The 72089-nt window shown below is 43.8% G+C and overlaps 4 protein-coding genes and 1 non-coding gene across 5 annotated transcripts; 2 read left to right on the top strand and 3 right to left on the bottom strand.

The window, feature by feature from the left end:
• Nucleotides 1-13651: 13651 nt before the first annotated feature.
• LOC127335992 (putative cis-zeatin O-glucosyltransferase) lies at nt 13652-15134 on the bottom strand. The gene has a single exon (XM_051362730.2). It carries the CDS (start codon nt 15096-15098, stop codon nt 13689-13691), a length of 1410 nt encoding a protein of 469 aa, XP_051218690.1. The 5' UTR covers nt 15099-15134; the 3' UTR covers nt 13652-13688.
• A 769-nt stretch (nt 15135-15903) lies between these two features.
• TRNAC-GCA (transfer RNA cysteine (anticodon GCA)) lies at nt 15904-15975 on the top strand. The gene has a single exon. It is a non-coding gene; the product is annotated as a tRNA-Cys (tRNA).
• A 5699-nt stretch (nt 15976-21674) lies between these two features.
• Nucleotides 21675-25166, bottom strand: LOC127335990 (uncharacterized). The gene is made up of 3 exons (XM_051362727.2): nt 24376-25166; nt 23136-23434; nt 21675-23041 (listed from the first exon to the last, which is right to left on the bottom strand). Exons 1-3 carry the CDS (start codon nt 24554-24556, stop codon nt 21956-21958), a joined length of 1566 nt encoding a protein of 521 aa, XP_051218687.1. The 5' UTR covers nt 24557-25166; the 3' UTR covers nt 21675-21955.
• Nucleotides 25167-25284: 118 nt separating this feature from the next.
• On the bottom strand, nt 25285-33213 carry LOC127335991 (uncharacterized). The gene is made up of 4 exons (XM_051362729.2): nt 32948-33213; nt 32811-32907; nt 26932-26986; nt 25285-25968 (listed from the first exon to the last, which is right to left on the bottom strand). Exons 1-4 carry the CDS (start codon nt 33052-33054, stop codon nt 25535-25537), a joined length of 693 nt encoding a protein of 230 aa, XP_051218689.1. The 5' UTR covers nt 33055-33213; the 3' UTR covers nt 25285-25534.
• Nucleotides 33214-55148: 21935 nt separating this feature from the next.
• On the top strand, nt 55149-55790 carry LOC127329384 (uncharacterized). Its single transcript, XM_051355911.1, has one exon. It carries the CDS (start codon nt 55149-55151, stop codon nt 55788-55790), a length of 642 nt encoding a protein of 213 aa, XP_051211871.1.
• The last annotated feature ends 16299 nt before the right edge of the window (nt 55791-72089 follow it).

Consider the following 72089-nt stretch of genomic DNA (forward strand, 5'->3'; position numbering starts at 1 on the left):
TTTTCTGTGAAGATGCTTCTAATATTGTTTCGCATCCTAATAAGTCTAGGAAAGCTAGTGTTCCTATGCTCTCTGTTAGAATTGGTGATCATTGTTATTATGGTTTATGTGATATTGGTGCAAGTATTAGTGCTATTCCTTATGAGCTTTATACGGAGATCATGCATGAAATTGGTTCTTGTGAACTTGAAGATATTGATGTGGTTATTCGGCTAGCTAATAGAGAAACTATCTCTCCTATTGGTATTATTCGAGATGTGGAAGTTCTATGTGGTAAGATTAAATATCCTGCTGACTTTTTAGTACTTGGTTCTGCTGCTAGTAAGTATTGTCCTATTATTTTTGGTAGACCTTTTCTAAATACTTGTGGAGCTATTATAGATTGCAAGAAAGAGAAAATTTTGACTAAATTTGCTGGTGAATCTTATGAGTTTAATTTCTCTAAATTTGCCAAAACTCCTTATAAAGCTGATTTGCCTAATAATGATTTTAGAGTTGAACAGTGTGCGTCTATTGCTCTTGCTCCTAATAATCCATTGCAGCAACATTTGGAGAATAGTGAGAGTGAAGTTTTTAGGGAAGAAAGAGATGAGCTTGATGAAATTTTCCTTCGTCAACCTATTCTTAAGCATGATTTACCGGTGGAAGATCTGGGTAGAACACCACCGCCAAAGGAAGATCCTGTCTTTGATTTAAAACCATTGCCTGATAATCTTAAATATGCTCATATTGATGATAAGAAAATATATCCTGTTATTATTAGTTCTAAGCTTTCAGAGTTTGAAGAAGAAAGGTTATTGGAAATACTGAAGAAACACCGAGGTGCTATTGGCTACACTCTTGATGACTTGAAGGGGATTTCTCCCTCTATTTGCCAACACGCCATTAATATGGAAGATGATGCGAAGCCTATTGTTGAACCTCAGCGTCGTCTAATTCCTAAGATGAAGGATGTGGTAAGAAATGAGGTATTAAGACTCCTTGAAGCTGGTATTATATATCCTATTGCTGATAGTAGATGGGTTAGTCCTGTGCATTGTGTTCCTAAGAAAGGAGGAATGACCGTTGTGCCTAATGATAATGATGAGCTCATACCTCAAAGAGTAGTTGTAGGGTATAGAATGTGCATTGGTTATCGAAAAGTTAATAAGGTTACTAAGAAAGATCATTACCCTTTGCCTTTTATTGATCAAATGTTAGAAAGGTTATCTAAAAATACTCATTTTTGCTTTCTTGATGGTTATTCTGGGTTTTCACAAATTGCTGTTAAAACTAAAGATCAAGAGAAAACCACTTTCACTTGTCCTTATGGAACTTATGCTTATAGGCGTATGTCTTTTGGTTTATGTAATGCTCCTGCTACTTTTCAAAGATGCATGTCTGCTATTTTTCATGGCTTTTGTGAGAGTATTGTAGAGGTATTCATGGACGATTTTTCCGTCTATGGAAATTCTTTTGATAATTGCTTGCGGAACCTTGATAAAGTTTTGCAGAGATATGAAGAAACTAACCTTGTTCTTAATTGGGTGAAATGTCACTTTATGGTTAATGAAGGAATTGTATTGGGACATAAAATTTCCGAGAGAGGTATTGAAGTTGATAGAGCTAAAGTTGAAGCCATTGAGAAGATGCCCTATCCTAGGGATGTTAAAGGTATTCGTAGTGTTCTTGGTCATGCTGGGTTTTATAGGAGGTTTATTAAAGACTTCTCTAAGATTTCGAAGCCTCTTACTAATCTTCTTCAAAAAGATGTACCTTTTGTTTTTGATGATGATTGTAAGGAAGCTTTTGAAACTCTAAAAAGAGCCTTAACAACTGCCCCTATAGTTGAACCTCCTGATTGGAACTTACCATTTGAAATTATGTGTGATGCTAGTGATTTTGCTGTAGGCGTTGTTCTTGGACAGCGAGTAGATAAAAAACTGAATGTTATTCATTATGCTAGTAAAACTCTTGATGCTGCTCAAAGAAATTATGCTACTACTGAAAAGGAATTGTTAGCTGTAGTCTTTGCTTGTGATAAGTTTAGATCTTATATCGTTGATTCAAAAGTTACTATTCATACTGATCATGCTGTAATTAGATACCTTATGACAAAGAAAGATGCTAAGCCAAGGCTTATTAGATGGGTACTTCTGTTGCAAGAATTTGATTTACATATTGTAGATAGGAAAGGTGCTGATAATCCTGTTGCTGATAATTTGTCTAGATTGGAAAATATCGCTTATGATCCTGTTCCTGTTAATGATAGTTTTCCAAATGAACAATTGGCTGTAATAAAGGTGAGCTCGCGAGATAGTCCTTGGTATGCTGATTATGCTAACTTTATTGTTTCCAAGTACTTGCCTCCAACCTTTTCAGCTCAGCAAAGGAGGAAATTCTTTTATGATTTGAGGCATTATTTTTGGGATGACCCACACTTATATAAAGAAGGAGTGGATGGTATTCTGCGAAGATGCGTTCCCGAATATGAGCAACAAGAGATATTGAGTAAATGTCATGGGAGTGCTTATGGAGGACATCACGCCGGAGATAGAACCACGCAAAAGGTTCTACAATCAGGTTTTTATTGGCCAACTCTCTTCAAAGATGCAAGGAAGTTTATTTTATCTTGTGATGAATGTCAAAGGGTTGGTAATATCTCCAGACGCAATGAAATGCCTATGAATTATACTCTTGTTATTGAACCGTTTGATTGTTGGGGATTTGACTTCATGGGACCTTTTCCCTCTTCAGAAGGTAACACTCATATACTTGTTGCTGTTGATTATGTTACTAAATGGGTGGAAGCCATACCTACAAAAAGTGCTGATGGTGAGACCTCTCTAAGAATGCTTTTAGATATTATTTTTCCTAGATTTGGAGTTCCTAGATATATTATGACAGATGGAGATTCTCATTTTATTCATGGTGGTTTTAGAAAAACTCTTGCTAAATATGATATTAATCATAGAATTGCTTCCGCTTATCATCCTCAAACTAGTGGGCAAGTAGAACTATCAAATAGAGAAATTAAATCTATCTTGCAAAAGACTGTTAATAAAACTAGAAAGAATTGGGCTAGTAAATTGAAGGAAGCACTATGGGCTTATAGAACTGCTTATAAAAACCCCATGGGAATGTCACCTTATAAAATGGTTTATGGAAAAGCTTGTCATTTACCTTTAGAACTAGAGCACAAAGCTTATTGGGCTGTTAGAGAACTAAACAAAGATCCTAAACTAGCCGGTGATAAGAGGTTGTTGCAATTAAGTTCTCTAGATGAATGGAGAAGTGAAGCTTATGAAAATGCTAAACTCTTTAAAGAGAAAGTTAAGAAATGGCATGATAGAAGGATTATCAAAAGAGAGTTTAATATCGGGGATAAAGTCCTATTGTATCGGTCTCGTCTCAGATTCTTTGCAGGGAAATTACTCTCGAAATGGGAAGGACCATATGTTGTTGAGGAGGTGTATCGTTCAGGAGCAATTAAAATTAGTTCTCTCCAAGGCAATGCCACGCAAGTGGTGAATGGACAAAGACTCAAGCATTATATCTCAGGTGATTCTTATAATGTAGATGTTGATGTTATTCGAGTGGAAACACCAGAGGCTTTCATCAAAGGTCAAATTGACAGTCCGCCAGAACTCGACTTTGAATAGGTAACAGTACAGGTAATAAAAAGTTCGCGATTTACTTTCCGAGCAATGTTTTTGCTGTTTTTGAAAAATATGAAAAATTACGAGATCGAAACGGAGTGGAGGAGACGCACGAGGGCGTGCCCCCATAGGCCGGCGCGGCCAGGCCTTGGCCCGCGCCGCCCTATGAGCTGGCCGCCTCGTCGCCCCTCTCCGACTCTGGTTCGACCTGGTACTTTCCTTATGACATAAAAATTCCTGCTATATAATCCCCCGGACCCCTGGAGGTCCGTATATCGTTTTCTCGACGTGTTTTGTTTCGAGTTGTTTCTGCCAGGATTTGCTTCGGATCTAGAGGTATCATGTCTTCGTCAAAAACTCCAAAGGACAGCTCCTGCAAGCATTTTGACAACTTGTACATGAACGAGCTGAGGATGCATCCCAAGGAGTTGCTGCTCGTTGATGGGGAGCTGCAGATCAAAGATGTCCAGGGTCCTAAAGGAGAAGGAAGCTTGGAAGACAGGATGGAGAAGCTAGAACAAGAGGTCTTCAACTACAAGAAGATGGCTGAGCGTGAGGTGGATATCTTCCACAAGATTGTGTCTGAACTCATTGCTGAACACGAGAAGGAAACTGCAAAGCTATGGGCGACATCCTCTCGCTCCACGACACCACCAACAAACTCCAAGCTCAACTCTATGACGTTCAGAATCAGAACTGTGAGTATGAAAACAGGTTTAAACACATAAGCTATGCTGCTAGTTTCAGGATTCCCGAGACCAAGATGTCGTTTGTTGATGGAGAGCCTCTTCCTTGGAAGCCTGATGATGGGAATTCATCACCACCATCGCCAAAGGAGTAATTCATCATCGGTATTGGCATCCCCTTGGTTTGTTCCAAGCTTGGAGGAGTGTCGCGGTATCACATCATCACTACCTTTTTTTTACTTTTTACTATCAAGTATTGTCATATCATGAGTAGGGAAGTTATCATATAAGATGGGTTGCAGTGTGGAAGTATCTCTCCTTTAGTCGGTTGTCTATGTATCCCTTGGTGTGAGTTATCGTTATGAAATATTAATGAGAAGTCTTATCATTTACATATTGCACACCTTATTTTAGTTTCCAATTTCTATTATATGATTGATCTTGATTTTAGTATTGGTACCACTTTGGGAGCATTGAGTAAATCTATTTGGTTTTGGCAAACTTAGCATTGGTCAATAGCAACAACACCTTGAGGTTTAAGTAGAAAAGAGAAATATATATAGTTGTTTCATTGTCTTCCTTTCTTGTTAGCTCATAGCTTATTATTCTGAAGTTAAAATTGTTTGTGCTTACAAGAAAGATGCATGATTGTTTCTATCACATGTATATTCGTTTGTTTCCCTCAACTTTTGTGCTTGCTAATTAACCTTGCTAGCCAAAGACCTGTACTGAGAGGGAATGCTTCTCGTGCATCCAAACCTCAACCCAAACCTATGCCATTTGTGTCCACCATATCTACCTACTACATGGTATTTCCCTGCCATTCCAAAGTAAATTGCTTGAGTGCTACCTTTAAAATTTCTATCCTTACCTCTGCAATATATAGCTCATGGGACAAATAGCTTAAAAACTATCGTGGTGAAGAATATGTACTTATGTGTCTTATTTCTTAGTAAGTTGCTTGTTGAGCGGTAACCATGTTTTCTGGGGACGCCATCAACTCTTTTACCTTTGTTGAATATCATGTGAGTTGCTATGCATGTTCGTCTTGTCTGAAGTAAGGGCGGTTTTCACAATCAAATAGTTTGAGTATGCATACTGTTAGAGAAGAACATTGGGCCGCTAACTAAAGCCATGATTCATGGTGGAAGTTTCAGTATGGACAGCTAATCCTCAATCTCTTATGAGAATAATAATTGTTGTTGAATGCTTATGCATTAAAGAGGAGTCCATTATCTGTTGTCTATGTTGTCCCGGTATGGATGTCTAAGTTGAGAATAATCAAAAGCGAGAAATCCAATGCGAGTTTTCTCCTTAGACCTTTGTACAGGCGGCATAGAGGTACCCCTTTGTGACACTTGGTTGAAACATATGCTATGCAATGATAATTTGTGTTAATCCAAGCTAATTAGGACAAGGTGCGAGCACTATTAGTATACTATGCATGAGGCTTGCAACTTATAAGATGTCTTATACATAACACATATGCTTTATTACTACCGTTGAAAAAATTGTTTCTTGTTTTCAAAATGAAAAGCTCTAGCACAAAAATAGTAATCCATGCTTCCCTCTGCGAAGGGTCTGTCTTTTACTTTATGTTGAGTCAGTAAACCTATTCCCCTCCATCTTAAGCAAGCATTTGAGTTGTTGTGATCAAACCATTATATTGTGATTTATTTCATCATGTCTTTTACTCTTCCTTGTTTAGTACAAGTTTTATCTGAATGAATATAGCTTTGGAAGTTATCAATGATTACTATGTTTGAGTATGCAAGTTTACCATAAGCTTTAATATGAAACCGCTGCTCCATAGATGAGTATAATCTGTTAATTGTTCTCTGACCAAGAACAAAGTTTGCCATCACCAATTATGATTTCTTATGCACCTTTATTTGTGATTACCTTATACTTGTTTCAAGTTGATTTATATGAGGAAGTTGTTCACTAGAATGTCTTGTGTGAATGAATATGATGCTTCTTGTCCGTGTTTGATTTATCGACTCTTCACTCCATAAACATGTGGTCCTGTTTACCGAGTTCAGTTTCGCTTGGGGACAAGCGAAGTCTAAGCTTCGGGGGAGTTGATACGTCCAATTTGCATCACTATTTTATATCATAATTTGATGTTATTCATTGATATATTTCATATTTGGAGATAATACTTATGTTATTTCATCTATTTTGCATGTTTCATGATTATTGGAGGATCGCGCACCGGAGCCAGGATTCTGCTGGAAAAAGCACCGTCAGAATGCAATATTTCGGAAGATCAACAGTTGACGGAAATTATACAAAAAATCCTATTTTTCCAGATGACAGTAAATAAAGTAAAGCAAGTAACTAATTTTTTTGTATTTTTGATATAGAGAAAGCAAACAAAGCAGTAAATAAAGTAAAGTAAAGCAAGACAAAAACAAAGTAAAGAGATTGGATGTGGGAGACTCCCCTTGCAGCGTGTCTTGATCTCCCCGGCAACGGCGCCAGAAAAATTGCTTGATGGCGCGTGGGACACACACGTCTATTGGGAACCCCAAGAGGAAGGTGTGATGCGTACAGCAGCAAGTTTTCCCTCGGTAAGAAACCAAGGTTATCGAACCAGTAGGAGTCAAGGGCCACGTGAAGGTTGTTGGTGACGGAGTGTAGTGCGGCGCAACACCAGGGATTCCGGCGCCAACGTGGAACCTGCACAACACAATCACAGTACTTTGCCCCAACTTAACAGTGAGGTTGTCAATCTCACCGGCTTGCTGTAAACAAAGGATTAAACGTATGGTGTGGAGAATGATGTTTGTTTGCGAAGAACAGTAAAGAACAGAGTTTGCAGTAGATTGTATTTCAGATGTAAAAGAATGGACCGGGGTCCACAGTTCACTAGTGGTGTCTCTCCAATAAGATAAATAGCATGTTGGGTGAACAAATTACAGTTGGGCAATTGACAAATAGAGAGGGCATAACAATGCACATACATATCACGATGACTACTATGAGATTTAATCAGGGCATTACGACAAAGTACATAGACCGCTATCCAGCATGCATCTATGCCTAAAAAGTCCACCTTCCTGTTAGCATCCGCACCCCTTCCAGTATTAAGTTGCAAACAACAGACAATTGCATTAAGTATGGTGCGTAATGTAATCAACACAAATATCCTTAGACAAAGCATCGATGTTTTATCCCTAGTGGCAACAGCACATCCACAACCTTAGAACTTTCTCACATCCTTTGTCCTGCATTCAATGGAGGCATGAACCCACTATCGAGCATAAATACTCCCTCTTGGAGTTACAAGTATCAACTTGGCCAGAGCCTCTACTAGCAACGGAGAGCATGCAAGAACATAAACAACACATATATGATAGATTGATAATCAACTTGACATAGTATTCCATATTCATCGGATCCCAACAAACACAACATGTAGCATTACAAATAGATGATCTTGATCATGATAGGCAGCTCACAAGATCTAACATGATAGCACAAGAGGAGAAGACAACCATCTAGCTACTGCTATGGACCCATAGTCCAAAGATGAACTACTTACACATCAATCCGGAGGCGATCATGGTGATGAAGACTCCTCCGGGAGATGATTCCCCTCTCCGGCAGGGTGCCGGAGGCGATCTCCTGAATCCCCCGAGATGGGATTGGCGGCGGCAGCGTATCTGGAAGGTTTTCCGTATCGTGGCTCTCGGTACAGGGGTTTTCGCGACGAAGGCTATAAGTAGGCGGAAGGGCAGGGTTGGAGGCGGCGCAGGGGCCCCACACCATAGGCCGGCGCGGGCCCCATGTAGGCCGCGCCGCCCTATGGTTACGGGCCCTCGTGGCCCCACTTCGTATCCCCTTCGGTCTTCTGGAAGCTCCGTGGAAAAATAAGACCCTGGGCGTTGATTTCGTCCAATTCCGAGAATATTTCCTTTGTAGGATTTCTGAAACCAAAAACAGCAGAAAACAACAACTGGCTCTTCGGCATCTTGTCAATAGGTTTGTGCCAGAAAATGCATAATAATGATGTAAAGTGTGTATAAAACATGTGAGTATTGTCATAAAAGTAGCATGGAACATAAGAAATTATAGATACGTTTGAGACGTATCAGCCCACATAGACAACAGAAAGACACATATATAATGTGTTAGTTCATGAAGAATAATTGACAGTTCTTACCATACCACAAGATTCCATGTGGTACATTCTTTATGCTTCATGTGTTGACCAATTTGAAACCAATCTTAACTCTTTGTATTGGTCAACCATGTATTTTCTCCTGCTCGATCACAATATCTTGGGGCACATAATAATCACCCATCTGATTGCATGCTCGAAGTCTTGGTCAACCATGAATCAACTCATGAGACATTATGACTTCGACATATATTCATATCTTGATTTCTTATCTTGAAAACAAACTCTCAAGATCTTGATCATCCACACAAGAAGTTCATCTTCATTTCTTAGTCTTTATTATATCATATTCATCTCTTCAAATCGATGATCTTGATGCCAATGCTTAAGGTATATATTTATCTTCATGAAATCCATACTTGAATAACGGCACATGATCTTCAAGAAATACTTATCAAATATTCCTTCATATAAAACTTTACAATAAGGATTATCATAAGTTACCAAAACCAAACATATATACGGGCAAATGTACCCTGACAACAACCCTATTTGCTTACGTAGGTTCCTATGGAGTCTCCGCTCGTAGGATGTGGGTAAATCATAGAATCTAACTACCCGGTAGTAGCTCTGGAAATCTGGGCTATATAAGGCACTAGAGGGAACTTATTTCACTACCATAATTCTGGAACTTACTTCGGACAGAATGAAAACCCAGACACAACCTGGAGTATCCAGATCCTCCTAGCTACCACACAAGAAGTCCATTTTCATTTCTTCTTCTACCAGGTTAGGTGCATGTCAGTGATTTTATTTCACAATCGTAATTCTGGAACTTACTTCAGACAGAATGAAAACACAGAGACAACCTGGAGTATCCGGATCCTCCTAGCTACCACACAAGAAGTCCATTTTCATTTCTTATTCTACCGGGTTAGGTGCATGTTAGTGACTTGGAGTTATTTATGACAAGGTCGGGGTGATGGGCGACTGGCCCTTCGCAGAAGGGGTTTAAGCACCAATCAGAGACAATGGATAATGTACTAGTGATTTATTTTGGTATCACTCGTTAACTTGTTATTTGAAGTTGTATTCCTGTCATTATGTTTATTTGATAGGTTAAGTGAAACCATGAACTTGGTCCATTTTTGTCCATAAGAAACAAGTTGTAATTTACTTTACATGCTCCTTTATGTTTAGTTTTAACTAAATCCAAAAATTTAAAAATACTTTGCACTCCATCTTTACTTTATTTTACTTTTTTTGTATTGCTTACCCGCCATTGTGGCTAACAAACTCTTCGGTGGAGTTAGAAAGCACATGATAGCCACCCCCCCCCCCCCCCCCCCCCAAATTCCATGTTCAACGAGAAATACAAGGTAAAACTATTTCTTTTCCATTTGGGAATTTGCTACCTAGGGCTAGGTACCCCTTCAACTTCCGATTCAAGCCGACTTAAACTCTTTTACCTAGTATTTCTCACCAAACATGGATTTTTGGTGTACAAACCGGTTTCAGAGTTTTTGTTTGATATTTTTTTATCGCCACTTTCGTTGGCATTTTTGCATGTATCTTTCTGGGCCGTGAGTTGACTTTGATGAAACATGGACTTTTAAATTTGAAGTCACGTACTATCATTGCTCATTATTTGTTCTACTAACGTTCGCACGTGTCATTTTATTGGGGGTGTGTTGCTATCCGTGGGTAGCAAGTCATTTTTCCGTTTTTTTTTTTTTTTGAAATGGAGGACAGTGCCCCAGCCTCTACATCGATAGATGCATACGGCGTTTATTTAATTATTGAAAGTATTGTCTTACAAAAGATTACATCATGGGTCGCTCAGGGTCGATACATGAATCAACCATCTAAAAATAAAAGACAACATGAAGCAACTATACACTAACATGTTAATCTACGATCAAAACGCCAACTGCTGGTTTTATAAATCCCGCGCAACCCTCTCTAGACGGCTGCACCCAATACCCATATCCTTGCGCTTCTCCATTGGTTATAGGTAGAACCACATACGAATCCAATGAGTAGCCATTGAAACAACCTGCATAAAAGAAGTAGATTTTGCCTTGTTAAAAATATAATCATTTCTTGTGTTCCAGATCGCCCATAATAAAGCGCGCACACCAACTCTTATATGCGTTTATTCACCTTTGGTGCCCCGGATAACCAATTTCCAAACATATTTGTGATATTAGTAGGCGGAGTAATATTAAAGGCCATATAAAAAAATTGCCACACAATTTTAAATAATGGGCAGGATATGAAAAGATGTTGTTTTGACTCATCTTCGTCACGAAAACAACATTTTTTACTCCCTTGTCAATTCCTTCTCGCTAGATTATCCTTAGTAAGCAACACTTTTTTAAGAAAGAACCACACAAAATTCTAATTTTAAGTGGTACCTTAATCTTCCAAATATATTTACGAAGGAATTTAGTATGGTCATCCATATAGTCTAGATACATGGATTTGACCGAAAAATGCCCGATTTAGTTAACTTCCAAACAAAAGTGTCGGGCTTTGTGGTTAAGTGAATATTAATAAGCCTGCTGCAAAGGTGCGTCCAACTAACCTCCCTATTGCCCGTGATCGCTTGCCTAAAACCTATGTTCAAAGACAATTGACCCATAACTGTAGAAGGATAGAGAGGGAGAGAGATATGCGGAATATGATGGATATTGTATTGCACCTCATGGGCGAGTATATATAGAGTACAAGACTTGGAAGCTAAGAAACCTCCTAGGGAGAATATGGAAACAATCCTAATACAATCCCGTGTAATCTATAACTACCAAATATACTCTAACACTCCCCCGCAGTCGTAGCGGTAGCGACGTGAACAACAGTAGCGTCGTGAACGGTCAGACTGGAGAGAAGCCGAAGGTAGGAACCAACGGGCTGACACTCCCCCGCAGTCATAGCAGGAGCATCGTGGACGGAGTTGCGTCGCGGATGCTTGGACTGTAGAGGAAGCTGGTGAGGTGCAGGCGAGGTGGTAGCCCTTGTGCCGATGTCGAGGGAGCCGAGAGCGTTGGGCGGTGCAACCTTGGTCGGGATAGCCGCGCGAGGGGATGCCGTGGTCGATGTCGTGGTCGGGTGCCGGTGTCGAGGTAGCCGCACATGAAGCCGCAAGCGCATAGTGCGCGAGGAGAGTGACGGAGACGCGTCGAGGCAGTCGTGGAGATGGTCGATGCCGAAGTCGATGCAGTCTGAGCCGTCGAGGACGAGGTGCTGCCCTAGTTTTGCCAGAACTAGGCGCACGTCGGGGACGAAGGCATACTCCGATTTTGCCAGAACCGAGTACGCAAAGACGAAGTCGGCGACGCGGTCGAGGCAGTCGTAGAGGCGATGCCGAAGAAGACGTTGTCGAAGCCGATGAAGACGAGACATCCGACGCGAGTTTGCCAGACTCGGGAACGTGTCGGGGACGAAGGCACTTCCGGTGTTGCCAGTACCGGGCATGCGAAGGTAGGGAACATTACAAAGTGCGCGCCATGTCGGAGTACACTAGTAGAGGAGGTCTCGACGATGGGTGTCGGAGGAGAGGAGCAGGTGGTGTAGTCGGGGAAGAGGCGAGTCTCGACGACGGGTGTCGGAGTAGAGTAGCAGGTGACGTAGTCGGGGAAGAGGCGAGGACGCTGGCGGCGAAGCTGTAGTGTACGAAGACGTAGAAGGCGGCTAACCCAGCGGTGACCAGGGGTGGTCATGCTGGACGCCTAGACGGGCGTTGCGGTGGTCGGCGAGCTCAGCGCGACCTGGAGCGGTTGGCGAGCCCAGCGGCGACCTGGGGTGGGGGCGCGGCGGCGGTACACGAAGTAGGCGAGGAAGACCCAGCGGCGTGACGAAGACCATGCGCGGATGGAGGCGACCCGCGCCGAAGGGGTGGCGCTGTGGTGGCCTCGGACATCGACGCGCGGGGGACGGCGAAGGCGACCGCGTGCGGCGACGCTACGGCCTGAGGGGCCGGCGTAGCTGCAGGGCGCGAGTCGGTGCAGCGGCGGGACGCCACCAGCGATGTACGCGCCTCAGAAGGCGCGTCGTTGGCTAGCAGCGTGGACCAAAGGCGGCGGCGCTGTGACCCGAAGGGCCGACGCAGCGGCAACCCGATGCTCAATCGGTGGTAGGCGCGTGCTCGGGGACGTGCTTGGCGGAGACGTGCGCGCGGTCGGTTGATCAGACCGACGGCGGCGTTGTACGCGCCATGGCGTGGACGACGTGCCGCAGATTGGAGTCGTTGGCGACGTTGTCGGTGATGTCCCGGGCGATGACGGTGAAGACGGACCAGCGATGGAGACCGCGCGGGCGAGACAGTTGCTGCGTCGCACGTAGGCGTCCCGTGTGTGACGCATGCGGCCGTGCCGCGCAGTTGATGAAGATGGCTGGTGCAGTCGATGCCGTTGTCGGAGTAGAGGCGCGCGGTGACGGCGGCGGTGGGCGACTCAATTCGATCTATGATTGGTAAACAAAAAAGGAAAACGCCGCTCGAGCGACCGGCGGAGCAAAAAGAAAACCAATCTACGGATTGGAAAAAAAAAGACTCGAGGGCAGCGGATCAACAGATCGGCGAACGAACCCTCATACGGGTTGCGCGGCCCCCGGAGTAGGCCATGGAGATTGACCTCCCCGGGGGCGGCGCGGGCGGAAGCTTGTGCGGCGGCTAGGTCAAGGAGCGTGCCGCTCTGATACCATGTATAAGGATAGAGAGGGAAAGAGATATGCGGAATATGATGGATATTGTATTGCACCTCATGGGCGAGTATATATAGAGTACAAGACTAGGAAGCTAAGAAACTTCCTAGGGAGAATATGGAAACAATCCTAATACAATCCCGTGTAATCTATAACTACCAAATATACTCTAACAATAACAGTAGCCACTGAAACTTGTTTAGCGTGCACTACGTTATAAAGGAAGGGATACTGCTGAAAAAGAGGCGTGTCTTCTAACCACATGTCTTCCCTAAAGCGGGTCTGTTCACCACTGCCCACTTTGAAAGAGCTCCTACTAAAAAAATCCTCCTTATTTTTAATGAAACCTTTCCAAAAGGGAGAATCATTTGTCATAGTCATTTTTCCGTGGAGGCATGTTATGGGTGAAGTTGTTGGTTTCTTAAGCTCTTCCGATCTCATAATTCGAAATAAAATGTAAAATTTCAAAAATATAATTCAAACTCTTCCGATTTTTTGCACCAGTATGACAGTACGCCCTACGCCGATACCCCATCACCTTGTGATGTAAGCAACAAAGTCATCAAGGCCTTTGCTCGAGGAGCCACCCTCCCCTACGGAGGCACGGACAGCCTCACCGAGCACCTTCGCCCGGTGCCGCACCACCATCCCATTGTCCGAGACCATCGCCTCCTCGATCACCTCCTGGATGGCGGCCGCTGGTACAACCTCACTGTGCTTCTCCCATGGCCTCACAAGGAGGCCCACCTTGAGGTACTTGCAGAGAAAGTCCGCGTCCCACGGCTGGTCGGAGTGCATTGGCCAGGCGAGGATCGGCTTGCCGTGGCTTAAGCTCTCCATGGTCGAGTTCCAGCCGCAGTGGCTCATGAAGGCCGCCGTGGCAGCGTGCGCCAGGATCTCCAGCTGCGGCGCCCACCCGGTGATCACCAGCCCCATCCCCTCAGTGTCTGCAGTGAACTTCGACAGCAGCTTCTCGTAGGGACTCTCGCCGCCTGACTCTGCAAATATGTCGGCTCGGTCGGCGTCGCGTAATACCCAGATGAACCTCTGCTTGCTGCCCTTGAGTGCCGCGGCCATCTCAGCAATCTGCTCTACCCGAAAAGACGACGTGGTTCCAAAGGACACATAGAGCACCGACGCCGGTGGCTGCTTGTCGAGCCACTCCATGCACTCGTGCCGCGTCTTCCCCGGCGGTGTCCTGGCGCTCGCGTCCAGCAGCGGGTTCAGCGGCCCGACCGCGAAGAGCTTCTGGTCCTTGAACTCCGGGTACTCGGCGATGGCGTCGATGAACTCGCCCTCGAGCGCGCGGCACGTGTTCATGACAAGGCCGGCGGAGGCGACGCCTCCCGCTTCCTGCAGCTCCTTCTCCGTCCTGAACACGTACTCCACGAACTCCTTGGACATGCAGACGTCGATGGGAAGGAACTGCAGGCCGTGGTCGGTGATGAGCCTGTGGCCGGCGTCCAGCCACCCGATGTTGTAGGAGATCGCGACGCACTGCAGCCCGAAAGCCTCGCCGTTGCTGAACCGCGCCGCCTCGACCGCGGCGAAGGAGTTGAGCTTGTCGTAGACGACGACGACGCGGCGGTGGGTGGCGGAGAGCGTCTGCAGGAGGACGCCGAGAGGGGCGCGCGCGGCGGTGGTGAAGGTCTCGAACATCGGCATCAGGTGGTTCGGGAACGGGGACGGGGCGGTCGGGTCGGGGGGCGGGGACTCGTAGGTGGAGACGTCGAGGTCGTGGAATTTGATGGAGCCGAGCGCGTCGGGGTCCCAGCCGTGCACGCGCGACCGCGCCTGCCGGACGTGCGCCGCCGGCGCCGCGTAGTGCACCGAGATCCCCCGCTTCGCGACCAGCAGGGACAGGTGCATCAGCTGGTTCAGGTGCCCCTGCGCGGGGAAGGGCACCGCGACGAAGGCCACCGATTCCAGCGAGTCAACCGCCATTGATTTTCTTGGTTCGTACAGACTTTTAGCGTAGAAGGAAGATTGACACTGGCGCTATATATAATCTACTACGAGGGATCTCTCCGCCAACAAATTAGTGAGTAGCAGCAATACTGAGCTTCGTCCAATTAGTCAAGGCCAAGACGCATTAGAGCCAATTTTTTCACATTGGTGGCGTCGCAATACATGATCCCGGATCATGGATATGATAGAATATGTCCCAGCTTCTCTATGAGAAGCCGCCCGATCATTGGCCGTAGCAGCACGAATGCAGTGACGTAAGGACGAAGCAAAGTTAGCGCCACACAGAACAGGAATGGAGGAGCTGCGCAGGCTAGCTACATGCTGCCCGCCGGACTGCCGGAAGGGGCGCGCCGCCTATCTTCGTCATCGGTGACGACTGACGCCGGCCGATCTCTTGGAGCAAAATATCGTCATGTGTACCCGGTCATCGGGAGTTTTTGCCAGACGAGCGTACGCGACACTTGGAGGTTGGAACCTCACGGTGGAGCGGCCACACCGCGGCGGTCGAGCGTCCGGCTTCGCTACGGCAAGCAGGGAAAATGCCATCGCCGTCTGCGTCAGAGTACAAAAACTCCCACCGTGCTTTGTTCTTGCTCCGCCGAAAGAATATGCGTGCGATCGAACGACACGCATGGCTCGATCTCATGGCGTGTCGGTAAGTGCCGGACATGAGAACGAATCAACGCTTGATAACCGATATGTGAATACAGGAAGGAGAGGCGGCTGTCAAAGATTCCGGCAGTTTGAATAATAACTTTATTGGTTGCTAATTGTCAACAAAGGGTCCATAGCTCAGTGGTAGAGCAATTGACTGCAGATCAATAGGTCACCGGTTCGAACCCGGTTGGGCCCTTCATTTCGTTAATTATGCCACAGTTTTTTTTTGCGTCAACTGCCGTTGGTGATTTTTACATCATAACTTTTTGGTCGATGAAAAAAATGGACATGTAGTTACTAATCTTTGACACAGTAATGATGCTAACATGGCCAATAAGTCTGAAGTGGCGACTGGCTAGTCAACTTATTCTCCTTAGTAGCAAGTGAATTATTTGCAACCTTCCAAGCAAAAAAAAAAAACTTTCGGAGGTACATCTGCACTCCAATTCTTCTTCCAAACTGGATTATTACCCACAGGTCTACTACTTGTTGCAGCAAAACTGGAATAGGCCGGTGTTTTTCCCAATGCCAAGTTGCATGCATTATAGACTAAGAAAATACTATAGGATTTCAAGTTCCATGCCATAATATCCTCATGGAGACGTCCACAAGTTCTAATACACAAAATAGCATCTGCATCAGTCGGATCAAAATTATTGCGAACTAGATCTTCTTTCCAAGCTCTTGTTTGGTCCAAAAGATTAACAACTCTTTGAATTCTTCTATTAGGTTTAGAAATCAGGGTTTTATGATATGTGTACCTAGGAATCTTGCTATCCCTCCACACATGAATATTCCTACCATTTCCCATCCTCCATATCATGCCTTTCTTCAACAATTCTAGGCCAAAATGAATAGTTGTGCAAGTAGAGGAACGGTTGCCTGTGAAGACAATGTCAAGTAGCTCACAATTAGGATAGTACTGTGTGTTGACACAAGCACATAAGCTATCCGGGAAAGCTAGTAACCTCCAAGCTTTTTGAGCAAGGAGAGCTTGGTAACTTCATATCCCAAATACACATGCCACCTTGGGATTTTGATCGTTTGAGTTTATCCCTTTCTTTTTGTTGGGATAGCTTGTGGAATTGATTTGGTTAAAATCTCGGCGTGCACTTTGAGCCAATAAACATCTCCCCACTCCATTAATAACTTGCCCAGCCTTGATTGTAAATTCGCAAATTTACCTTTGGTTATACGACCATCTGGCATAGGTAAACCCAGATATTTAACCTCAAAACGATTGCTGCTCCACTTGTGAAGTAGTACGAATACCCTCATGTACATTCTGGGGGGCACATGTTGCTGAATAGGATAGAGTACTTAGAGGAATTGATAACCTGGCCGGTGCATAGAGCATAAGTTTCAAGATTATGCTTAATACACTGAGCCTCGCCATCACATGCCTAAAAAAGCCAAAAGGTTATCATCCACAAACAATAAGTGGAAGATATCAGGAGCTCTCCGACACACCTTGATAGGAGTAATTCTCGCAAGATCCACTTCGATCTCGTTTCAAAAGTGTACATAAGCCATCAGCCGCAAAAAGGAATAGAAAGGGAGATAAAGGATCTCCTTGCATGAGACCTCGTGATGGATAAAAAGCTTCCGATAAAGTTCCATTAAATTTTGCAGAATATTTCACCCTGGTAACACGCCATAATCCATTGTATCCACCGGTGAGAGAACTCCATTTTATGAATCGTCATATACTCATATCCAGAAAATTCCAATCGAATCTATCATAGGCTTTAAATAAATAAGGCTTATAAGAACAATTAGGAGAATTCATTGTAGTACCGTGTTCGAGAAATGCATGCACTCAAAGGCTAGAAGAGCATTGTCTGTGATCATACGTCTAGGGACAAAGGCACTTTGATTCTCCGAAATTATGTCCCCCAAATAGGACGCAAGATGTTTATTAAACGTTTAGTGACTATCTTTATAGAACATTGCATAAGCCAATGGATCGAAAATATTTCAGTTCCATCGGATTATCAATTTTAGGAATCAAGACAACTGAATATCATTGACACCCATCAGGCATGCGTCCAGTATTGAAGAGAAGTTTCACGACATTAATGATCTCTTCACGCATAACCTCCCAATGCCTCTCATAAAAACGAGTAGAAAAACCATCAGGCCCGGCACTACAGGAATGGTGACGTACGCCGACGGCCATGGCGTACGCCGACGGTCAAATGTCGGGGCCGTCGGCGTATGGCCCGGCACAGCCAGCCAGTCGTCTGACCCTCGGCGTATCGTTGCCGTCGGCGTAGCGAAGTCTACGCCGAGAGCAGCCCTCGGCATATATTTGGCCTAGGCGTAGACAGGGCTACGCCGACGGCCACCCTCGGCGTAGACTATTTTTCTAATTTGTCTAATTTTGTAAAAATTATAACTAATTCATATGATGTCAGAAAAATGCGTATAAGGTATCAAAATGTTCAGAAAAACATCCTCTATCCGTGTTAACATAGTAACAATTTGAACACTTTTTTATATGTCCTTGGGTTCCCGTTTTGGCCAGATGGCAATTTAAACGAAGTCAGAAAATCCCGCGGAGCCGCATGGCGTCATTTTATGTGTCCTAGTAACCACTCCAAAAGACGGAATTGGGATACGGCAGTTATTTTGGAAAACCCATAACAAACAGGGCTATCAAGTCCAGAGTTCTATGGCTTTTAGGGGAAATGAGTAGAAAACGGCCCGTGACACCGCATAATATGTCGGAACGAGGCCATATTTGGCACGTGCGTCCTCCCTGGGATGGGAAGCAAGGCCCCGGAAGCGGATTTCCAATCCGACCAATGGGCGATGGTTTTTTCATTTTCGGGGTACAAAAACGGGTTTTTTTTGTGAAGCAGCTACATGGGGAGTATTTTTGTATTGCGCGAGACCTCTGCGTAGTAGTAGGACACCGCCTCCGCACCACATATCACATGACATATGTGCGCTCTAGCTATCTGAGAATCCCTACGGCTTCCTGCGGTGTCCCGCCGAATCCGTTGGAAACTGACCGGATTTGAATTAGGGGTACACTTTCCGTCGCTCAATAAATTCCGCGAAAAATGTTTTTAGGTCTACGACACATCACTTTATGTGCTAAATTTTTTCCGTTTAGCGCGATGGTGAACGGGTGCACCAGCGCGCCCGGTACGGCAAATACCGCATTTCCGTGGGGCCGTTTTGGCTGGATGACAATTTAAACTAAGTTCGAAAATCCATTGGAGCCACATGGCGTCATTTCATGTGTCCTAGTGACCACTCCAAAAATTAGAATTAGGATACATCAATTATTTTAGAAAACCCTTCACAAACAGAGCTATCACGTCCGGAGTTCTATGGCTTTTAGGGCAAATAAGTAGGAAACGGCCTGTGACACCGCATAGTTTGTCGGATCGATGCCATATTTGGCACGTGTGTGGTACCTAGGATGGGAAGCAAGGCCCCCGGAGCGGATTTCCAATCCGACCCATGTGAGATAGTTTTTTTCATTTTCGGGGTGCCAAAACGGGTTTTTTTGTGAAGCAGCTACATGTGGCGCATTTTAGTATTGCGCAAGACCTCCGCGTAGTGGTAGGACACCGCCTTCGCACCACATATCACATGCCATATGTGCGCGCTAGCTATCTGGGAATCCATGCGGCTTCCTGCGGTGTCCCGCCGAATCCGCTGGAAACTGACCGGATTTGAACTAAGGGTACACTTTTCGTCGCTCAATAAATTCCGGGAAAAATGTTTTATATCTATGATACATCATTTTATGTGCTAAATGTTTTCCGTTTAACGTGATGGTGAACAGGTGCACCAGCGCGCCTGGTACGGCCATACCGCATCTCCGTGGGGGCCGTTTTGGCCAAATGACAATTTAAACGAAGTCAGAAAATCCGTTGGAGCCGCATGACATCATTTTATGTGTCCTGGTAACCACTCCAAAAGTCGGAATTAGAATACGGCAATTATTTTGGAAAACCCTTCACAAACAGGGCTATTACGTCCGGAGTTCTATGGATTTTAGGTCAAATGAGTAGAAAACGGCATGTGACACCGCATAGTTTGTCGGAACGAGGCCATATTTGGCACGTGCGTGGTCCCTGGGAAGGAAGGCATGGCCCTGGGAGCGGATTTCCAATCCGACCCATGGGCGATGGTTTTTTCATTTTTGGGGTGCCAAAACGAGTTTTTTTGTGAAGCAGCTACATGGGGCATATTTTAGTATTGCGCGAGACCTCCGCGTAGTGGTAGGACACCGCCTCCGCACCACATATCACATGCCATATGTGCGCGCTAGCTATCTGGGAATCCCTGCGGCTTCCTACGGTGTCCCGCCGAATCCGCTGGATACTGACCGGATTTGAAATAGGGGTACACTTTCCGTCGCTCAATAAATTCCGCGAAAAATGTTTTTAGGTCTATAGCACATCACTTTATGTACTATTTTTCCGTTTAGCGTGTTGGCGAACAGTGCACCAGCGCGCTCGGTACGGCCATTTCGCATCTCCCGAGGGGGGCGTTTTGGCCAGATGGCAAACTGGACGTCATATTTGGATTCCTCTAATTTTTAGGTTCAAATGATGATGTGGATCTTATATTTAGATTCCTCTCATTTTTCTGATCGATTTAGACATATTATTTGTGGAATTTCAATTTTTCGATTTAAAGATATTAATTATTCCATATTAAATAGAAAAAACCAAAAATAAAATCATTTTATTGTTATTTGAATTCAATATTATTAATCATTATTACTTATATATTCATTATTGTTTACTTAAGTAATTGTTTGGAATTCAAAAATAATGAGTTGTGACATCACGGTCCAAGGGTTAATAGGGTTGATAGGCTATTATTATCAGCAAGGTGTCATTTTTTTAAGGGAAGCTCATCCGAATGGAACCAAGAAGTTAAGCGTGCTAAGGTTGGAGTAGTGTGAGGATGGGTGACCGATTGGGAAGTTTAACTATGATTGTAATCTGACCTAAGATTAAGTGTACTTAGAGTTAAAAGTGTATGGGTGAAAGATAAACAAGTAAAAAAATGGTGTAAAAAAATTAAAATTTTAAAACTCTATGCCGACGGCAAAGCCCTCGGCATATAAAAAAATTAAATTTTATTTCGAATTTTCTTTTGAATTTTTTTTGGAAAAAAGAAAATTCAAATTTGTAAAATTTGTGTGCCGACGGTTTTGCCGTCGGCGTAGCGTGCCGACGGCAATATTGTCTATGCCGAGGGACCTAAACGCCGACGCCATACGCCGAGGGCTGCCGTCGGCGTAGCCTATGTCGAGGGCCAGGCGTGGCTACGCCGAGGGTAGCTGGCCGTCGGCGTATGCGTCCATTCCTGTAGTACGGGTGCCTTGATTGGTCCTATTTGAAACAAGGCATCTGATATTTCCTTCTGTATAAACTCCCTACACAGATCTTCGTTCATCTCAGAAGAAATCTGTTCTAGAGTGATATTGATAACCTCCGCACAATTAAGAGATGGATCCGTAGTGTAGAGGGATTTGAAGTAATGTTCATGGGGACTGTTTGAACAACCTCATCATCATCTTTCAACTTAGCAATTTTGTTTCCACATGCCTGCCAAACCGCTCTATGGTGATTTTGGGAGGTGGAACGTGTAAGCAGACTTGTCATCCAAAAATGTTATAGAAACAAAAACGATGCTCGATCTGCATTTTGCGAGGTGGAACGTGTAAGCGGGGGAAGTAAGATACACCTGCAAAGAGAATTATTTTTCTGGAGTGCACTCTTGTGTTTTGTCCAGTTTTAATTCGTATGCAATATCCAAAACATGATAAAACCATAATGATGTTTTGCAGCACTAATCGTGAGGCAAGTAACAGTACAGATCCAATGATAACAATGTGCACGGTAGAACGTCAGAGTCTCATTTCTCCATCCTTTCTGGAAATAAAAAGGGTGTACATTATTGACGAGTGGCTACTGCAAACTGTACTTCATTCGATCCTAAATATAAGATGTTTTGCATCTAAAAATAATACTAATACTAGTATAAGATGTTTAGGCAAGTTAATTTATCTTAGTTAAACATTTGTTTTAAAAAAAACTAGTCATTCGGTTGCAAATCATTTTTTCCTGCAACAATCAATTTTTGTCTAGCTAGTGTCATCAGCATCAGCCGGGTCTGTTCTTCCGTGCGGCAGCACCTTGTTAGGTTTCCTCATCGTTCTTGACGACGTGTGTCCCCTCCTTTGTGGCTCCAACAACACTCCCCACCTCCGTCTCGGCCGTCGTCGTCGTTGTCGCGCCAAAGTCTGCGACGGCGGAACTGCACTGGACCTGCTGTCCAGCTTCGACACGTTGATGATAGCTGTGAGGCAGAAACTGAGGGGCCATGGGCCTCACATGCTGACGGTTGAAGCCAGGGCCAAAGTACGGTGGCTGCTGCTGCTGCTGCTGCTGCATGGAGGGCATCGGCCGCTGTTGCTGCGCCGGGTGAGCCACATTTTCATTTTGTGTCTGCTGCTGCTGCTGCTGCTGCTGCATGAAGGGCATCGGCCGCTGTTGCTGCGCCGGGTAAGCCGTATTGCCATTCTGTTGTTGTTGGTGGTGCTGCTGCATCATCATGCGATGATGATGCATCGCCAGTTCGTTAACATGTTGCTGATAAACCCGCCTCTCGCGCATCTCTTCCGTCTCCGGCTGCGCCTGCATCGCTGGATAGTTCGTCGGGAGGGTCACCGGCCGCGGTGGTGTGAACGATTGGCCAGCAGGGCCCAATTGGCGTCCCATCGGTGTCGGACCAAAACAGCCAGGGGAAGCAACGGGTGCAGCCCAGTACGCGGGCGCCTGGTGGCCGGTAAATGCCACCGGCGGCCGCGGCGGCAATGATGCATGTGTGCTGTACACCATCTGCCGCCCGGTTCCACCGTGGTGGTGGTGGTAGCCTGTAGCTCCAGGACGCGCTTTCATGCCGCCTCCGCATATCGACGGTGTCTGGCTTTGACCCCCAGCTTGTGGTCCGAGGCATCGGCCCGGTGGCAGCGCCGGGAGAGCCTGCTGCGGCGTAGCGACCTGGACGGTCCTCTCGCGCTTCCGTCGCTTCGAGATTTTCGGTTTCGCCTCTTTTTGGTGGCCCGTCTCCTCCGGCAATGGCTGCGACGTGGCTGCTGGACAGGTTTCTTCGCTCGTGCCGCTGGGACCGGCCTCGTCTTCATCGTCGTCGGCGGCGGCCTTGTTTTTGTTCTTCCTTCCCTCTTTCGTCAGGTAAATCTTGCACACGACGAATTCGTCCAGCTGCAGCCACTCTCAGCATTGGTCAGACCAGCCATCGATTAGCCGCATTACAAGTGCGAGAAACTGCAAGGAAGAGTTGCTGGAAGGAACTCACCGTCTTCCTTCTTTTAGAGCTGCCGTCGAGCTTGTTTTCGTACTCCGGGATGGTGATCTCGCGCATCAGCCACTCGCCCTTGTCCTCCTCCTTGTAGTTGGTTCCCTCGAAGTAGTTGAGGACGGAGTAGGAGTACTTGATTTTGCCGCGGGTGACCCCCGAGTTGGTGCCCGTCGACGTCTTCCACCGCCCGCGGCCGTCCTCGGTGCACCGGGACGGCCTGTCGCCGTTCTCGTACTTGCGAAGCCTGGAAGACAGGAAGTACCAGCAGCCGCCATGGTCCCTGTTCTTGTAGTCTCCTGCGATCGATGAATGTAATAAGCACTAAAGTTTTAAATAGCGATGCTACAGTGGAAAAACTTAAAACGGAGCCTGAGCTGCACCTAGCTCTTTATTTGCAAACACTTAAAATTCGTATTTTCAAAAAATCGGAATTAAATTTTTAGAGGTATCCAATAACGTATACTACTACATGGGTATAAAATATCAATATATGAAACTAATTCATATTCTAGGCTGCACAAATTGTCATAAATTTCATAGTGAATAGTGCACATTTGGAGACTATTAAAATTTTCAGGTTTTGTCTATTTCTTGTGGCTTACACCATTAGCATACATCATTGGCTACCTCTAAAATGTTGTTCTTTCAAATACAAATTTTGACTCTTTGAAAAATAAAATAGAAACTACATGTACTTTGGTCTCCGAAACGCCACACTACAGTGTATATCTAGATTCTAAAACACTCTCACTAATGCTATGCACATGTAGCGTCAAATAGAAACTCTCGCTAATAGCTTGCTAAATTACGCTAAAACGTTAACTTAGACAAGAAGATAGCGCTATTTCTTCGCGAGGATCAAATATTTTTAGATATAAGTGTTTGAAAATTGAACCTTTGTGTGTAAGTATGCGCTTATGCACTATTTTTTTATCGCTGCGATCATCATCATGCATGGTTGTTAGTAGACGTCGTTGATACCTGATTTTTCGAGAGTTTTCTTACTCACTCCGAACCCTTTTAATTGACTAGAATTTAATATAAGTTGTACTGGATTAAGGTCAATTAAGAAAAATCGGAGGAAGTATTTAGAAAACGCTAAATAGATTTGATTTCACTATATAGCTTTCTTAACGGCTAGAAAATATTGACATCAGCGACATTAGCGCGCTATTTTAAACTTTTGATATGCACTCGTTGTGGAGGACGACGCGTGTGCTGTGCAGGTAGTACGCACCGTTGAGAAGCAGTTGGTCCGGGTGGTAGCGGTAGACGTAGTCCTCGATGATGGCGTCGGTGGGCACGTGCGGCCTGCCCTGCAGCCGGGGGAGGAGGTAGTACTCGATCAGCTCATCGTCCGTCGGCGTGAACCGGAATCCCGGCGGGAACCTGTTGCTCTCCTCCTCGATTTCTGACATGTTGCCGTTGCAGGAAGAAGAGGCAGGATCGTCGACGAGATCGGGCCAATCTCGGAAGGGTTTATCTAATCAGGATGTTTGTCTACAGCGTTTTATTTCCTAGGCGGCGCTACTTGTAATAGTTCGACTAGGACCCGCCGGCGTCAGGTTGAGCAAGGACCGGACAGGAGTCCGGAGCGAGGTCCAGCTCTAGAGACGCTGCGAGAGGTTGACTGTCAATCCTATTTCCAGCCGCAAACGACTCAAACAGCTCGACCTATTTAACCGACCACGACTCATGTTCTGCTAAAGCCGCCCGGCGACTAATTGGACACCGTGTGCCATCCATCTCACTACTCTTTTCTTACACCCAGTCAGGTAGGTGAAATTGATCTTCATCAGTCTGCCTTTGTAATTCTCTGCACATTCAGAGCAGCATCCATCAGCGCTGGTCCAACCCCTCTTAGGGTATCTCCAACATGCCGACACCAACGGGCCGACGCTGTCCGTTCGAGTCTGCACGGTCTAACGGCGCGACCCAAACAAACTGACTTCCGCTGGAAATGCGGTCATGTGCTTCCTTTTAGATGTTACTCCCCCTTTGCAAGGACATTTGGATCCAAACCCCTATAATGCCACCGAAAATTCAAACGAACGTGCCGTCATACTAATTCAGATGTGCTTGAAACAGGAACATATATCCGTCCTGATATGTGCTTAATCTACTTCCTCTTCTCGTACCCATTCCGGAACTGAAAACAGACCATTGTATATATACCAAGTACTGACTGCCCTGCAGATTCAACGAAAAGTTCCAAAATGATATTTACTGGTGAGACTGTTATGTCTCACCATGTTCTGGCGCCAAGAGTCTCGTCTCAAGCAATACTATCTAGTTACTATACCACAGCGGACCACTAACAAACAACTAGGTTATCTGTGAAGAAGGGAAGATCTAATGGCAAAGTACTTGTTAGATTTTTGGGTGAGAGTGAGGTTTCACTTTGCAGCTTGTAGCGCCAACCACTCTGCTTTGCTCAAGCCATAGTAGACCGCTTTGCCTCCAGGCCACATACGGAAATTCCAGCCCATGGGAGATCCACCGATGACATAAGAACCTTTCACACCGTCGCCCAACTGATTGGTACGGTTTGCTATCTCGCTCGCATTGGATTCCCGCTGAATCCCCATTGTCGCAGCCTGCGAGCTAGCATGCTTGAGTGGTACCTTCCCACCTGTATTGTGCAGAAACATTGCATCCTGGTCTATCTGAGCCTGAGGAACTTGATTCTTCGCTACAGATGGCACTTCTCCTGCAGTCTTGTTCTGGACAGCTCTAGCTGCAGGTATGTCCAATGGTTTTATAGGCTCAGCAGCAGCAGCAGATATATCCAGCCGCATTTTCTTGGATAATTCCATGACAACCTTTATCTCTGCAACACAGGGTGAATGAGCAGGGGCAGACTAGTTAGCCTTATTAATTATCCTCGACAGATGCAAGCACGTGCATGAGCAAGAACTCATGCATTGAAAGTACTCTTCAAATATATAAGCATTAAGCCCCAGGCGATCAACAGACATTTCCCGCCAAAACGCAGAACACAACTTTAAGTGGCCTTTCAGAAATAAGTGCAAAAATGGATTCCTACTGCTTGTATGAATATACGCAAATTTCGTATAACAGCTGATGGGTACAAGAACCTGGACACAATACATTATGATCCTGGGTACTACAGACACATGACACAATGCATCACATTATCCCATCTGTTCCATAAAAAAGATGTACAGTATAAAAACAGATGTACAGCGTAAGTGTTTTCAGAAGTCAAACCATGTAAAGTTTGACCAAACTTCTAGAAAAAACTATCAACCTCTACAATGTCAAATCAATTTTATTAGATGCAGCATTAACTATTTTTCATATTTTGTTGATATAGTTATTGATAGTTTTTTATATAAACTTGGTCAAACTTTACAGGATTTGCCTTTTGACAAATTTTATACGCCTTCCTTTATGGAACGGGGGTAGTACAGAACAACGGGTGTTTGTCAAATGCAGGGCTGTGAAATGTAACATACAGCCGTTTTTACATCTTACAGAAATGTAACAGACTGATAAATGTGTACTAGATGTCAAATCGCAATTGTTACAGATATCCTCAGTATTGGGGACTAAATCCACAGTTGCAAAGAGCCAGTCACTGTCCAGACAACTGAGGCAATCCTAGTACATCAAGAGAGCAATATGCTTATATAAAGATGGAATCTAGAGGAAATGGTTCAAGACAATATTCAAATCTAATATCTGTAGCTAAGCAAGATCATAGCCAATACATCAGGGAAGTTCAACACAACTTCCTAAGTTCTAACACCAATGTGAACTGAACATTTACCTTTTAGGATCTCAAGAGCAGCATCTTCCTTTCGGAAATCAGTTGCTCGGCAAACCTTCAACACAACAAAGGTACCATTTAGAGAGGCATTCCATTTTAATCAGGATAGATCAAACGACAATTGACAAGTAAACAACAGGTGAGGGCATGTCGAACTTTTAAGTTTTACAATACAGTAGCGCACATCAGCCATGGCAGCACACACTTGCACTGAATAATGGCGTCTTAAAATACCGGCTAATGTAGTCACCACTCGCCACCACATTCTCTGTAATCTAATCTCTGTTCTGTACAAGTAATGCTATGGCCCCTGTGTTTGCTGTCACGCCTTTTAATCCTAACCCGCAGACGCCGAATGCTATTGAGGCAGTGAAGAGGCTGCGGGCAGTTAGTCCTTCTTTGGAGGCTCCGTCTTCTGCAGCGGCTACTCCTCGTGTGTCGGCGGATGATTTGCGTTTGGCACTCGATGCAGCATGTTTTGGTTCTTCTCTTGCCGTGGATCACTCCCGCTCAGACAGGCCAGCCAGAGGCCGGGTGTGTACTCTCGCCCGTATTACTCCTGCGGCGGCGAGGCGGGCTGCGGCTGCCATGGCTGCTTGCGCGGGAGCGCATGCCGGAGAGGGTGACCTGCAGCATGCTGTTGGTTCGGGTGCAGGAGAGGTGGTGCCGCGAGGGGGGTCTTCTTCACCCTTACCCCCTCGGGCATCCTCACCTTCACCTCGCTGGCCGAGGCGCCGGCTCCTACTTCCGCCGCTCGTGGGGGCTCTTCATTGACCCTGCCCCCACAGCCGGCGTCTTCTTCGCATGGGCCCGATGGGGCTCTCTTGGCCCGGTCGGCCAGCCCTCCTTCCGCTGGTGCTGCGGTAGAGGGGTTTCCACCCCCGCCGCCATCGAGCCTGGCGAGCCAGCCGGCATCGCCTAGAGCGGCCATGGGCATGGACGGCGACGTGGCGTCACCTCCCCCAGCTGGGGGCGCTGCTAGGATCCCACGCGTGGAGCCTGCTAGGGGAGGGTCTACTTCGTCTACCACCCCACGCGTGGAGCCTGCTACGGGAGGGTCTACTTCGTCTACCACCTCCCCTAGGGCTGCCGCTGCTACGCGGGCCTCGGGCGCCTCGGCGGTCATCCCCATTCGCCGAAGTTCTCGCCATGGGGTCGGCATAGATGGGGCGACGGCCACGGATGAAGACTCCATGGAAAGGGCCATGCGTCGCAAGGCAGAGTCAAACCTTGACTTCTCAGGTACTATTAATAGTTCAAAGTCTTTTTATCTTTCCCAACACCGCTTATGGCTTCTAAGTTGCATAATGTGGGTATTTCGTTGGGTTCTTCTATTAGTTCTATTTCTATTTTGGCTAATGCTCTGAGACGTATGGAGTTTGATAGACTCAAATTTACAGTCGGATACCTCTTTTTCTGACGAGGATGAGGAGGAAGCGTACGCCGTCTCAGAAGGTTGGTCTAGATGACACTGCTCTGGGCTCTTGTATTGAATTACAAGCGGCTAAGCGCAAATCAAGACTTTCATCCATTAAGCGTAATGCATGGCCTAATAAAAAGACTAAGGTGACTAAATCTCCAATTGTTTCCAAATGAATGGCATGTTTGAGAATAGCGGCTGAAAGACTTGGCTAAACACTTACACATCGCTGAAAGCATTAGGGAACATGTTTAGATTTTGTTGCTATCCCCGAGACGGGCAAACAGAACTATTCAACAAGTTTTCTAAATCGTCTGTCAGGCGGGGAAGACTTTGCTTGGGTATCCCGCCCGCCTCGGGGGCGTTCTGGTGGCCTATTAGTTGGCATTCGAACTACAACAATGGAAATTTTGGATAATTCCAGAGGTGACTTTCATATTAAGCTTCACATCCGGAATAAGTCCGATAATTTCATATGGAGTTTGGTGTCTGTCTATGGTGCTGCCCAGGATGTTCATAAGCCTGCCTTTCTACAGGAGTTGGTTAATCTAGCGAAGGACAATCCGCACCCTATCATCATAGACGGGGATTTTAATTTGCTTAGATACCCTCATGAGAAGAATAGGGGCAGATTTGAAACCCGCTGGCCTTTCTTATTCAACGCTGTCATTGACAGTTTGGATTTGAGAGAGGTTTCAATGGGCGGGAGACAATTCACTTGGGCGAATAGTCTACCCGAGCCTACTTACGAGAAGTTGGATCGCGTATTGATGGACTCAGAGTGGGAATTTAAATTCCCTCTAGTATCAGTACGGGTTCTTCCTCGGATTGAAGCTTTGTCGGACCACGCCCCAATTCTGTTAGCTACTGGTACACCCTTGCCGTCACGTAGACGTCCGTTCAAATTTGAACTTGGATGGCTTAATCGGGATGGCTATTGATATGGTTAAATTTATTTGGGACAAACCCGTCGCTGGGAGCACCCCAATCCAAAGGTGGAATAATAAATTACCCTCCATGCGTAGATACCTTGGAGGGTGGGCTAGGCAAATGCCGGGACAGCTCAAAAAAGAGAAACGCGCTCTATCATCAGATATTGATGCTTTAGAGGCACTTGCTGAAGTACGTCCACTGACAACGCATGAGATTGAACTTAAAAGTCAGTACAATGCTAAGTTGGTCGGCTTACTTCGTGAGGAGGAACTCAAATGGTACCAGAGATCTAAATCCCAGTTCTTGTTAGAAGGAGATACGAATACGAGATACTTTAATAGTGTGGCCAATGGCCGACATAGAAAGAAACTCATTCACTCTCTGGTTCAAGATGAGGGTCTGATCGAAGGTCATGAGCAATTAAAGTCCTACATTACTTCTTACTATAAAGGCCTTTTTGGTGCCCTGGAGGATTCTAATGTATCCATGGATGAATCCATGATTGATAATATCCCCCAAGTGTCTCCTGAAGAAAACGCCATTCTTACTTCCCCTTATTCCGAGGAGGAGATAAGAAAACGGTATTTCAAATGGAACACAACAAGGCGCCAGGGCCCGATGGTTTCCCGGCTGAGTTCTACCAAACCTTTTGGGACATTATCAAAATTGACCTATTGGACATGTTTGCCGAATTACATAAGGGCCAATTGGATCTGTTCCGTATCAATTTTGATGAAATTATTCTTTTACCAAAGGTTACTGATGCGGAACGGGTCCAGCAATACAAACCAATATGCCTTCTAAATGTTTGTTTCAAGATATTCACAAAAGTTGCTACCATTCCACTAAATTCAGTGGCAGATAAAGTGGTCCGTCCTTCTTTTACCGCTTTTATGCAAGGTAGAAACATCCTAGATGGGGTGGTCACCTTACATGAGACAATTCATGAGATGCATCGTAAAAAGTTGAATGGGGTAATACTCAAGATCGACTTTGAAAAAGCCTATGATAAAGTCAAGTGGTCCTTTCTTCAACAGACCCTTAGAATGAAAGGTTTTTCTCAGGATTGGCATGTTCTTATTAATAACTTTGTTTTTTGTGGGAGTGTTGCCATTAAGGTCAATGATGACATTGGTAAATACTTCCAGACCAGAAAAAGGTTGAGGCAAGGTGATCCACTATCTCCAATGTTATTTAACATTGTAGCGGATATGCTTGCAATTATTATAGAGCGCGCTAAGACTGATGGTCAAATTGAAGGTGTAGTCCCCCACTTAGTTGATGGCGGCTTATCCATTTTTCAGTACGCTGATGACACAATTCTATTTATGGATCATGACTTGGAAAAGGCACGAAACCTGAAATTAATTCTTTCAGCATTCGAGCAGTTATCCGGTCTTAAGATTAATTTCCATAAGAGCGAATTGTTTTGTTTCGGTGAAACCGTCGATGAAGCCAACTCATATGCTGAATTATTTGGCTGTGGGATTGGTTCTTTTCCAATTAGCTACCCGGGTATTCCGATACACTAACGGAGACTCACTTTGGATGAATGGAAACTTGTTGAAGAAAGACTTCAAAAACGTCTTACTAGTTGGAAAGGAAAATTACTATCCCTTGGTGGAAGATTAGTTCTCATTAATTCGGTACTCACAAATATGGTACTGTATATGATTTCTTTCTTCCAGTTACCAAAAGGAGTCTTGCATAGATTGGACTATTTCCGATCAAGATTCTTTTGGCAAGGGGATAGTGAGAAGAAAAAATACCGGTTAACTAAATGGAGTGTTGTATGCCGTCCGGAAGATCAAGGTGGACTTGGTGTTCATGATCTTGAAGTTAAGAACAGGACTTTGCTCGGTAAATGGCTAGCCAGGTTGTTAACAGAGGATGGGGTATGGCAACAACTTTTGCGGAAAAAGTACGTTGGCTCAAAGGCGATATCTCAGGTTCTGTGGAAACCTGGAGATTCACATTTTTGGGCCGGCATCATGTCAACTAAGAAGTACTTTTTCCCATTTGGTTCTTTCTCCATTAAGAATGGGGCGGAGGTACGGTTCTGGGAGGATCGATGGTTGGGAACAACCACTCTTCGTGAACAGTATCCGTCCTTGTACAGTATTGTTCGTCACAAAGGGGATACTTTGCAGAAGGTGATGGAATCTTCTCCCCCCTCTAAGAGGTTCAGGCGTGATCTTGTCGGTCCTCGGCTAGTTTCCTGGAATGAACTACTTCAGCGGTTAGGTTCTATCCAGTTGGTTCAGGGGACGGGTAAATTCCGTTGGAGTCTCACCAAAAATGGCATATTTTCGGTTAGCTCCATGAGCACTATGCCTATCTACACAACCGGTTTTAAATAATAAATCCATCTGGAAGATGAAGAAACCTCTCAAAACAAAGGTCTTTGCATGGTATCTTCGTCGAGGTGTGATTCTTACTAAAGATAACCTTGTAAAGCGCAACTGGCAAGGTTGTACGAAATGTGTGTTCTGTTACGAGGAAGAGACAATAAAACACCTTTTCTTCAACTGTTGAGTTGCTAGATCTATATGGTCAATCATTCAGATAGGTTCTACCTTATACCCTCCCCGTAGCATTGCAAATATTTTTGGCAATTGGCTTAATGGGGTGGATTCTAGGTACAAAACGATTATCAGAGTGGGAGTGATTGCGGTTGCATGGTCGCTTTGGCTATGTAGGAATGACAAGGTTTTTAATGACAAAAATTCTTCTCTTATGCAGGTCATCTACCGGTGTACGGCTTTGCGCCGTTCATGGTCGGCATTTCAGCGTTTGGAGGATCGCGACCTCTTTATGGAGGTGCCTACACGATTGGAGAACACGGTCACGGAGTTTATTTCCCAACATGGGTGGCTGCATAGTCGGAGAATTGAAGCCAACGAAGTGTCATAGTAGTTGGCTTTTATCTTTTTTTTTATCGCTTATCGATGGATCATAGACTTCTGAACGGCTGTGTGCATCCTAGTTATGCAGAGGCTAGGTGTAATGCTTAAAACTTTTTGAGTAATAAAACGCCCCTTATCAAAAAAACAAGTATGTCGTTGTTTCCACCAATACCCATTTCAAGTTCTCAACTAGAAAAGGGAGCTTGAGCCAAAGGAGTGCATCATTGGCTTTGGTGGCGCGTGCCGCTTTAATTAAAAGCAGTGCAGTAGCATTATAGCAAGCACAACACTATTGTCAAAAGAGCACATATTGTAATTATCACGCATTTTCATCTTGTAAATGGACAGTGCTAAAAGGGGTGCATCGAACGTTCAATGAAATCCTCAATTCAATCAATAATCTGAATTCCCCCCATCTAAACTAGCAAGCACAACACTACTGCCAGTATTTTACCCTGAGGCATTGGTCAACTAACATCACCTGCTCTGCGTGAAGATTTTTTTAATTCTTATCCCAATAGGTTTCACCCGGAGTAGGATTATGCAAGATGCTACTGTTTTTACCAAGCCTGAATGCACGGATAAATTCTCGGCGAGAATATAGGGTTTGGAGTGGGGACCTGAAGGAAGCGGCCGCGGAGGTTGGCGACGGCTACTCTGATCTTGTAGTAGGGGGAGTGGTGGAAACCCACCTCCTCCAGCTTCCGCTTCTTCGGCCGCACGGCGGCATCGGCGGCGGAAAACAGGGCCGGCGGCGGCGGCGGCGGAAAACAGGGCCGGCGGCGGCGGCGGCTTGATATCGGCGGTGGCCGTGGGCTCCGACGACGGCGGAGGAGGCGTGGTGCTGGTGGGTTGAGCGGACATCGCTACGTGGGTGGGAGGGAAATGGTTGAACACTGGATGGGAAAAGTTGAAGGCGAGATAAGCAATGGAGTCGCTGTTGTGACGAATTATGGCGGCCCGTCTCCGTCTGGAAGGCGTGGCGTTTGCAACAAGTACTTCTCCGCCCACGCATGGATCTAGAACAGAGTGTGCAGTCCAACTTCCCCTAAATTTAAATATTGAATAATTATTTAATTATCATGTCAAAAAATCAAGACGATGGGTAACATGGGTGCGGCCAGTCTGACAGACTGACAAAGTAATAAAGGACGAAGCGATGGATCACTTTAGCTGCTGTGCCTTCTCTAGAGATCTTGTACTATATGATTTCACCTACATCAATAAGTCTAAATGATGTGAAGAGATAAAAATAGATGTGTCTTCCCTACTATTGTATAGGTTACAACCTTTTATTTACTTTGTAGGTTATTTTGTTTTGTTTCGAATTTTTGAGGACCACATATTCTTCTTATTTTATTGTGGTGGGCATTGTGGACCACCTATACTTATTTATTTCGTAGCCTTTCTTATCTTTTCTTGTTCCCTATCTCGAACATTATGGAGTGTCTTCATCACTTGAAGGCGTACCGCTGCTAGGCACCTCACTAGTGACTCGTCCACTAGGTGCATCGTCATGCGTTACCTTCACCTCATCATGTGCGATGGCCCAGCATAACGCCAATGAAATACCGTTTCATTAGTACTACATCTCTCAAAGTGGTACAACAAAAATATTTGCGATTTCAAAGCATGTCTGTAGAATTATACTCAAAATCTTTTTAGAAGATTTGCCTAGCCTCCAAATAAAAATAATAAGGTAAAATTGCAAATAAAATCCAAAACAACAACTCGTTGAGTAACTTATTGCTAACTCTAGCTATAGGGATACTTGGCCCATTGAAGAACCCTGATTGAACTCTAGCTACTTGGGCCTTAGGATTAGGGATCTGGTTCCCTTGTACTCCTAGTCTATGTTTCCACCATGGTATATGTAAAAGTTGACTTCATCGACTTCAATGGCTAGTTCTTGCTTCTTGGTAATAAATATCTATAAGTAGTTGTTAGGACAAGATGATTACTTTTTATATGCTCATCGGGTTTTAGGGCTTCACATAAAATTATGGAGTTACGGTTTAATACATGATGGAATTCGGGTTTCCTATTTGTCATATAACGTTAAGGAAATGACTTGTTGAGTAAAGTTGAAAGTGACAAATAACTTTTTAATACATGTTAATAATATTTTTTACATTTTTCTTATTTTTTTCATTTTAAGAAAAATATAAATAGGATAAATATAATTTTAGATTTTAAATACCAAAATTGATGATCTTAATGATAAAATAAAATTAATTTTGGTATTTTATTCATTTTCTAAATGATTATTACCTCTTTCAAAAATATTACTAATTATAGAAATTACTTGGAATTTATGATAAAAGAAAATAATTAATTAATAAGTACTAAATAATTGAATAATCATTTTTCTTAAAAACTTGAGATTATATTTTTAATGGATAGAGATTATTTGAAAATTTTGATATTCTATTTGTATTTTTTGAATTAAAATAAATTTGGTATGAATTCCTTATGTTTCTTTTATTTTCAGGAATTTAAGCAAATAGGAAATGCTATTTTGGAATTTGTATTTTTTGGATTATTTTTTGTACCAGGACAAAACTTACTCACAGTTTCTGACTTTTGGGTCTAGGCTCTCGTTAGATGCCTCGTTGGCAGTTGACTGGGTCAAACTTGTCAAAGGGCCCTGATACGTCCAATTTGCATCACTATTTTATATCATAATTTACTGTTATTTTTGATTCATTGATATATTTCATATTTAGAGGTGATACATTCCATCTATTTTTGCATGTTTGATGATTATTGGAGAATTAACCGCCGGAGTCAGGAATCTGCTGGAAAAAAAGACCGTCAAAACACCATATTTGTGAAGACCAACAATTCCCAGAAAATATGTGGAAAATCCTATTTTTCCAGATGACGGAGAAAGCCACAAGGGGAGGCAGGGCTGGGCCTTGAGGGGGCCAGAGCACCCCTAGGCGCGGGCCTACCTCAGGCCGCGCCTAGGCCTGGTCTAGGCACCCTGGCCCACTTCTGACGACGCCCCCTCGCGTATTTCAACCCCTCGAAAAACCTAAGATCGAGGGAGCGACCAGAGAAATATTCCCCGCCGGTACGGGGCGGAGAACTAGAGAGAAAGAAATGCTCTCCGGCAGGCAGAATTCTGCCGGGGAAATTCCTCCCGGAGAGGGGAGATCATCGCCATCGTCACCACCATCAAGCTGGACTTCATCGGGATCATCATCACCATCATCTCCACCACCAGCACCATCATCACCATCATCTCCACCACCAGCACCATCATCACCACCGTCTCCACGCCGTCCCGCTGTAATATCTTGGGTTTGATACTTGTCTTGTTCATAGGGGAAACTTTCCCGGTGTTGATTACTCCTTGTAGTTGATGCTATTGAGTGAAACCAATGAATTAAGGTTTATGTCCAGATTGTTATTCATCATTATATCATCTCTGATTATGATCCATATGATGTCTCATGAGTAGTTCGTTTAGTTCTTGAGGACATGGGAGAAGTCATGTTGTTAGTAGTGGAACTATGTTGAGTAATATGCAATGATTTGATATTTAAGTTATGGTGGTGCTATTCTTCTATTGGTGTCATGTGAACGTCGACTACATGATACTTCACCTTTATGGGCCTGTTGACTGCCAGAAACCCACCGGCGGGCAGCGACGGTCAACACGGTAGAGCCGGGAACAACCTAGAGCTGCGGCTGGCTGAGGTCCCTCCGAGCGACGGCCCGCAAAGCCTTTCTGGTCACACGTCCGATGCTGATTGCAAGGGCGTGCCACCTGACCTATACCTGGCCAGGAAGGTGATGGAGATGCCTCGCTTAGTTTCCTGCATGGCATACACGTAAACATTAAATACGAGCCTCGATCGGCTCTCAGGTTGTCCTGTGAATCGGCTCAAGGAGCCGATCCACCCATGATTAAATGCGGGTGCACGAATATATGGTGGTCCTGCTTGATCAAGATAAAGCTAATGAGATCTACGACGATTTAGGGTTTTCACCGCATAATCGGATCATCCTACTCCAGGTTGGGCCTCGCGGCCACGCACGGTGATCGTAAGCCGATCCTAAACAAGGCCTAAAAACCAACACGAAGTTGATCCCCGGAACATCCTGTTTAGGACTAGCGAACGACACCCTACGTGCCGCTGGATCCTCCCCCCCCCTTCGTAAGGCCTAACTATTGCAGATATTAAACTAATCCTTGTAGAACAAGGAGCAATCGTAACGGATCAGATCTACTAAACAATGATCAAGCGGGGTGCCGCCCCCACACCTAAGATAGGTGTGAGGGCGGCTAGACGTGCAAGGGTTGCACTACGATAGCATGTTACACGAAGAACTATGCTAACCCTAACACATCTATGATAACTACGTTGCTCGCCATCAACAAGGCTTCAGTACGAGCAACGCATGAACAACGTGGAGCTTGTGCTGCCTAGATCGCAAGATGCGATCTAGGCAGCATGTCGCTTACCGGTAGAAACCCTCGAGACGAAGGAGTTGGCGATGCGCCGAGATTGATTTGTTTGGGTGAACGTTGGTTGTTGTTTATTCCATAAACCCTAGATACATATTTATAGTCCAAGGGACTTTCTAACTTTAGACGTGCACCTAACCGTGCACGGGCAAAACTCTAACTAATCGACACGTAACCTAATATATTACAGATACAAGGGCAAACTAGCCCAAACTCAGCATAACAGGCCGATTCACGTAATTCTTCCATGTATATTTCTTTAAGTCCATCTTGATCGCGGCCCACCTCTGACTCGGTCAAATTCTGGTGATAACACATGCCCCCCTGGTTTTGGAATTGGTAATTCCAAAATCACTCTGCTTTCCTTCGTCGGGTCATGTCGTGGCAGAACCGTTGCAGTATCCTTCATCATGATGCCTTGCCTTCTCAACTTCTCCGCGTGACCTGGCAGTTTTTTTTTCTTTTTAGGCACCACTTCCTCGGAAACTGCTGTGGCATTGAATTTCCACTATATCCCCTTTTATTTAACCGCTCCGCACAGTTTATTTCCGTATCTTCTTCGCATTAGCACTCCAAAAGCCCTCCTGCGCCACCATGTCTTCTTCCTCCTCTGCTCCATCGGATCTTTCCAGCCAGTCCTCCCCTTCCCGTGAGCCGACGCCAGAGCCGACCCAGGAGGAAGTCCACGCGGCGAACACCCGCCGCGCCATCGAAGCTGGGGAGGAGTCCAGCCACGACTTCTCCGTCTGGTCCGAGGACGATAAGTCCTTGACCGACGGGGAAGGCGACCTCCGCTTCCTCGCCGACGGGGAAACGGAGGAGGAGAGCGATGACGATCGCTTCTCCTGCGACTTCACCTCTTCCGAGGAGGAGGAGGAGGAGCAGGAAGAGGAGGAGGATGACACCTCCTCCGACGAGCCGCCGGCCAAGCGGTTCTGCCCCTGGCCGGGCAACCTCAGCGACTTCGACAGCGACGATGACGCTGACGAAGAAGATGAGGACAATGAGGGCCCGGTCGGCGGCCACTGGAGCGACGACGAGCCCGTCGGGAGCAGCGCCGACAGCGGCGACGACGGCGACAACGAGGGCAGTGACGGCCCGTAGATAGGACCTCTAGTATAGGGCCAGTAGCAGTAGATGGGGCAATGTATCCCCTAGTATTTCCTTTTGAGAGCAATCAGCTCTTTATGTAAGAAATCTCGCCTATCAATGAAGAACTTTTCCCCAATCTGATTTTGCCGATTTCCTTTGAGCTTAATTTAGCCGATTCCCTCTCATACTGACCTTGCCGATTCGCCCCCTTTGCCAATGCGTAATGAGCCGATAGCAACGCATCAGTCCTTTACAATTCTCCCTTCAACTGATGATTTTGAAATCTGGTGGATAATGTAGAATCTTCAGGGAAGCCTTTGAATTCTTCCAACCAAACCTCATGGTCTTCTTTAGCACTCATCATCTGTGAAGAAGGTTGTGACGAAAGATCAGCCGATGGTACCCCAATCGGCCCCTGAACAGAGCATCTACCAGGCCTGCTGCCCCCCGAGCCTTACTCGAGGCAAGAATGTCGAAGAGGATGCGCCAAAGCCGATCACAACGCCGATATACCCCTTCTGTCGACACGGCTGAACTAGCACCAAAGATTGGAAATCCTTGACAGTTGGCCTGGATTTGGTGGAGATTCGATAAACCTCGCATAATTGCACTAGAGTCGATGGCCGCGCATCGGCTTCGTCTCTTAGTTCTAAAGTCGATGCCCTTGCATCGGCTGTCCAAAAAAATTTTTTTTTACTGGCCGATTTTTCCTAATCGGCCCCTAATGCTTCACTGCACACATGTTTACACATGTTTATCTGCACATGTTCATCTGACTATATGCCCCCCGAGCCGAATCTGCCAGGTGACTGCAGATATCGGCTCTGTGGTTAGCCAAAGCACTGTACTTGCACATCGGCTCCGCGAGGATTCGTGCTAACTTTCATCCGCCGACGTGTCCGCTGCCCAGTAGACCAATGTTGAACACAAGCAGTACATGTGGTGAAGATAATTTTGGCCGATTGCTGGAATCGGCCTCCATATCCATTGCAGCGCTGACTGAAGGTTCCGTAATGTCCCTTCATAATTTTTTGGGGCCGATCACAAGGATCAGCCTCGCCAAGTTTGCTCATCGCTTTGCTTCAGCTACTTGGTCAGGCTGGACAGAACCAACCCAACCTCTGACTTTATCATGTTGGTGCGCTTGCTGTCGTCTACCTTGAGTGCATCGTGGAATCGTGGAGCACCAAGCTCCGTCGGAAGGACGAGCACCATGTTTGTGCCAGCCGATGTTTCATCATCGGCTTTCCTTTGCTTGGGACGCCACTCCATTTTCCGTGGTCGACCCTCTTCGTCCAGGGTTCGCTGAACTTTCGCGGCCAGATCGGGTCGTGCCTTCCTTAGCGTATGCAAGTATAACCTTTCGGCTTCCTCCAGGCCGCGCAACCGCTGAACCCTGCGCTTTTGGGAACGGCTGAGTCCGTCAGGGCACCACCTTGGCCGGTGGTACCTGTCTTCCTCTTCTTCTCCCTCGTCTTCTGAATCCTCGAGATCTGCCCAACGAGGTGACTCAGCGCGTTTGCTTTGTGGCGGGAGAGGCCCTAGGCGCTTGAACACAGACACGTTGGCTGCCTCCTTCTTCTTCTGGTTGCATTCTGGGCAGTTGCCGATTGTGGGCAATCGGCTCATTCCTGAATCCCAGCAGTGTCTGAAGAAGGGGCAGTCCCAATGCCTATCGTTGTCGTCTTGCTCCCTTGATTTTTCTGTGGCACGACGCTCGCGCTCCTCCTCATCGCGATCATACCGACGATATCTTCTGGCTTCTCTAGCCAGACGATCTCCTTCATCATCATCGGTGGATCGTCGGCGTTGGTCATACTGACTCACATACTTGTTGAGGAGGTGATCAGAGAGGGGTCGCTGATATCTTATATTCTTCACCTCTCCCTCTGTGACGTAGCGCTTGCCATCATGATGGAGCCGATCGCGTGGAGCGGCCTCCTCTGTGTCCTTGCTACGAGAGCAGCTGCCCTCGTCTCCATCTTTGCCAGAGTGGTGCCCAGGTCCTACCATGTTGATGTTGAACGAGGATCCTGGCTGGCAACCTTGAGGGTAAGTGCACTCTACCATGTTAACGGCGGGGAAGGGCTGGGTGTCGACCTTCATGGCGTACTGGTTGAAAATTAGACGCCCTTTTTCTATCGCCGCTTGGATGTGCTGACGCCATACCCTGTAGTCGTTGGTGGCATGGGAGAGCGAGTTATGCCATTTGCAGTATGGCTTTCCATTCAGCTCTTGCACCGTGGGGAATTTGAGACCTTCAGGAATCGTCAACTGCTTCTCCTTGAGCAGGAGGTCGAAGATTTGCTCAGTCTTGGTCACGTCAAAATCAAATCCCCTGGGTGGGCCTGGTGGCTTTACCCATTTGCAGGACATGGGGGCTCCTCCCCGAGTCCATTCGGCCACTGCTACCTCTTGATCTCCCGCAGAAACTTCGTCTTCCTCTGCATCGACCAAGACTACTGCACGCTTGAACTTGTCCTGGTACAGGTCCGGGTGGCGTTGTTCATATGCTGATAGTTTCTGAACCATGTGCGCCAGTGAGGGAAAATCTGCTTGGGAGGCCATGTCCTTGAGCTGTGTTGCAAGGCCTGCTACTGCCAACTCGACTGCTTCCTTTTCAGTTATACGAACCGAATAACATCGGTTCCTAAGATTCCTGAAGCGCTGGATGTATTCTGTCACAGTTTCTCCGCGCTTCTGACGTAGTTGTGCTAGATCGGCAATGCCAGACTCGGAAGCCTCTGAATGGTACTGCATATGGAACTGCTCTTCCAACTGCTTCCAAGTCCGGATGGAGTCTGGTGGCAAAGAGGTGTACCATCCGAAAGCCGATCCCGTGAGGGACTGTGAGAAGAGCCTCACGCGTAGTTGATCCGACACTGAAGCCGGTCCTAGTTGCGCCAAATATCGGCCCACGTGCTCGATGGAGCTGGAACCATCTGATCCACTGAATTTGGAGAAATCAGGGAGCCGATATTTAGGTGGCAGCGGGATCATCTCGTAGTCGTCGGGGTACGGCTTGGAATAGCCGATTGCCCTCCTTTTCGGCACCATGCCGAACTGGTCTCTCAGTATGGTGCGATTTGATCATTGTCTGGCTGCAGGAGTTGAACTACGAAGATTCGCCGGGGTGGCGTACTTAGCCAGCCATGTTTGCTTTTCCAGCTACGAGCCAACTGCAGGAGCTGAGCTCTGGAGGTTCGTCGGGGTGGCGTACTTAGTTAGCCACGTCTGCTTCTCAAGCTCTGTCGCTGACGTTCCTCCTGTTTTCCCAGAAGTCCCTGATGTTGTGGCCTGGTTTGTGAGTGCCCAGTTGCCACAATCTGGCACATACGTGCACGTGTACCCGTGAGGGATCTCCTTAGGCACCTCAGGCAAGAACTGGTAGTCACTAGGGTCACCACCGATCTTGTAGACGACGAATGCCGGTGTAGCCGGCACTTCTGGTGCTGCCAACGCATATGGCAGCGGTGGACGCAACTGGAGTGGCAACTCTCCTTGATGCGTCCCGAGAGCTGGTCCTGACGGCAAGTATTGGTGACTCATGATCTCCTGGATCACGCGAAGAGCGACACGCTCCAACGTGTTGACCAGGTTCTCAGAGTGACGGTGTAGCGAGTGAGCCACCAAGTAGTTGATCTCCTGCCGCAGGGACCTGGTGCGTTCCTCCGACGGGGCAGAGAGGTCTATCCCATCGAGTGCACCTTGAGGTGAGAACCCTTTCCATCTGACGCCATGGGAACGGGTTCTGTGAAAAGAGCCGATGAGGTCGGCTTCGAGGATGACTTTGATCACGTCATATTTCTTCTTGAGCTCGTCCGTCAGATCCTCGTACGTGACTGGCGTGCCGTCCGCCATCTCAGATGTAGATGGCGATGTGGTTGATGTAGAAGCTTGTCCCACCGGGCGTGCCAGAATGTGTTGACTGCCAGAAACCCACCGGCGGGCAGCGACGGTCAACACGGTAGAGCCGGGAACAACCTAGAGCTGCGGCTGGCTGAGGTCCCTCCGAGCGACGGCCCGCAAAGCCTTTCTGGTCACACGTCCGATGCTGATTGCAAGGGCGTGCCACCTGACCTATACCTGGCCAGGAAGGTGATGGAGATGCCTCGCTTAGTTTCCTGCATGGCATACACGTAAACATTAAATACGAGCCTCGATCGGCTCTCAGGTTGTCCTGTGAATCGGCTCAAGGAGCCGATCCACCCATGATTCGTACTGGGTGCACGAATATATGGTGGTCCTGCTTGATCAAGATAAAGCTAATGAGATCTACGACGATTTAGGGTTTTCACCGCATAATCGGATCATCCTACTCCAGGTTGGGCCTCGCGGCCACGCACGGTGATCGTAAGCCGATCCTAAACAAGGCCTAAAAACCAACACGAAGTTGATCCCCGGAACATCCTGTTTAGGACTAGCGAACGACACCCTACGTGCCGCTGGATCCTCCCCCCCCTTCGTAAGGCCTAACTATTGCAGATATTAAACTAATCCTTGTAGAACAAGGAGCAATCGTAACGGATCAGATCTACTAAACAATGATCAAGCGGGGTGCCGCCCCCACACCTAAGATAGGTGTGAGGGCGGATAGACGTGCAAGGGTTGCACTACGATAGCATGTTACACGAAGAACTATGCTAACCCTAACACATCTATGATAACTACGTTGCTCGCCATCAACAAGGCTTCAGTACGAGCAACGCATGAACAACGTGGAGCTTGTGCTGCCTAGATCGCAAGATGCGATCTAGGCAGCATGTCGCTTACCGGTAGAAACCCTCGAGACGAAGGAGTTGGCGATGCGCCGAGATTGATTTGTTTGGGTGAACGTTGGTTGTTGTTTATTCCATAAACCCTAGATACATATTTATAGTCCAAGGGACTTTCTAACTTTAGACGTGCACCTAACCGTGCACGGGCAAAACTCTAACTAATCGACACGTAACCTAATATATTACAGATACAAGGGCAAACTAGCCCAAACTCAGCATAACAGGCCGATTCACGTAATTCTTCCATGTATATTTCTTTAAGTCCATCTTGATCGCGGCCCACCTCTGACTCGGTCAAATTCTGGTGATAACAGGGCCTAGGGGAATGCATCGTGTATTTGGCTACTAATTGTGAGGTTGCGGGAGCGACAGAAACCGAAACCCTCGTTAGGAAACCGGGGCACGAGGGAGTGTAGGATCTAAAAGTTTAAGGTTGTGGTTAGATTTATGTTAATTACTTTCTTGTAGTTGTGGATGCTTGCAAGAGGTATAATCACAAGTATGCATTAGTCCAAGTATGGGGTAGTACATTAGCATAGATTCACCCACACAACACTTACCAAACCATTGAATATTATTCAGCTATGTGAAGCGAAAGCACTTGACGAAATTCCCGTGTGACCTCAGGAATGTTTGGTCATCATAAGAATAACAACCGGCTTATCCTTTGCTATAGAAAGGATAGGGCCACTCGCTGCAATTAATATTACTGCATTTTATTTACTCATACTTTATTTATCTGCAATACCAAATACCCATGCAAACCTGTTTGCTAGTGTTTGTAGTGAATCCTCGATCAAAACTGCTCGTCAACACCTTATGCTCCTCGTTGGGTTCGAGACTCTTATTTGTCGAAAGTACTATGATACACCCCTATACTTGTGGGTCATCAAGACTATTTTATGGTGTCGTTGTCGGGGAGTGAAGCGCTATTGAAGAGTGGAATTGGTAAAGGTAACTTTTACTGTAAGTGTTGTTTTTTATTTTTGTCTGCTACTGCTTTATTTCATTATGGAGGCGTCTGCATTTGATTCCCTATTTGGGATTACTACTATCACTGCTACGGTAGTAGATGAACCACCGCAAGCTCAATTGGATCCTTTTAAATACCTATAAAAAATGTTGAACGTGTTATGAATAACTGCTATTTTGGAGATGGAACTGTCCATCCGAGTGATCATTTACTCTTTATACATGAATTATGCAAGTTGTTCAAGTGTGCAGGTAACTCAATGGAACAAGTTAAGGGGAAATTATTCTCTTTATCACTTAAGGGAAGAGCTGCAGAATGGTATAAGATGTTGAAGAATGGCCGATCTATTGCATGGGAGGAAATTGTACCTCTCTTTTATTCTAAATTTTATCGTCCAAGTGAGATTCATAAAGATCGGAATCAAATATATAATTTCTGGCCTCAAGATGGAGAGAGTATTGCCCAAGTGTGGGGGGGATTGAAGTCACAAATGCTCAAATGTCCCATTCATGAGCTCCCGAGTAATATTGGTATTAATAACTTCTATGCAAGGCTTTCTCTTCATGATAAGGATTTATTGGATGCTTCTTGTTCTGGATCATTTAAACGTATGAAGGAATAAGCTAAATGGGATCTTCTCGACCGCATTCAGAAAAATAGTGAAGGATGGGAGAATGATAAAGGAAGAAAGTCAGGTATTAATTATGATTATGAATGCATTAAATCTTTTATGCAAACTGATGACTTCCGTAATACTAGTGTTGTTTATGGTCTTGATTCTCAAGTTCTTGCAAATTGTTGTAAGGCTTTTGCCTCTTATCTTGATGTTCCCAAAAAGGAGTGGAACAAGTACCATGCACCTTATAAGGATATTGTTAATTATGTTCCTGCTAGAAATATTGAAGTTTGTACTGCTGATCGTGTTTTGCCACCTTATATTGAAAAAGTACCTTTCCCTGCCAAGGTAAAGGAGCATTCTATTTTAACTAGTGTGGTTAATAAAAGTAAAAATAAAGCTATAGAACCTTATGAACAAATAGTTATTGAACCGGCAGTAGCAATAGTAAAGGACCTGGTTACTAAAAATGTAGAAGACGGACATATTATATTTTTGTGAAGATGCTTCTAATATTGTTTCACATCCTAGTAAATCCAAGAAAACTAGTGTTCATGTGCTTTCTATCAGAATAGGTGATCATTAATATTATGATTTATGTGATATTGGTGCAAGTTCTAGTGCTATTCCTTATGAGCTTTACAGGGAAATTATGCATGAAATTGGTTCTTGTGAACTTGAAGAAATTGATGTGGTTATTCAGCTTGCTAATAGAGAGACCATCTCTCCAACTGGTATTGTTAGAGATGTGGAAGTTTTATGTGGTAAGATTAAGGGTTTTCTATGTTCGTGCTTTCGGGTCCTTAGTTGTGCTTAGTTTTCCCCAGCCGCTTAGTTTTTCCTCAGTTTTTCCCAAGCCCTTCTCTGAAACCCTCACAAGGAGCTTGGATGGGAGGAATCCCGTTACGTTGACCGTTGGTTGGTGCTGGCAAGTGGGGCTGCTGTTGGTGCCCCGCAGTGGACAGGTCTCCACTTATCCAGATCATCGTGGGACCCACAACTTCTCCACGTTAGCGTGCCGGACCCACAGCTTACTGATACGTCTCCGACGTATCGATAATTTCTTATATTCCATGCCACATTATTGATGTTATCTACATGTTTTATGCACACTTTATGTCATATTCGTGAATTTTTTGGAACTAACCTATTAACAAGATGCCGAAGTGCCAGTTCCTGTTTTCTGCTGTTTTTGGTTTCAGAAATCCTAGTAACGAAATATTCTCGGAATCGGACGAAATCAACGCCCAGGTTCCTATTTTTCCCGGAAGCATCCAGAACACACGAGAACCGCTAGAGAGGGGGCACAGGCCCACCAAACCCTAGGCTGGCGCGGCCAGGGGGGGCCCGCGCCCCCCTATGGTGTGGCCACCCTGTCAGCCCTCCTGCGCCGCCTCTTCGCCTATTTAAAGCCTCCGTCGCGAAAACCCTGATACGTTCGACGAAACCCACAGAAACCTTCCAGAGCCGCCGCCATCGCGAAGCCAAGATGCGGGGACAGGAGTCTCTGTTCCGGCACGCCGCCGGAACGGGGAAGTGCCCCGAAGGCTTCTCCATCGACACCGCTGCCATCTCCACCGCCATCTTCATCACATTCTTGCTCCCATGAGGAGGGAGTAGTTCTCCATCGAGGCTCGGGGCTGTACCGGTAGCTATGTGGTTCATCTCTCTCCTATGTGCTTCAATACAATAATCTCATGAGCTGCCTTACATGATTGAGATTCATAAGATGATGCTTGTAATCTAGATGTCATTATGCTAGTCAAGTGAATTTTACTCATGTGATCTCCGGAGACTCCTTGTCCCACGTGTGTAAAGGTGACAGTGTGTGCACCGTGTGGGTCTCTTAGGCTATATTTCACAGAATACTTATTCACTGTTATGAATGGCATAGTGAAGTGCTTATTTATATCTCTTTATGATTGCAATGTATTTTGTATCACAATTTATCTATGTGCTACTCTAGTGATGTTATTAAAGTAGTTTTATTCCTCCTGCACGGTGTAATGGTGACAGTGTGTGCATCCGTGTTAGTACTTGGTTTATGCTATGATTATGATCTCTTGTAGATTATGAAGTTAACTATTACTATGATAGTATTGATGTGTATTATTCCTCCTACATAGCATGAAGGTGACAGTGTGCATGCTATGCTAGTACTTGGTTTAGTCGAATTGATCTTTCATGCACTCTAAGGTTATTTAAATATGAACATTGAATTGTGGAGCTTGTTAACTCCGGCATTGAGGGTTCGTGTAATCCTACGCAATGTGTTCATCATCCAACAAGAGTGTAGAGTATGCATTTATCTATTCTGTTATGTGATCAATGTTGAGAGTGTCCACTAGTGAAAGTGTAATCCCTAGGCCTTGTTCCTAAATACTGCTATCGCTGCTTGTTTACTATTTTACTGCGTTTCTACTGCCTGCTATATCACCATCCATCACAACGCGCCAGCAAGCACTTTTCTGGCACCGTTGCTACTGCTCATATATATTCATACCACCTGTATTTCACTATCTCTTCGCCGAACTAGTGCACCTATTAGGTGTGTTGGGGACACAAGAGACTTCTTGCTTTGTGGTTGCAGGGTTGCATGAGAGGGATATCTTTGACCTCTTCCTCCCTGAGTTCGATAAACCTTGGGTGATCCACTTAAGGGAAAACTTGCTGCTGTTCTACAAACCTCTGCTCTTGGAGGCCCAATACGTCTACGGGGAAAAGGAGGGGGCGTAGACATCAAGCTATTTTTAAGGCGCCGTTCTTGCAGTGGAAGGAAAGGTAAAAGGTACTCACACTTCGGATCTCGGCTACTAAGCTATTTTCCGCCGTTGTAAGTACTCGAAACTATTTCCTTTAGATCCTGCAATTGCAACTTTTTGTTTCTTGTTTACACTAGTTTGGCATAATGGACAAGAATGATCTTCTTATTCTGTTTCCTGATTTAAAACATGGATTGTTTGATGCGAAAATTAAAAAACCTATGGAATCTTATTTGCATGCTGGTAGTAATATTAGTATGAACGCCTTGAACACCATTGTTGATAATAATATAGAAAGTTCTAAGCTTGGGGAAGCTGGTTTTCATGATCTTTTTAGTCCCCCAAGCATTGAGGAGAAAATTTTCTTTGATGATACTATACCTCCTATATTTGACGATGAGAATAATAATGATAGCTACTTTGTTGAATTTGCTCCCACTACAACTACTAATAAAATTGATTATGCTTATGTGGAGAGTAATAATTTTATGCATGAGACTCATGATAAGAATGCTTTATGTGATAGTTATATTGTTGAGTTTGCTCATGATACTACTGAAAGTTATTATGAGAGAGGAAAATATGGTTGTAGAAATTTTCATGTTACTAAAATACCTCTCTATGTGCTAAATTTTTTGAAGCTACACTTGTTTTATCTTCCTATGCTCGTTACTTTGCTCTTCATGAACTTGTTTATTTACAAGATTCCTTTGCATAGGAAGCATGTTAGACTTAAATGTGTTTTGGATTTGCTTCTTGATGCTCTCTTTTGCTTCAAATACTATTTCTTGCAAGTGCATCATTAAAACTGCTGAGCCCATCTTAATGGCTATAAAGAAAGAACTTCTTGGGAGATAACCCATGTGTTATTTTGCTACAGTACTTTGTTTTATATTTGTGTCTTGGAAGTTGTTTACTACTGTAGCAACCTCTCCTTATCTTAGTTTAGTGTTTTGTTGTGCCAAGTAAAGTCGTTGATAGTAAAGTTCATACTAGATTTGGATTACTGCACAGAAACAGATTTCTTTGCTGTCACGAATCTGGGCAAAATTCTCTGTAGGTAACTCAGAAAATTATGCCAATTTACGTGAGTGATCCTCAGATATGTACGCAACTTTCATTCAATTTGAGCATTTTCATTTGAGCAAGTCTGGTGCCCTTTTAAAATTCGTCAATACGAACTGTTCTGTTTTGACAGATTCTGCCTTTTATTTCGCATTGCCTCTTTTGCTATGTTGGATGAATTTCTTTGATCCATTAATGTCCAGTAGCTTTATGCAATGTCCAGAAGTGTTAAGAATGATTGTGTCACCTCTGAACATGTATATTTTGATTGTGCACTAACCCTCTAATGAGTTTGTTTCGAGTTTGGTGTGGAGGAAGTTTTCAAGGGTCAAGAGAGGAGGCTGATATACTATGATCAAGAAGAGTGAAAAGTATAAGCTTGGGGATGCCCCGGTGGTTCACCCCTGCATATTTCAAGAAGACTCAAGCATCTAAGCTTGGGGATGCCCAAGGCATCCCCTTCTTCATCGACAAATTATCAGGTTCCTTCTCTTGAAACTATATTTTTATTCGGTCACATCTTATGTACTTTACTTGGAGCGTCCGTGTGCTTTTGTTTTTGTTTGTGTTTCAATAAATTGGATTACATCATGCTTGTGTGGGAGAGAGACACGCTCTGCTGGTTTGTATGAACACATGTGTTCTTAGCTCATAGTATTCATGGCGAAGTTTCTTCTTCGATTGTTATATGGTTGGAATTGGAAAATGATACATGTAGTAATTGCTATAATGTCTTGGGTAATGTGATACTTGGCAATTGTTGTGCTCATGTTTAAGCTCTTGCATCATATGCTTTGCACCCATTAATGAAGAAATACATAGAGCATGCTAAAATTTGGTTTGCATATTTGGTTTCTCTAAGGTCTAGATAATTTCTAGTATTGAGTTTGAACAACAAGGAAGACGGTGTAGAGTCTTATAATGTTTACAATATGTCTTTTATGTGAGTTTTGCTGCACCGGTTCATCCTTGTGTTTGTTTCAAATAACCTTGCTAGCCTAAACCTTGTATCGAGAGGGAATACTTCTCATGCATCCAAATCCTTGAGCCAAACAACACTATGCCATTTGTGTCCACCATACCTACCTACTACATGGTATTTCCTGCCATTCCAAAGTAAATTGCTTGAGTGCTACCTTTAAACAATTCAAAATTTATCACCTCTGATTTGTGTCAATGTTTTATAGCTCATGAGGAAGTATGTGGTGTTTATCTTTCAATCTTCTTGGGCAACTTTCACTAATGGACTAGTGGCTTCATCCGCTTATCCAATAATTTTGCAAAAAGAGCTGGCAATGGGATTCCCAGTCCCAAATTAATTAACAAAAATAGACACTCCTCCATGGTATGTGATTGTTGGACGGCACCCGAAGGATTCGGTTAGCCATGGCTTGTGTAAGCAAAGGTTGGGAGGAGAGTCATCATAATAAAACTAAAATAAAAAGGCACTCCTTCATGGTATGAGATTGTTGGCAGGCACCCGAGGATTCGGTTAGCCATGGTTTGTGAAAGAAAGGTTGGAAGGAGTGCCACACAAAAATAAAATAAAATGGGAGCCGCTCTTTGAAGGTTTGTCTGGCAAGGGGGTTAGAGTACCCGCTACCATTCGTTGACAACAACATACACCTCTCAAAACTTTATTTTTATGCTCTCTTTATGTTTTCAAAATAAAAGCTCTAGCACAAATATAGCAATCGATGCTTTCCTCTTTGAAGGACCATTCTTTTACTTTTATTGTTGAGTCAGTTCACCTATTTCTCTCCATCTCAAGAAGCAAACACTTGTGTGAACTGTGCATTGATTCCTACATACTTGCATATTGCACTTATTATATTACTCTATGTTGACAATATCCATGAGATACACATGTTATAAGTTGAAAGCAACCGCTGAAACTTAATCTTCCTTTGTGTTGCTTCAATACCTCTACTTTGAATTATTGCTTTATGAGTTAACTCTTATGCAAGACTTATTGATACTTGTCTTGAAAGTACTATTCATGAAAAGTCTTTGCTTTATGATTCAGTTGTTTACTCATGTCATTACCATTGTTTTGATCGCTGCATTCATTACATATGTTTACAATATGATCAAGTTTATGATGGCATGTCACTTCAGAAATTATCTTTTTTATCGTTTTACACCTTTCGGGACGAGCGAGAACTAAGCAGGGATGCTGATACGTCTCCGACGTATCGATAATTTCTTATGTTCCATGCCACATTATTGATGTTATCTACATGTTTTATGCACACTTTATGTCATATTCGTGCATTTTACGGAACTAACCTATTAACAAGATGCCGAAGTGCAGTTCTGTTTTACGCTATTTTTGGTTTCAGAAATCCTAGTAACGAAATATTCTCGGAATCGGACGAAATCAACGCCCAGGTTCCTATTTTGCCCGGAAGCATCCAGAACACACGAGAACCGCCAGAGAGGGGGCACAGGCCCACCAAACCCTAGGCCGGCGCGGCCAGGGGGGGCCCGCGCCCCCCTATGGTGTGGCCACCCTGTCAGCCCTCCTGCGCCGCCTCTTCGCCTATTTAAAGCCTCCGTCGCGAAAACCCTGATACGTTCGACGAAACCCACAGAAACCTTCCAGAGCCGCCGCCATCGCGAAGCCAAGATCTGGGGGACAGGAGTCTCTGTTCCGGCACACCGCCGGAACGGGGAAGTGCCCCCGGAAGGCTTATCCATCGACACCGCTGCCATCTCCATCGCCATCTTCATCACCGCTGCTGCTCCCATGAGGAGGGAGTAGTTCTCCATCGAGGCTCGGGGCTGTACCGGTAGCTATGTGGTTCATCTCTCTCCTATGTGCTTCAATACAATAATCTCATGAGCTGCCTTACATGATTGAGATTCATAAGATGATGCTTGTAATCTAGATGTCATTATGCTAGTCAAGTGAATTTTACTCATGTGATCTCCGGAGACTCCTTGTCCCACGTGTGTAAAGGTGACAGTGTGTGCACCGTGTGGGTCTCTTAGGCTATATTTCACAGAATACTTATTCACTGTTATGAATGGCATAGTGAAGTGCTTATTTATATCTCTTTATGATTGCAATGTATTTTGTATCACAATTTATCTATGTGCTACTCTAGTGATGTTATTAAAGTAGTTTTATTCCTCCTGCACGGTGTAATGGTGATAGTGTGTGCATCCGTGTTAGTACTTGGTTTATGCTATGATTATGATCTCTTGTAGATTATGAAGTTAACTATTGCTATGATAGTATTGATGTGTATTATTCCTCCTACATAGCATGAAGGTGACAGTGTGCATGCTATGCTAGTACTTGGTTTAGTCGAATTGATCTTTCATGCACTCTAAGGTTATTTAAATATGAACATTGAATTGTGGAGCTTGTTAACTCCGGCATTGAGGGTTCGTGTAATCCTACGCAATGTGTTCATCATCCAACAAGAGTGTAGAGTATGCATTTATCTATTCTGTTATGTGATCAATGTTGAGAGTGTCCACTAGTGAAAGTGTAATCCCTAGGCCTTGTTCCTAAATACTGCTATCGCTGCTTGTTTCTTGTTTCTTTGCGTTTCTACGCTGCTATATCACCATCCATCACTACGCGCAGCAAGCACTTTTTCTCGGCACCGTTGCTACTGCTCATATATATTCATACCACCTGTATTTCACTATCTCTTCGCCGAACTAGTGCACCTATTAGGTGTGTTGGGGACACAAGAGACTTCTTGCTTTGTGGTTGCAGGGTTGCATGAGAGGGATATCTTTGACCTCTTCCTCCCTGAGTTCGATAAACCTTGGGTGATCCACTTAAGGGAAAACTTGCTGCTGTTCTACAAACCTCTGCTCTTGGAGGCCCAACACTGTCTACAGGAAAAGGAGGGGGCGTAGACATCACTTACCCAGGTGACCGTTGCAAAATGGGAGCCCGAGCCAGCCCAGTGCCCGTGCCCGTGCCCGTGCCATTGCTTCCCCTTTCTTTCCCCGCGCCCCATTGTTCTTCTTCTCCGCCAGCGGTAGCCCTTCTCCGGCAGGCGGGTGATGTCTAGTTTCTCTTCGACCTCCCGTTCTGCATGGTCGTAGTATGGACCCATGCCTTTGACAAGATGCCCTGAGTGCCCACGCCAGGAGCGACCGTGGCAACCGTGGACGTGAGTTCCTTGCATGCGAGAGCTTTCCATGTAGATAGGGGATAAGGTTAGATCTCGCTCCAATTGCTCTGTTTTCTCTCGATTTTCTTGTTATTCCCTCGAATTTGGGATTTAGGGTTCACGTTTTTGTTTTCAGATCCTGAAGAAATGCATGCATTTCGAGTGGATCGATGTGTACGTTCAGAGGCTTCAGTTGCAGGAATCAATTGGCGCTATTGGGGAGCGCAATTTTGGAGGGAGGGACTTGCTATAGAGAATGCGGTGGAGAGAGGAGCTGTTTCGATTATGCCTAATCCTCCCAATACAAAACTGGTGGAAGTGAAGGGAGAACTGAAGAAAATGAACAAGCAGTTAAGGCAGCTGATCGAGTTGAAGAAGCAAGCTAATCTGATGGCTGGTTGTTTTTTGTTGTATAATTGCGATCGGATTCTTATCATTGCTCATCAGGCGCTAGAAGTTGTTACAAGGGATCCCTTGTTACAAATCCATTATTCAGTTGCATGTACTGGTAGTTGTTTTCAAAGTTATTGTGTGCATTCACCAAAATTACCAAAAAATAAGTGTTAGGGAATATAGGAATGCTAAAGATAGTTGATAATTGTTAGAGGGGTGACAAATAATGCATTCACCTAAATCCCACAAACATGTATGTCTCATGTTTATACCAAAATTATACCACTTTGGGACGTTTAAAATAACCAAAACTATATCTCAAACTATATTCCCTAAAAGAAAAGGAATGCTAAAGAAAGTTGATAATTGTTAGAGGGGTGAGAAATAATCCATTCACCGAAATCCCTCAAATATGTATGCCTCATGTTTATACCAAAATTATACCACTATTGGGCCATTTCAAATTATCAAAGCTATATCCCAAACTATATCCCCTAAAAGAAAAGGAATGCTAAAGATAGTTGATAATTGTTAGAGGGGTGATAAATAATCCATTCTCCGAAATCCCTCAAATATGTATGCCTCATGTTTATACCAAAATTATACCACTTTTGGGACGTTTCAAATAACCAAAACTATATCCCAAACTATATTTCCTAAAATAAAAGGAATGCTAAATAAAGTTGATAATTGTTAGAGGGGTGATAAATAATTCATTTACCGAAATCCCCCAAATATGCCAAATATGTATGTCTCATGTTTCTACCAAAATTATACCACTTTTGGGACGTTTCAAATTACCAAAACTATATCCCAAACTATATTCCCTAAAAGAAAAGGAATGCTAAAGAGAGTTGATAATAGTTAGAGGGGTGACAAATATTGCATTCACTGAAATCTAGTTTTTGCGTGAAAAGTAATGGCTACAAGAAATCGGTGATGGTTTATCATTTTTTGCGTGAAAAGTAATGCCTAAAAGAGTTTATAATTTTTAGCACGTGAAAAATAAGGGTGTGTTTCTGAAACTTGACATTGCGAGAGCTTTCAACTCGCTGTCTTGGCCGTTTCTTTTTGAGGTGCTGCGTCAATTAGGGTTCAGACATATGTGACTTAGGTGTATTGGACTCTTGTTGTATACAGCTAGTGTCAGGGTGCTTGTCAATGGAGTCCCGGGAAGGACAATCAAGCTGGTTCGAGGGCTTAGGCAGGGGGATCCCACTTCCCCCTAGTTGTTCGTCATTGCGATGGAAGTACTTGATACGTCCAAAACGTATCTACTTTCCCGAACACTTTTGCTATTGTTTTGCCTCTAATTTGTGTATTTTGGATACAACTAACACGGACTAATGCTGTTTTCAGCAGAATTGCTCTAGTGTCTCGTTTTTGTGCAGAAATCCAACTTTCAGGAAAATCCTCGGAATTTATGCGAAAGGTCTTATTTTTCCAGAAGATTGACGGAGCCAGAAGGGCAAGCCAGGTGGAGGCCCGATGGCCCCACACACTAGGCCGGCGTGGCCCAGGAGGGGGGCGCGCGGCCCTAGCGTGTGGCCCCCTCGGCTGGCCTCCGACGCCCTCCTTTGGACTACTTTACGCCTTCGACCTAAAAACGCACGGGGGATAGTCGAAGTCGCCAGAAACCATCCAGTACGCCGCCACCATCGCGAAACTCCATCTCGGGACCAGAAACTCCGTTCTGGCACCTCGCCGGGACGGGGAATTGGAGGAGATCATCGCCATCATCACCACCGACGCCTCTCCATCGACCAGCCATGTTTCCCCCATCCATGTGTGAGTAATTCCCCCGCTGTAGGCTGAAGGGGGTGGTAGGGATTGGATGAGATTGGTCATGTAATAGCATAAGATTGTTAGGGCATAGTGCCTAGTATCCGTTGTTGGTACTTTTATGATATTGTTGCAACTTGTTATGCTTAATGCTTGTCACTAGGGCCCGAGTGCCATGATCTCAGATCTGAACATGTTATTGATTCATGAAGATATTCGTTGTTTATGATCTTACCTGCAAGTTGTATACACATGTTGCTGTCCGGAACCCGAGGCCCCAAAGTGACAGAAATTGGGACAACCGGAGGGGAAGGCGGTGATGTGAGGATCACATGTGTTCACGGAGTGTTAATGCTTTGCTCCGGTACTCTATTAAAAGGAGTACCTTAATATCCAGTAGATTCCCTAGAGGCCCGGCTGCCACCGGCTGGTAGGACAAAAGATGTTGTGCAAGTTTCTCATTGCGAGCACGTACGGCTATATATGGAACACATGCCTATTGATTGATTAGTACTTGGATACCGTTTTATTATTATCTGCAAATGCCCTGCTTTGATTGTTACATGAGTTTCTCTCATCCATGCAACGCCCGTCATCCATCCCTGTGCCTACAGTATTTTAATCCTGCTGTTTACTATAATCACTACTGCTGTCTTTGTTACTCTGCTTTGTTATTTCACTATCGCCATCTTGCTATAAAACTGTTACTACTTATAAACTCTTGCGAGCAAGTCTGTTTCCAGGTCCAGCTGAATTGACAACTCCGCTGTTAAGGCTTTCAAGTATTCTTTGTCTCCCCTTGTGTCGAATCAATAAATTGGGTTTTACTTCCCGCGAAGACTGTTGCGATCCCCTATACTTGTGGGTCATCAGTACTCACCATGTGTTTTGTCAAAGCTGCGGAGGAGGGGCTCCTGGCAGATCTGTATGGATGTGCTCTCAAGCAGCATGTCTCGATCTATGCTGACGACGTGGCTTTGTTCATCAGGCTAGAGGTGCAAGATATTGTTACCACGAGGGAGATTCTGCGCTATTTTGAGGAAGCATCGGGGCTTAGTGTGAACTACAGGAAATCTTATGCTGTCGTCATAAGAGGGGAAGTGCTGGACAAGATGATGGTCAAGCATCTGCTGCGGTGCAAAATCGGGGAGTTTCCATGCATGTACCTAGGGTTGCAGTTGTCCACGGGGGCTTTGAGCCGTGCACACTGGCAACCTGTGCTCGACAAGGTCATCGCGTCCCTCCCAGCGTGGCAATGGGGGCTCCTAACAAGGTCAGGCAGGTTGATTCTCATCAAGTCAGCGGTCACGGCTCGGCCAATCCATCAGTTGTTGATCATGGAGGCGCCGGTTTGGCTCATGGAGGAGATTGACAAGTGGACGAGGGCGTTCTTTTGGGCAGGTAAGGGGGTAGTCAATGGAGGGCAATGTTTGGTGTCCTGGCAGCAGATCTACAAGCCGGTGTGCTATGGTGGCCTAGGCGTGCACAATCTCAGGTTACAGGGGTTAGCGTTGAGGATCTGATGGGAATGGCTCCGTCGTATGGATCAGGCCAGACCTTGGCAAGGCCTGCCGGCGATGAAGGACAAGGAGGCGTTAGAGGCTTTCAATAGCCTGGTGGCGATCAAACTTGGGGATGGTGCAAGAATTCTCTTTTGGACCGATAGATGGGTGATGACGCGTAAAGCACATGCCCGTTGGGAACCCCAAGTGGAAGGTGTGATGCGTACAGCAGCAAGTTTCACTCAGTAAGAAACCAAGGTTTATCGAACCAGTAGGAGCCAAGAAGCACGTTGAAGGTTGATGGCGGCGGGATGTAGTGCGGCGCAACACCAGGGATTCCGGCGCCAACGTGGAACCTGCACAACACAACCAAAGTACTTTGCCCCAACGAAACAGTGAGGTTGTCAATCTCACCGGCTTGCTGTAACAAAGGATTAACTGTATTGTGTGGAAGATGATTGTTTGCAGAAAACAGTAGAACAGTATTGTAGTAGATTGTATTTCAGTAAAGAGAATTGGACCGGGGTCCACTGTTCACTAGAGGTGTCTCTCCCATAAGATAAACAGCATGTTGGGTGAACAAATTATAGTTGGGCAATTGACAAATAAAGAGGGCATGACCATGCACATACATATCATGATGAGTATAGTGAGATTTAATTGGGCATTACGACAAAGTACATAGACCGCCATCCAACTGCATCTATGCCTAAAAAGTCCACCTTCAGGTTATCATCCGAACCCCTTCCAGTATTAAGTTGCAAAGCAACAGACAATTGCATTAAGTATGGTGCGTAATGTAATCAACAACTACATCCTTAGACATAGCATCAATGTTTTATCCCTAGTGGCAACAGCACAACACAACCTTAGAACTTTACATCCTTTGTCCCAGGTGTCAATGCAGGCATGAACCCACTATCGAGCATAAGTACTCCCTCTTGGAGTTACAAGCATCTACTTGGCCAGAGCATCTACTAGTAACGGAGAGCATGCAAGATCATAAACAACACGTAGATATAACTTTGATAATCAACATAACAAGTATTCTCTATTCATCGGATCCCAACAAACGCAACATATAGAATTACAGATAGATGATCTTGATCATGTTAGGCAGCTCACAAGATCCGACAATGATAGCACAATGGGGAGAAGACAACCATCTAGCTACTGCTATGGACCCATAGTCCAGGGGTAGACCACTCACTCATCACTCCGGAGGCGACCATGGCGGCGTAGAGTCCTCCGGGAGATGATTCCCCTCTCCGGCAGGGTGCCGGAGGCGATCTCCTGGATCCCCCGAGATGGGATCGGCGTTGGCGGCGTCTCTGGAAGGTTTTCCGTATCGTGGCTCTCGATGCGGGGGTTTCGTCACGGAGGCTTTAAGTAGGCGGAAGGGCAAGTCGGAGGCGGCGCGAGGGGCCGGACCATAGGGCCGCGCGGCCGGGGCAGGGGGCGCGCCGCCCTCTGCTCTGGCTGCGTCGTGGCCCCTCTTCGTTTCGTCTTCGGACTTACGGAAGCTTCGTGGAAAAATAGGCCCACGGGCGTTGATTTCGTCCAATTCCGAGAATATTTCCTTACTAGGATTTCTGAAACCAAAAACAGCAGAAAACAGCAATCGGCACTTCGGCATCTTGTTAATAGGTTAGTTCCGAGAAAATGCACGAATATGACATAAAGTGTGCATAAAACATGTAGATAACATCAATAATGTGGCATGGAACATAAGAAATTATCGATACGTCGGAGACGTATCAGCATCCCCAAGCTTAGTTCTGCTCGTCCCGAGCAGGTAAAACGATAACACAGATAATTTCTAGAGTGACATGCCATCATAATCTTGATCATACTATTTGTAAAGCATATGTAGTGAATGCAGCGATCAAAACAATGTATATGACATGAGTAAACAAGTGAATCATAAAGCAAAGACTTTTCATGAATAGCACTTCAAGACAAGCATCAATTAAGTCTTGCATAAGAGTTAACTCATAAAGCAATAATTCAAAGTAAAAGCATTGAAGCAACACAAAAGAAGATTAAGTTTCAGCGGTTGCTTTCAACTTGTAACATGTATATCTCATGGATATTGTCAACATAGAGTAATATAATAAGTGCAATAAGCAAGTATGTAGGAATCAATGCACAGTTCACACAAGTGTTTGCTTCTTGAGGTGGAGAGAAATAGGTGAACTGACTCAACATTGAAAGTAAAAGAATGGTCCTCCATAGAGGAAAAGCATCGATTGCTATATTTGTGCTAGAGCTTTGATTTTGAAAACATGAAACAATTTTGTCAACGGTAGTAATAAAGCATATGTATCATGTAAATTATATCTTATAAGTTGCAAGCCTCATGCATAGTGTACTAATAGTGCCCGCACCTTGTCCTAATTAGCTTGGACTACCGGATCATCACAATGCCTTTGTTTTAACCAAGTGTCACAAAGGGGTACCTCTATGCACTTTGTACAAAGGTCTAAGGAGAAAGCTCGCATTGGATTTCTCGCTATTGATTATTCTTCAACTTAGACATCCATACCGGGACAACATAGACAACGAGATAATGGACTCCTCTTTTATGCATAAGCATGTAACAACAATTAATAATTTTCTCATTTGAGATTGAGGATATATGTCCAAAACTGAAACTTCCACCATGGATCATGGCTTTAGTTAGCGGCCCAATGTTCTTCTCTAACATTATGCATGCTTAACCATAAGGTGGTAGATCGCTCTTACTTCAGACAAGACGGACATGCATAGCAACTCACATGAAATTCAACAATGAATAATTGATGGCGTCCCCAGTGAACATGGTTATCGCACAACAAGCAACTTAATAAGAGATAAAGTGCATAATTACATATTCAATACCACAATAGTTTTTAAGCTATTTGTCCCATGAGCTATATATTGCAAAGGTGAATGATGGAGTTTTAAAGGTAGCACTCAAGCAATTTACTTTGGAATGGCGGAAAATACCATGTAGTAGGTAGGTATGGTGGACACAAATGGCATAGTGGTTGGCTCAAGTATTTTGGATGCATGAGAAGTATTCCCTCTCGATACAAGGTTTAGGCTAGCAAGGATTATTTGAAACAAACACAAGGATGAACCGGTGCAGCAAAACTCACATAAAAGACATATTGAAAACATTATAAGACTCTACACCGTCTTCCTTGTTGTTCAAACTCAATACTAGAAATTATCTAGACCTTAGAGAAACCAAATATGCAAACCAAATTTTAGCATGCTCTATGTATTTCTTCATTAATGGGTGCAAAGCATATGATGCAAGAGCTTAAACATGAGCACAACAATTGCCAAGTATCACATTATCCAAGACATTAATAGCAATTACTACATGTATCATTTTCCAATTCCAACCATATAACAATTTAACGAAGGAGAAACTTCGCCATGAATACTATGAGTAGAAACTAAGGACATACTTGTCCATATGCTACAGCGGAGCGTGTCTCTCTCCCATAAAGTGAATGCTAGGATCCATTTTATTCAAACAAAACAAAAAAAACAAAAACAAACCGACGCTCCAAGCAAAGCACATAAGATGTGATGGAATAAAAATATAGTTTCAGGGGAGGAACCTGATAATGTTGTCGATGAAGAAGGGGATGCCTTGGGCATCCCCAAGCTTAGACGCTTGAGTCTTCTTAATATATGCAGGGGTGAACCACCGGGGCATCCCCAAGCTTAGAGCTTTCACTCTCCTTGATCATGTTGCAGCATACTCCTCTCTTGATCCTTGAAAACTTCCTCCACACCAAACTCGAAACAACTCATTAGAGGGTTAGTGCACAATAAAAATTAACATATTCAGAGGTGACACAATCATTCTTAACACTTCTGGACATTGCATAATGCTACTGGACATTAGTGGATCAAAGAAATTCATCCAACATAGCAAAAGAGGCAATGCGAAATAAAAGGCAGAATCTGTCAAAACAGAACAGTTCGTATTGACGAATTTTAAAATGGCACCAGACTTGCTCAAATGAAAATGCTCAAATTGAATGAAAGTTGCGTACATATCTGAGAATCATGCACGTAAATTGGCTTAATTTTCTGAGTTACCTACAGGGAGGTGGACCCAGATTCGTGACAGCAAAGAAATCTGGAACTGCGCAGTAATCCAAATCTAGTACTTACTTTACTATCAAAGACTTTACTTGGCACAACAAAACACAAAACTAAGATAAGGAGAGGTTGCTACAGTAGTAAACAACTTCCAAGACACAAAATAAAAACAAAGTACTGTAGGTAAAAACATGGGTTGTCTCCCATAAGCGCTTTTCTTTAACGCCTTTCAGCTAGGCGCAGAAAGTGTGTATCAAGTATTATCAAGAGACGAAGCATCAACATCATAATTTATCCTAATAATAGAATCAAAAGGTAACTTCATTCTCTTTCTAGGGAAGTGTTCCATACCTTTCTTGAGAGGAAATTGATATTTTATATTACCTTCCTTCATATCAATGATAGCACCAACAGTTCGAAGAAAAGGTCTTCCCAATATGATGGGACAAGATGCATTGCATTCAATATCCAAGACAACAAAATCAACGGGGACAAGGTTATTGTTAACGGTAATGCGAACATTATCAACTTTCCCCAAAGGTTTCTTTGTAGAATGATCAGCAAGATTAACATCCAAATAACAATTTTTCAGCGGTGGCAAGTCAAGCATATTATAAATTTTCTTAGGCATAACAGAAATACTTGCACCAAGATCACATAAAACATTACAATCAAAATCTTTAACCTTCATCTTAATGATGGGCTCCCAACCATCCTCTAGCTTTCTAGGAATAGAAGCTTCGCGCTCTAGTTTCTCTTTTCTAGCTTTTATGAGAGCATTTGTAATATGTTGTGTGAAAGCCAAATTTATAGCACTAGCATTAGGACTTTTAGCAAGTTTTTGCAAGAACTTTATAACTTCAGAGATGTGGCAATCATCAAAATTCAAACCATTATAATCTAAATCAATGGGATCATCATCCCCAATGTTGGAAAAAATTTCAGCAGCTTTAGCAGTTTCAGGCAGTTTCTCGCGCTTTGCATTAGAAGTGGAAACATTGCTAACACCAATTCTTTTATTAGTATTAGTAGGAGGTGCAGCAACATGTGTAGCATTAGCATTACAAGTGGTGGTAATAGTCCAAACTTTAGCTATATTCTTCTCTTTAGCTAGTTTTTCATTTTCTTCTCTATCCCACCTAGCACGTAGTTCAGCCATTAATCTTATATTCTCATTAATTCTAACTTGGTTGGCATTTGCTGTAGTAACAATTTTATTATGATGATTTTCATTAGGCATAACTTTCGATTTCAAAAGATCAACATCAGCAGCAAGACTATCGACTTTAGAAGCAAGTATATCAATTTTCCCAAGCTTTTCTTCAACAGATTTGTTAAAAGCAGTTTGTGTACTAATAAATTCTTTAAGCATGGCTTCAAGTCCAGGGGGTGAATTCCTATTATTGTTGTAAGAATTCCCATAAGAATTACCATAGCCGTTGCCATTATTATAAGGATATGGCCTATAGTTGTTACTAGAATTGTTCCGGTAAGCATTGTTGTTGAAATTATTATTTTTAATGAAGTTTACATCAACATGTTCTTCTTGTGCAACCAATGAAGCTAACGGAACATTATTAGGATCAATATTAGTCCTATCATTCACAAGCATAGACATAATAGCATCAATCTTATCACTCAAGGAAGAGGTTTCTTCGACAGAATTTACCTTCTTACCTTGTGGAGCTCTTTCCGTGTGCCATTCAGAGTAGTTGATCATCATATTATCAAGAAGCTTTGTTGCTTCACCAAGAGTGATGGATATAAAGGTACCTCCAGCAGCTGAATCCAATAAATTCCGCAAAGAAAAATTTAGTCCTGCATAGAAGGTTTGGATGATCATCCAAGTAGTCAGTCCATAGGTTGGGCAATTTTTAACCAAAGATTTCATTCTTTCCCAAGCTTGAGCAACATGTTCAGTATCTAATTGTTTAAAATTCATTATGCTACTCCTCAAAGATATAATTTTAGCAGGGGGATAATATCTACCAATAAAAGCATCCTTGCATTTAGTCCATGAATCAATACTATTCTTAGGCAGAGATAGCAACCAATCTTTAGCTCTTCCTCTTAATGAGAAAGGGAACAATTTTAATTTTATAATGTCACCATCTACATCCTTATACTTTTGCATTTCACATAATTCAACAAAGTTATTAAGATGGGCAGCAGCATCATCAGAACTAACACCAGAAAATTGCTCTCGCATAACAAGATTCAGTAAAGCAGGTTTAATTTCAAAGAATTCTGCTGTAGTAGCAGGTGGAGCAATAGGTGTGCATAAGAAATCATTATTATTTGTGGTTGTGAAGTCACACAACTTAGTATTTTCAGGGTTGGCCATTTTAGCAACAGTAAATAAAGCAAACTAGATAAAGTAAATGCAAGTAAACTAATTTTTTTTGTGTTTTTGATATAGCAAACAAGATAGCAAATAAAGTAAAACTAGCAACTAATTTTTTTTGTATTTTGATTTAGTGCAGCAAACAAAGTAGTAAATAAAACTAAGCAAGACAAAAACAAAGTAAAGAGATTGAGAAGTGGAGACTCCCCTTGCAGCGTGTCTTGATCTCCCCGGCAACGGCGCCAGAAATTTAGCTTGATGACGCGTAAAGCACACGCCCGTTGGGAACCCCAAGTGGAAGGTGTGATGCGTACAGCAGCAAGTTTCCCTCAGTAAGAAACCAAGGTTTATCGAACCAGTTGGAGCGAAGAAGCACGTTGAAGGTTGATGGCGGCGGGATGTAGTGCGGCGCAACACCAGGGATTCCGGCGCCAACGTGGAACCTGCACAACACAACCAAAGTACTTTGCCCCAACGAAACAGTGAGGTTGTCAATCTCACCGGCTTGCTGTAACAAAGGATTAACCGTATTGTGTGGAAGATGATTGTTTGCGAGAAAACGGTAGAACGATGTGCGGTAGATTGTATTTCAGTAAAGAGAATTGGACCGGGGTCCACAGTTCACTAGAGGTGTCTCTCCCATAAGATAAACAGCATGTTGGGTGAACAAATTACAGTTGGGCAATTGACAAATAAAGAGGGCATGACCATGCACATACATATCATGATGAGTATAGTGAGATTTAATTGGGCATTACGACAAAGTACATAGACCGCCATCCAACTGCATCTATGCCTAAAAAGTCCACCTTCCGGTTATCATCCGAACCCCTTCCAGTATTAAGTTGCAAAGCAACAGACAATTGCATTAAGTATGGTGCATAATGTAATCAACAACTACATCCGTAGACATAGCATCAATGTTTTATCCCTAGTGGCAACAGCACAACACAACCTTAGAACTTTCTGTCACTGTCCCAGGTGTCAATGCAGGCATGAACCCACTATCGAGCATAAGTACTCCCTCTTGGAGTTACAAGCATCTACTTGGCCAGATCATCTACTAGTAACGGAGAGCATGCAAGATCATAAACAACACGTAGATATAACTTTGATAATCAACATAACAAGTATTCTCTATTCATCGGATCCCAACAAACGCAACATATAGAATTACAGATAGATGATCTTGATCATGTTAGGCAGCTCACAAGATCCGACAATGATAGCACAATGGGGAGAAGACAACCATCTAGCTACTGCTATGGACCCATAGTCCAGGGGTAGACCACTCACTCATCACTCCGGAGGCGACCATGGTGGCGTAGAGTCCTCCGAGAGATGATTCCCCTCTCCGGCAGGGTGCCGGAGGCGATCTCCTGGATCCCCCGAGATGGGATCGGCGTTGGCGGCGTCTCTGGAAGGTTTTCCGTATCGTGGCTCTCGGTACTGGGGGTTTCGTCACGGAGGCTTTAAGTAGGCGGAAGGGCAAGTCAGGAGGCGGCGCGAGGGGCCCAGACCATAGGGCCGCGCGGCCAGGGCAGGGGCCGCGCCGCCCTATGCTCTGGCTGCCTCGTGGCCCCTCTTCGTTTCGTCTTCGGACTTCTGGAAGCTTCGTGGAAAAATAGGCCCCTGGGCGTTGATTTTGTCCAATTCCGAGAATATTTCCTTACTAGGATTTCTGAAACCAAAAACAGCAGAAAACAGCAACTGGCACTTCGGCATCTTGTTAATAGGTTAGTTCCAGAAAATGCACGAATATGACGTAAAGTGTGCATAAAACATGTAGATAACATCAATAATGTGGCATGGAACATAAGAAATTATCGATACGTCGGAGACGTATCAATGGGTTAGAAGAGCGGCGATGAAGGAGCTTGCACCAGTAGTGTTCGAGTATGTCAGTGCGCAGAAAAGGAGCAAGCACACAGTTAGGGAGGCTTTGGAGACCACAATTGGGTCAGTGATGTCGGACCTGGAATTGGGCCAGAGGGTTTAGTCCAGTGTCTGCGTATCCTGGCGATCGTGTGCACCATCGAGCGGGACGTGGCGGCGGAAGATGTGTTTGCTTGGCCTTGGTCTTCGTCGGGGCAGCATGATGCAAGGTCGACGTACAAACTGCTCTGTCAAGGATCGGAGCGATGGGAGGGAGCCAGCTGTGTCTGGAGAAGCTCGGCACCTCTCAAGTGTAAGATTTTTGCTTGGTTAGCGCTGCAATTCCGTCTCTGGACGTCAGATCGAAGGGCTCATCATGGACTTCAGGACGCGGTGTCCAGTTGCTACACTTGTTTGCAGGAGGTGGACAGGATCACCCATGTACTCGTGGGTTGCGTGTATGCCAGACAGGTTTGGTTCCGCTGCCTGCAGAAGTTTGGGCTCTCGCTACCGATCCCCACGGCCACGGATTCCTTGCAGTCCTAGTAGTATGAGGTCCGGAAGAGGTTTGGGAAGAAGGAGAAGCGTGGGTTTGATACTTTGGTGATTTTGATCAGCTGGAGGCTCTGGAAGCAACGCAATGCTAGGGTTTTTGGCAACATCTCGAGGCAATTCTATGAAGATGCTTTGGTGGACCAGATCATGCTTGATTGGGAGCTTTGGGCTAAGGCTGGTCTAGGAGGGTGTTTATTCTTCGCGAGAGTAGTGCACTAGTTTGAGGTGTGTGTGGGTGCGGTGTGGTGTTCTGGACAAACGTTGTCACAATGGTTTTGTCATGCTATTCTTGGCACAAAAACGAAATAAAAATGATAAGAAGAGGTTATTACAGAGGTAATAACTTCCAAGACTCAATAAAAAGATAATTACAGAAATAAACATGGGTTATCTCCCAAGAGTGCTTTTCTTTAACGCCTTTCAGCTAGACACATAAAAAGAGCTAGCATCAAGTATTATCAAGTGAAGACGCAATATCATAACTTGTCCTAATAATAGAATCATAAGGTGACTTATTTCTCTTTCTAGGGAAGTGTTCCATAACTTTCTTGAGTGGAAATTGATATTTAATAATCTCAGCTCTCATATCAATAGAAGCACCAACAATTCTAAGAAACGGTCTTCCCAAAATAATTGGACAAGAAGCATTGCATTCAATATCCAAAACAACAAAATCAACAGGGAAAAAGTTATTATTAACCAAAATAATAACATTATTAACTCTCCCCGAAGGTTTCTTTGTAGCAATATCAACAAGATGAACATCCAAATAATATTGTTCCAACGGTGGCAAATCAAGCGTATCATAGATTTTTCTAGGCACAACAGAAATGCTTGCACCAAGATCACATAAAGCATTGCAATAAAAGCTATCTAATTTCATCTTAATGATGGGCTCCCAACCATCTTCTAACTTTCTAGGAACAGAAGCTTCACGCTTTAATTTCTCTTCTCTAATTTGCATGAGAGCATTTGTAATAGTCTTTGTAAAAGCTATATTTATAGCAGTAGAATTAGGACTTATAGTAAGATTTTGTAAGAACTTAATTACTTCAGAGATATTGCAATCATCAAAAATCAAATTCATTTTTATCAAAGGTAAAAGGACTATTGTCTGCAATACTCCGAAAAAATTCAGCACACTTATAGGAAACAGTTTCAGTGGTTCTAGGTAATTTTGTAGAAGGAGTGGGGAATTTTCCTACACCAATTAATTTACCATTAGTAGTAGGAGGTTTGCTATCATTTGAGACTTCATTACTACTGGTGGTGGTGATGGTACAAACTTTAGTCAAATTATTATTTCTAGCAATTTCATCTTCTCTTTCCCACCTAGCATGCAATTCCGCTAACATCCTAACATTTTCATCAATTCTAACTTGAATGGCATTCAAAGTTTTACTTTCTTTAACATCATGAGGCATAACCTTTAACTTAATAAATTCAACATCATGAGCAAGGCTATCAACTTTAGAAGAAAGAACATTAATTTTGCCAAACTTTTCCTCAATAGATTTATTAAAAGCAGTTTGTTTACTAATAAAGTCCTTAAGCATGACTTCAAGATCAGAGGGTGCACTTTTATTGTTGCTGTAGGAATTACCATAAGAATTTCCATAAGCATTACCATTAATTATTAGCAGGATATCGCCTAAAATTTTTGCTACCAAAATTATTCCTATAAGCATTGTTGTTGATTTTTTTTTAATGAAGTTCACATCAACATGCTCTACTTGAGCAACCAAATAAGCTAACGGAATATTATTTGAATTAACATGAGCTTTACCGTTAACAAGCATAGACATAATGATATCAATCTTATCACTCAAAGAGGAGGTTTCTTCAACAAAATTTACCTTCTTACCTTGTGGAGCTCTCTCGGTGTGCCATTTAGAATAATTTATCATCATATCATCAAGGAGTTTTGTTGTAGCCCCCAAAGTAATGGACATAAAGGTACCTCCAGCAGCTGAATCCATAAGGTTTCTTGAAGAAAAATTCAGTCATGCATAAAAAGTTTGGATGATCATCCAAGTAGTAAGTCCATGAGTGGGACAATTCTTTACCAAAGATTTCATTCTTTCCCAAGCTTGAGAAACATGTTCATTATGAAATTGTCTAAATTTCATTATGCCACTTCTCAAAGATATAATCTTAGCAGGAAGATAAATTTTCCAATAAAAGCATCTTTGCATATAACCCAAGAATCAATACTATTTCTAGGCAAAGATAGCAACCAATCTTTAGCTCTCCCTCTCAAAGAGAAAGGAAACAATTTTAGTTTTATAATGTCACCATCTACATCTTTATACTTTTGCGTCTCACAAAGTTCAACAAAATTATTACGGTGAGAAGCAACATCATCAGTACTAACACCAGAAAATTGCTCTTTCATAACAAGATTTAACAAAACAGGTTTAATTTCATAGAAGGCTGCTTTAAGAGTAGGTGGAGCAATAAGTGTACAAATGAAATCATTGTTGTTTGTGCTAGTAAAGTCACACAACTTAGTATTTTCAGGAGTACCCATTTTAGCAAAATTAAAACACAGCAACAAAAATAAAAGCTATAATAGAAACTATTTTTTTGTGTTTTTGATATAATGAAGCAAACAAGACAAAGTAAAATAAACTAAGCAAAACTATAACAAAGTAAAGAGATTGTAGATGAGAGACTCCCCTTGCATAAATCCTCTTTCTCCCCGGCAACGGCGCCAGAAAAAGAGCTTGATGAGCGCAGATTGCACACCGTTGGGGAACCCCAAGAGGAGGTATGATGGGCACAGTAGCAAGTTTTCCCTCAGTAAGAAACCAAGGTTTAATCGACCAGTAGGAGAAATGCGTGACTTCTGAAGGTGTTGCTAGTTGACTTGTGGCAAGGCGCACTACCGGCGTCAGCAACAACGTGGAACCTGCACACAACACAACCAAAATACTTTGCCCCAACTTACAGTGAGGTTGTCAATCTCACTGGTTTTGCTGAAAACAAAGAATTAACTGTATAGTGTGGAAAGAGATTTTTGTTTGAAGTGGAATGATACGTCCCAAACGTTTCTATAATTTCTTATGTTCCATGCTACTTTTATGATGATACTCACATGTTTTATACACATTATATGTCATATTTATGCATTTTCCGGCACTAACCTATTGACGAGATGCCGAAGAGCCAGTTGCTGTTTTCTGCTGTTTTTGGTTTCAGAAATCCTACAAAGGAAATATTCTCGGAATTGGACGAAATCAACGCCCAGGGTCCTATTTTTCCACGAAGCTTCCAGAAGTACGAAGAGGAAACAAAGTGGGGCCACGAGGCGGCGACACACTAGGGCGGCGCGGCCCAAGCCCTGGCCACGCTGGCCTGTTGTGTGGGCCCCTCGTGACGCCCCCTGATCTGCCCTTTCGCCTACATATAGTCTTCGTCGCGAAACCCCTAGTACCGAGAGCCACGATACGGAAAACCTTACAGAGACGCCGCCGCCACCAATCCCATCTCGGGGGATTTAGGAGATCGCCTCCGGCACCCTGCCGGAGAGGGGAATCATCTCCCGGAGGTCTCTTCATCGCCATGATCGCCCCCGGATTGATGTGTGAGTAGTTCACCCCTGGACTATGGGTCCATAACAGTAGCTAGATGGTTGTCTTCTCCTCATTGTGCTATCATGTTAGATCTTGTGAGCTTCCTATCATGATCAAGATCGTCTATTTGTAATGCTACATGTTGTGTTTGTTGGGATCCGATGAATATTGAATACTATGTCAAGTTGATTATCAATCTATCATATATGTTGTTTATGTTCTTGCATGCTCTCCGTTGCTAGTAGAGGCTCTGGCCAAGTTGATACTTGTAACTCCAAGAGGGAGTATTTATGCTCGATAGTGGGTTCATGCCTCCATTAAATCTGGGACAGTGATAGAAAGTTCTAAGGTTGTGGATGTGCTGTTGCCACTAGGGATAAAACATCGATGCTTTGTCTAAGGATATTTGTGTTGATTACATTACGTACCATACTTAATGCAATTGTCTGTTGCTTGCAACTTAATACCGGAAGGGGTTCGGATGATAACCTGAAAGTGGACTTTTTAGGCATAGATGCATGCTGGATAGCGGTCTAAGTACTTTGTCGTAATGCCCTGATTAAATCTCATAGTACTCATCATGATATATGTATGTGCATTGTTATGCCTTCTTTATTTGTCAATTGCCCAACTGTAATTTGTTCACCCAACAACTGTTCATCTTATGGGAGAGACACCACTAGTGAACTGTGGACCCCGGTCCTATTCTTTACATCTGAAATACAATCTACTGCAATTGTTCTTTACTGTTCTTCGCAAACAAACATCATCATGCACACTATACATCTAATCATTTGTTTACAGCAAGCCGGTGAGATTGACAACCTCACTGTTACGTTGGGGCAAAGTACTGTGATTGTGTTGTGCAGGTTCCACGTTGGCGCCGGAATCCCTGGTGTTGCGCCGCACTAAACTCCGCCACCAACAACCTTCAACGTGCTTCTTGGCTCCTACTGGTTCGATAAACCTTGGTTTATTTCTGAGGGAAAACTTACTTCTGTGCACATCACACCTTCCTCTTGGGGTTCCCAACGGACGTGTGTCTCACGCGCATCAAGACTGTTTTCTGGCGCCGTTGCCGGGGAGATCAAGACACGCTGCAAGGGGAATCTCCCACTTCCAATCTCTTTACTTTGTTTTTGTCTTGCTTTATTTTATTTACTACTTTGTTTGCTGCACTAAAACAAAACACAAAAAAAATTAGTTGCTAGTTTTACTTTATTTACTATCTTGTTCTCCATATTAAAAACACAAAAAAATTAGTTACTTGCATTTACTTTATATAGTTTGCTTTATTTACTATTGCTAAAATGAATACTCCTGAAAACACTAAGTTGTGTGACTTCACAAACACTAATAATAATGATTTTGTATGCACACCTATTGCTCCACCTCCTAGTACAGCAGAATTCTTTGAAATTAAACCTGCTTTACTGAATCTTGTTATGAGAGAGCAATTTTCTGATGTTAGTTCGGATGATGCTGCTGCCCATCTTAATAATTTTGTTGAACTATGTGAAATGCAAAAGTATAAGGATGTAGATGGTGATATTATAAAATTGAAATTGTTTCCTTTCTCCTTAAGAGGAAGAGCTAAAGATTGGTTGCTATCTTTGCCTAAGAATAGTATTGATTCATGGACTAAATGTAAGGATGCTTTTATTGGTAGATATTATCCTCCCACTAAAATTATATCTTTGAGAAGTAGCATAATGAATTTCAAGCAATTAGATAATGAACATGTTGCTCAAGCATGGGAGAGAATGAAATCTTTGGTAAAGAATTGCCCAACCCATGGACTAACTACTTGGATGATCATCCAAACCTTCTATGCAGGATTGAATTTTTCTTCGCGGAACCTATTGGATTCAGCTGCTGGAGGTACCTTTATGTCCATTACTTTGGGGGCGGCAACAAAGCTTCTTGATAATATGATGATAAATTACTCTGAATGGCACACGGAAAGAGCTCCACAAGGTAAGAAGGTAAATTCTGTTGAAGAAACCTCCTCCTTGAGTGATAAGATTGATGTGATTATGTCTATGCTTGTGAATGGTAGATCTAATGTTGATCCTAATAATGTTCCTTTAGCTTCATTGGTTGCTCAAGAAGAAAATGTTGATGTAAACTTCATTAAAAATAATAATTTCAACAACAATGCTTATAGGAATAATTCTGGTAACAACTATAGGCCATATCCTGCTGCTAATGGTAATGGTTATGGTAATTCTTATGGGAATTCTTACAACAATAATAGGAGTGTACCCCCTGGTCTTGAAGTCATGCTTAAAGAATTTATTAGTACACAAACTGCTTTTAACAAATCTGTTGAAGAAAAGCTTGATAAAATTGATATTCTTGCTTCTAAGGTTGATAGACTTGCTTCTGATGTTGATCTTTTAAAATTTAAAGTTATTCCTAATAAGGATAATGAAAATAAGATTGTTACTACAGCAAATGCCATCCAAGTTAGAATTAATGAGAATATAAGATTGATGGCTGAATTGCATGCTAGGTGGGAAAGAGAAGAAAATGAAAAACTTGCTAAAGAGAATAATGTAGCTAAAGTTTGGATTATTACCACCACTAGTAATGATAATGATTCACATGTTGCTAAACCTCCTACTATCAATGGTAAAATAATTGGTGTTGGCAATGTTTCTACTCCTAGTGCAAAGTGTGCAAAATTACCTGAAACTGCTAAAACTGCTGAAACTGATAAAACTGCTGAAATTTTTCAAAACGTTGGGGACAATGATTCCATTGATGTAGGTCATAATGATTTAGATTTTGATGATTGTCACATCTCTGAAGTTATAAAGTTCTTACAAAAACTTGCTAGAAGTCCTAATGCTAGTGCTATAAATTTGGCCTTTACAAAACATATTACAAATGCTCTCATAAAAGCTAGAGAAGATAAACTAAAACTTGAAACTTCTATTCCTAGGAAGTTAGAAGATGGTTGGGAGCCCATTATTAAGATGAGGGTCAATGATTTTGATTGTAATGCTTTATGTGATCTTGGTGCAAGTATTTCTGTTATGCCCAAGAAAATCTATGATATGCTTGACTTGCCACCATTGAAAAATTGTTATTTAGATGTTAATCTCGCTGATAATGCTATAAAGAAACCTTTGGGGAGGATTGATAATGTTCGCATTATCGTTAACAATAAACTTGTCCCCGTTGATTTTGTTGTCTTGGATATTGAATGCAATGCATCTTGTCCCATTATATTGGGAAGACCTTTTCTTCGAACTGTTGGTGCTACCATTGATATGAAGGAAGGTAATATTAAATATCAATTTCCTCTCAAGAAAGGTATGGAACACTTCCCTAGAAAGAGAATGAAGTTACCTTATGATTCTATTATTAGAACAAATTATGATGTCGATGCTTCGTCTCTTGATAATACTTGATTCACACTTTCTGCGCCTAGCTGAAAGGCGTTAAAGAAAAGCGCTTATGGGAGACAACCCATTATTTTACTTCTGCACTTTGTTTTATATTTGAGTCTTGGAAGTTGTTACTACTGTAGCAACCTCTCCTTATCTTTATTTTATTGCATTGTTGTGCCAAGTAAAGTCTTTGATAGTAAAGTCAATACTAGATTTGGATTACTGCGCAGAAACAGATTTCTTTCTGTCACGAATTTGGGTATGGTTCTCTGTAGCTAACTCAGAAAAATCTACCAATTTACGTGCGTGATCCTCAGATATGTACGCAACTTTCATTCAATTTGGGCATTTTCATCTGAGCAAGTCTGGTGCCTCAAAAAAATTCGTCTTTAAGGACTGTTTTGCTATGTTTGATGGATTTCTTTGTTCCATTAACTTTCAGTAGCTTTGTGCAATGTCCAGAAGTGTT

The sequence above is a fragment of the Lolium perenne genome, chromosome 2, assembly GCF_019359855.2.
Source record: "Lolium perenne isolate Kyuss_39 chromosome 2, Kyuss_2.0, whole genome shotgun sequence".
Taxonomy (NCBI): domain Eukaryota; kingdom Viridiplantae; phylum Streptophyta; class Magnoliopsida; order Poales; family Poaceae; genus Lolium; species Lolium perenne.

Coding starts and splice junctions, on each gene's coding strand:
- LOC127329384 (XM_051355911.1), top strand. CDS start 55,149: ATGTGTTTTGTCAAAGCTGCGGAGGAGGGGCTCCTGGCAGATCTGTAT.
- LOC127335992 (XM_051362730.2), bottom strand. CDS start 15,098: ATGGCGGTTGACTCGCTGGAATCGGTGGCCTTCGTCGCGGTGCCCTTC.
- LOC127335991 (XM_051362729.2), bottom strand. CDS start 33,054: ATGTCCGCTCAACCCACCAGCACCACGCCTCCTCCGCCGTCGTCGGAG. Junction 32,908..32,947: donor GCCCTGTTTTCCGCCGCCGC/CGCCGCCGGCCC, acceptor TGCCGCCGTGCG/GCCGAAGAAGCGGAAGCTGG. Junction 25,969..26,931: donor TGCTCTTGAGATCCTAAAAG/GTAAATGTTCAG, acceptor CCTGTGTTGCAG/AGATAAAGGTTGTCATGGAA.
- LOC127335990 (XM_051362727.2), bottom strand. CDS start 24,556: ATGTCAGAAATCGAGGAGGAGAGCAACAGGTTCCCGCCGGGATTCCGG. Junction 23,435..24,375: donor GGACCAACTGCTTCTCAACG/GTGCGTACTACC, acceptor CATCGATCGCAG/GAGACTACAAGAACAGGGAC. Junction 23,042..23,135: donor GCTCTAAAAGAAGGAAGACG/GTGAGTTCCTTC, acceptor GAGTGGCTGCAG/CTGGACGAATTCGTCGTGTG.